The sequence below is a fragment of the Crassostrea angulata genome, chromosome 1, assembly GCF_025612915.1.
Source record: "Crassostrea angulata isolate pt1a10 chromosome 1, ASM2561291v2, whole genome shotgun sequence".
In the NCBI taxonomy this organism is placed as follows: Eukaryota; Metazoa; Mollusca; class Bivalvia; order Ostreida; family Ostreidae; genus Magallana; species Magallana angulata.
The window spans coordinates 45,506,376-45,578,464 of NC_069111.1; the positions used below are offsets into that span (position 1 = coordinate 45,506,376).

The 72,089-nt window shown below is 35.1% G+C and overlaps 1 protein-coding gene and 1 long non-coding RNA gene across 3 annotated transcripts; one reads left to right on the plus strand and one right to left on the minus strand.

Moving 5' to 3' along the window:
* Window positions 1-26,800: 26,800 nt before the first annotated feature.
* LOC128182746 (lactadherin-like) lies at window positions 26,801-41,070 on the minus strand. Of its 2 annotated transcripts, XM_052851490.1 has the most exons (11): window positions 40,563-41,070; window positions 36,853-37,058; window positions 33,806-33,928; window positions 33,180-33,318; window positions 32,904-33,044; window positions 31,775-31,947; window positions 30,773-30,856; window positions 29,548-29,692; window positions 29,387-29,437; window positions 29,003-29,260; window positions 26,801-28,890 (listed from the first exon to the last, which is right to left on the minus strand). In XM_052851490.1, exons 1-11 carry the CDS (start codon window positions 40,627-40,629, stop codon window positions 28,619-28,621), a joined length of 1,659 nt encoding a protein of 552 aa, XP_052707450.1. In that variant the 5' UTR covers window positions 40,630-41,070; the 3' UTR covers window positions 26,801-28,618. The 2 variants fall into 2 exon arrangements, with proteins under 2 accessions (XP_052707450.1, XP_052707456.1); XM_052851496.1 differs by lacking the exon at window positions 30,773-30,856 and having other exon boundaries at window positions 40,563-41,069.
* Window positions 41,071-52,913: 11,843 nt separating this feature from the next.
* On the plus strand, window positions 52,914-54,625 carry LOC128174912 (uncharacterized). Its single transcript, XR_008242592.1, has 3 exons — window positions 52,914-52,994; window positions 54,181-54,245; window positions 54,424-54,625. It is a non-coding gene; the product is annotated as an uncharacterized LOC128174912 (long non-coding RNA).
* The last annotated feature ends 17,464 nt before the right edge of the window (window positions 54,626-72,089 follow it).

Here is a 72,089-nt window from a genome sequence, read left to right on the forward strand (position 1 = left end):
GGTGGAGAGGGGGTCCCCCCCCCGGAAAATTCAATACTAATAGCTTCACACATGCAGTAAAGGGAGAGAGAAGGTCCGGATCTCATCCCCCCGGAAAATTTAATTTTATTAATTATATATAATAAAATCTCCAAAATATGTCTCGGAACCCTCCCCCACCCCCGACAAATATAATTATTTATCCACCCCACCCCCTAGAAAAAGTTATGGATCTGCGCAGGCTGTTGAAAATAAATTCTAAAAAGTCCATCGTCTGCCTCAGATGTCCTTTTATACAGCTAAAATTGTCTTTAAACGATAGAGAGCTCCATAATTATAAAAAGGCGAAGGCGAAAGTGCGAAGATGCGAAGGCGAGAATGCGAAGTTGCGAAGGCGAGAGTGCGATATTAGTATCGCTTCTTCGCCGTCGCAACTTCGCACTCTCGCCGTCGCAACTTCGCGCTTCGCCGTCGCATCTTCGCACTTTCGCTCCTTCGCCGTCGCACTCTCGCACTTTCGCCGTCGCAACTTCGCACTCTCGTACCTCGACCTAAAGGCGAAAGTGCGAAGGTCGAAGTGGCCCCATCGGAACACCATAGAAAACCGAACCAGTAGAGGAATGCCAGGTTCCGTAAAAGCTGGTTCAAGGATTGCATTATATAGTGACGTAAATTGCATATTTATACGTTGGGACGGTTCCAATGTAGCCGATTAGAACACCCTACAGAACCGCCCCTACATCCTATATATGCAGGCTACTGACTAATGTTTATGATAGACATGAATATATATGCACTACAGAGCAGAGACTACACTATGTATACAGCAACTGTATTTTTTACGGTTTTGTATTTAAACGTTTGGGAACATTCTCATCATTCCCATCTTATATTTCAACTCTCTTTTTTATAATTGTGAACTTGCATGTTTGCCCTATGGGTGCAAAATTCGAAAATGGATTGTCTTCTATTCCTGTATATATGGAAAATTTCCGGGGTTGGAGTAGGCGGAATAATTTTGTTTGCGGGGGGGGGGGGGGCGAGGCCTATATTTTCTGATTTTACTATTTTTAATATGTAAATCTTATTAACTTTGAATATTCGGGGGGGGGGGGGGGTCCGACCCCCACCCACACCCTACATGTAGATGCGTATATGGACTTTGTAAGTATGAAAATACACCATTTTTTTTAATTTATAAATGAACAATGTACCCATTCTTCTATATACCAGCTCGAATAATGTACATTAAATATCATTAGAAGTTTATTTGATTTTGCAAAACGGTGACAGTTCAATACCTTGGTGTTATGTTTAATTTCTTTTGAGTCGAGACATTTTTATCAATCAATTGAAATGCATATTTTCGTTAGTGAAATTGTTTCAATGAACACAAGAAATGAACTCAAGCACAGACTTTTTTACAGCATTATAGGTTAACATTTTTTTATTGATCAAATTCAATAAGGATTGGAAAACAGACACAACCTATGTATATACTCTCTTTATAAAAGCAGGTCAAGTTACAAAAATTTTTATGAGTACATATTTATTTATGATATTCAGATTTAGTTATAAACAATGCCATGTAATTGATAAATAATATCAGTATTATTAGTGAATTGTAGAGCCAGATAATATCCATTAGAGTTTAGAGTTGTCTTTCTTTCCGCTCAAAAACAATTACGCAGTATCTGAGAGAGAGAGAGAGAGAGAGAGAGAGAGAGAGAGAGAGAGAGAGAGAGAGAGAGAGAGAGGTGCAAACTTAGTTCCTACTAATATCACCTTCGAAATCTATGATGCAAAGTTAAAAGGGTTGTCAGTTACATTTGGATTATAATTAATAGTAACGATTGGAAAAACTCAAACAAAAACACGGTTTTAAACGCAAAATCTGGTAACAATTCTTACAAATTCCATTCTTATGGAAGGTGCCACTGCATTTCGGCACTTTGTATTATCTTAAAGCTTATCACAGAATTTACAAATTACGAAACAAGTTGTGAGAATTGATTCGGAATTCCCTTACTTTTATCGTGGCATTTATTAAATGTCGTCCCTGGAATTTCAAGTTAAGTGTAAAGTTGTTATTGTCAAAGTTCGAAAAAATTAAAACCTATATTTAAAAAGATATTAGATTTCTAAAGAAGTCAAATGATACTTTACCCAAAACAGCTAATTAAATTTCAAAAGTCTCGGTGCTTTTTTCTGAAGCGTAACACTAAAGGAGAATTCTAATTATGGAATTAAAAGTCAATTAAAGTGTTAGCGATAGGGGACAAGATAGTAGCTTTCTCCCCTCCGTCTATTTCACCTGGCCTGATGGCTAACCATGAATATTATGTTAACATTATGAATACCTGGCATGCTTGGAGTTGATTTTTTCTTAATCTAGGATAATCCTGCGTGTCATGACGATTTTTGATAACGCAGTCTTTCTCAAGCCTTAAGCCTACCCTTTGTAAGCGATCTCTGTAATATGCCCTCACTTCAGTCGTGAAATACAGATAGCAGATTCTTATCAAAAGGCCTTTTTATTTTCTTTTTTGCGATTAAATACACTCGATTATTTAGTGTGTGGTCGTTTGCACGATCATTTCGAAAGCAGAATGTGTTTTAAAACACTTAGATGATATTGGAGCTAGCACTTAGCCTTGACATTTTCTTCACATACTTGTCTGTAAAACCTACTAGTCTTGGCATATGTCGTTTCTCGAAAAAATACACATTTATTTTCAAACTTGTCGATCGACTCTGCATAAACAGAAAAAATAAAGAAAAATAATCTGGAATCCGCAATGCACTATTAGTATGTTAATAAGAATATAATGGTCATTACAAATCTATAATGGAAATTATGATTATATATATTTACGGTTATTAGTATTAACCTATCTGCACATAAAAACTTATATATGAACGAAAATATGTATGTTTCGACATTATAACAAGCTATCTACAGAAACGACATCGCGTCTCACAAGCAATCGAGCTTTTTCTATATTGAAATGGGTCACATACTAAGTACATATTGTTCTAAAAAAAATGAACCCCTTATACGCCGGTAAAATACCTGTAAAATTATGAAACTATGATTAAGTTAAGGACATGTAACATAAATTGATAGACAATACATAAATCAGACATTGTCTGTAACTTTGAGCCGGAATGTGTTTGATCTTGTCTAATGAAGTCTTTTTGGAGACTAATTTGACTTCATAACATATCACGGGCTGTCGATGCCGTCATTAATGTGACTCCTTGATTGACAGTCTGATATAAAACTATTGTGTATTTCCCCTAAATTAAAGCATTTTATTAGAAATATTTAACAAATATTATAGTCAAATTCTTTCGTTCCTGTAATAGAAATTGCTTTATAGGGATGTCTATATATAATATTAGAGAGTGCAAAATTCGGTATTTAGTGATTGATTTTCTTGACAGAAGAATAATCCAAATATTATTTTGATGACATTGATCAAATTCAGTGTTGGATTTGACGCGTGTCGAGCGTTTTGTCGCCAGTTGCGAATTTGTAAACTAGTCAGTTTTACGAATTTCCTAAACTACAGGAGTCATCAAGCTTGGAAACGTGGTTATAATGCATATATAATGGCTCTGAATGGGGGAAGGCGTGGAGTCAGAGGGGAAGGGTGGAGGGGGGGGGGGGGTAAAATAATTCTATAAGTCATTAGAAATTATACCTCCACCCACAGGGGCATCGTATCCGCTCTACACTCTATGATATATATGTATTCTTTATATATACTAGTATAGAGTGTAGAGCGGAAACGATGCCCCTGTGCCACACCCACCCCCCTCTGCGGTAAGATACGAAGGTAAAGGTAAAGAGAGATATATTTCAAAGAAGGAAAATGGTTTGTAACTCAACAACCGCAAAAAAGCTTATTTCGTTCTTTTCCCATTATTTTTAAATTATCTATTAATCTTGGGGGAAATTCTTGGATTTGCGCTTGAAATGCATTCATAATTTTATCTAGAATTGTCTGAATGTCATGGTGCATATTGGATTGGCTCGTATATTTATCTCAATATGTTGACCCCCCCCCCCCCCCCCAAACACACACACCTCTCCCGCGATTTCAAAAAAAAAAAAAAGAGATTTTAAAAATATCATAAATCATACCAGGTATTATTTAAGAAGAAAAAACTGCGGAAAACCTTTACCACTAAATCATAAAGATGGCAAGTTAATGTTACTGTAAGTGCTGGGATGTTACTGGGTTGATGAATTGCTCTTTCTTCAAGTGTTGCAGCATTTGACGAGGAATTCCTCTAATCCTCGGATCTTTCAGAAATATCACCCGAGCTGAAGTGATATCATCGTGTTTGTTTCCATTATGTTACAGATCATTTTTTAGGATTCTTGGGATGTCTCTATATTGATAGATAAAACTCTTTTGTGTTTGAGCATACATGTATTCGTGTCTTTTATTTGAAATCACCGAACATCTCATTCGGAAATTTAAAAAGATGACAGGTTGAATGTTCGGGTGCACGGGTTATTAGATCATCGAAGCATATTTCACATTGTTTTCCCCCTTAGAGCTGGCGTCACATTCCTTAATCTCCCATCTTCATCCTCAAAAATTCCATCAAATGAATGTAATAAATGAAATTATACGAGTTATTAATGCCAACCAATTTAAATTTTGAAAGAATGTAGAAATTTTGAATGACAGGAAGATATTCAAATCTCTCTCTCTCTCTCTCTCTCTCTCTCTCTCTCTCTCTCTCTCTCTCTCTCTCTCTCTCTCTCTCTCTCTCTCTCTCTCTCTCTCTCTCTCTCTCGAGATAACAGTATTTGATTTTTTTCTCTGATTGAAGCAGATGATGACATGTATTTGGCCCAACCTGATCGCATGGATGAATTGACCCAATGTTTACATAACTGTAACTAGTTTTGGCATGCAATAATTTCCAGATTATCGTGAATGTACTTTTAAAATTAGGATGAAATTAACTCACAAAGAACGCAAATTACATAACTACCTATGTGAATATTGTTTATGATCTTCGAATCGTTTTATGCATGTGGCGTGCGTCTTGACGCATTTACCCCAGCGTGCCTGTTCTATACGCTTAATTGAAAAATAAATTGCATTAGCTGTAGACAATAAAATGGGTGTTTTGAGAAAGATTTATATGCAATAAACCGCCAACAAGGTGTCTTCAGTCGGGATTAGAGGAGAATAACCTACTACTTTTTTTAAGAATTAGATTTTTCAACTGGAATTTTTGAATTTTAATGTAAAAGACATGTGTGGAACAGAAAACTAGATATCCGAAATATTTGGACCTGAGTGCATATGAATTGATTTATCGCTTTTCCGTGTACACGTCCTTTTGAAATGTGTACTGTGCGTGGAGCTGAAGTGGAAACAAAACAAAGAACTCCGCATTGATATTACATAAACATCTTAATAAACCTGCCTTCACCTGGCCCGTTTTCAAAAAATTATTATTTCAAAGAATTCTTGCCAGTAACTTGCTCCGGATAAAAATTTACAAGACAGAGGGGCATTCTGGGAAGGGAGTTTCCCAGCAGTGCCTGATTTTCTGAAGCATTAAAAGCGCACTTCAAAAAACAAGCAAAAACATCAAAAAGGAAAATATATATCATTTGCATATTATTTTAGCATGCAGCTGTAAACCTTGACTTTTATGAGATTATGTAAAACCGACACTTTTTTCTGCAGTTACTGACTGCCGACCATATGATACGGAACTAATTAAGTTTAAATTTCTTGTATGTAGCCAAAACACAGATGGTAATTCAATTCCAGGTGGGGAAGACATTTCTCACAAAAGCCCCCATATATCGCCTTGCTCACGTAATGCCAGACATTGCTCTATTCAACAATATTTTATATCTAATAGATTGCAAGTCTGATCATGATTACTAAAATCTTGATGTGGTTTTGAGTGGTTTATTAAATAACAAAGATTCATCTTTAAATTTTCTTTTGAATATTAACAAATTTATCCCATCTTGAAGTTAACCTTGAAGTCTAAAGGAAAAATGCATCTTAAAATATAGCTTTATAGTACAAATTATTTTCTCACAAATCTCTTTGTAAAAAGTTGCAAAAGCTTTCCGTTTCTTACCCCCCCCCCCTAAAAAAAAAAAATCATTATTTACCGTACATAATTTTTGAAATTTAAGTTTCCTAATTTTTGCGAGGGGCAGACAACTCTTTAAACAGTTCCAAGTAAAAAAAGTTCATTTAATCGACTGCACTCCTGAGTTTGGTTTATGTCAGCCTGATAATAATTTCAAAATTTGTATTCAATATAGTTTATATCAATCATAATTGTTAAATTCACCTCAGTTATGGATATCCTACCTTGTAGTTTTGGTGGACACTAACATTTTTTTCTTAAAATTTTTGTTATAAGAAATACATTTTTTTCATAAGGTCAAATCCATTTGCAAAATTCGTTAAAGTTTCTTATCTTAAAAAAGTAAAAGAAAAGTCAACAATTTTATATAAAACCACTTATTTGTCATTCGACAAAATTTATGCAAAGAGCAGCCACAAGAAAAAAGGTCCCATTTCATAGAGCAAATATGGCTCATCTTTTCGTAATACGAGTATGTGATGTTTGACCTTCAAAGCCACGCAGTCGCTACCGTGTCTTCTCATTCGTGTAACAATATCAGTTTATGAATATTTTTTATGGACGCTGGATCCCAAGAAGTCTGGGAAACCCCGTGTAAGTGCAGCGTATTGATAACCTCACCAACCCACTGAAGTTATCAAAAGACTGTTGCGACATCTATCAAGTGAGTGTGATGGCCACCCAGGCTTAACCCCCGCCGGATGTTAGCATGGCCCACAGCCCCCTCTAGTGGCTAGACCAGTTATAAACCAATCACATTTGACAGGACGTCAGGAACCGGAGGTTATTCATCCGCCATGTTTCATTCTTCTGCGTTTCACCTTTGCCTCTTCAAGAGAAACACTCACACAAAAGTCAACGTGTCAAGAAGATAAACATGGTCCATCTGCAGATCTCTTAATCCCACATAATCCTTTGTTTTACTATATATCATATTTTACTTTTTGACAGCAACTTCCCAATGAATGAAACACTCATAACATGGTGCAAGCGGGAAAATGTGTTAGAAATTTAACCTTTGCATGTTTTGAATATTATTATTCATTGGTTTGAAATTTTTTATAAAGTAAATATGATTTGTTCAATATAGCTCAGCTTTGCCTGAACGTATAACTCAAATTATGAAGGGTGTGGTCAAAAATTACCCATCAGACCAACATTAAAATTTAAGAGATTTCTTAAGTAATAAACTATTATTAAGTTAAGAAAATTTTCCGATTTTCCCTTATTTTTATACAGAGATTTTCCTCAAGAAGATAAATATAGTCTAAGAATGACCGCGACCATCTAGCCATCTTGAAAAAATAACATCAAGGCATGATGACAAAAGCAGTAGTCCCCTCTATGTTACTGATTATCGAGATTGAAATAATAAATTCCCAGTACCAAGCTCAACACAACACTATCAACATCACTTGTGTGAACCAAATATCAAATCTTAAAAAAATTGAAAGCATGTAATTTTTCATTTCTACTATGTTAAAAGAAAAAACATAAACCGGATTGGCACCCGGTCTGTCCAGCCCAAGAGTAACATGTGAGGACACATTATACGGTGTAATGATTACACATTAGGCTCCCGATTCATATCTGGTTTCCCTGGGGGTTGGTCAATGAACCCCATTAGGTGAAGTCAACAAAAGTTTATTCCGAGGAGGGTCATCTTCGCGGACACATGATGGAATAAATCTACATCGCTGATTGTGGATGATTAATATTCTGTGTGATTTTTCACAAGACGGGGGTCTCGTTTTGTGAAGTTTATGATCATAAATCGCGAATGACTTCTTGTTTGGTTTTTTAATGCAAAACAAAACCACAAGGACAAATGGTAACGGGAAAAATATAACATTATTTGTATTTTAAAAAAAGTTAATTTATTCGTTCAATTCGAGGCGCCTTGCTCCCCTCTCCCCCTCCCCCAAACACTATAACGTACATCCATATCGTGTCGCACCTTTCCAACACACACCCACGCCTATAGTGACCCATGCTCCTCAGCGTAGCACTTTTGTATGAAATCTTGTTAAAATATTGCGATATTTGCGAGCTACAAGAAAACGTCAAAAATTGACAATTCTCTGAAATCTTCCTTCAGAACGTTTCCTCATAAACTTCAAATCTTTGAAGTTCTAACGGTCAAACCAATTTGTAACATTTCAAAATATTGCAGGAAATGAACTGAAATAGATATTTCTTTCTTCTGCGTTTTCAATGTTAGCTTTGATGCGGCACGGCATGAGTACAGGTGGTGGAAGGAGCAACAATCACCTCGGTGCTGGTTTCGTATTATTTGTCACTAGAGGTGATACAGAATGATGATATCATATAAATCAGGGTGAAGACTGTGTGATGGAATTAAACAACGGCAACATGTCAACTCTGTGTAATCATATCTCATCATTTTGACGCATAAGTACATAACATACATGTAGACCATAATCATTTTGAATTGAAATTTAGAGAAGGGGAGAGGGTACAAAATACAACATCACCCCCCCCCCCCTCCCTTCAAAAAAAAAAACCCCAAAAATAAAACAGGAAAAAATGTACCAAAGAAATGCATTTACTTATGGGTAATGTATATACTTAATATGTATCATTACACATAACTTATTCATTTCTAAGGTTAAATTACGTGTATGTATAATGAGGATGTTTTCTATTATAACTTCTATTATAAATACAATTAAATTATTCCAGAGATAATCTTATGTGACATGCATTCCATTCGTTCCGAGAATACTTCATGTGTACAAACCTTGGGTTATAAGCAGGTAATAACGTTAGAACAATGAGCAATCTATCGATATTAATAAAAAAGACAAAGTACGCGCCAGAAATTGAATGAATATTACCGAGTCACTGCCTCTAATCTGGTGATTAATTGGCTTATCGAAATGTTGAGGGGCCCCACTTCACGACCCCCCTCCCCACGTATCACCTCCAGGGTAAGTCCCCGAGGATCGTATTGTCCCCAGTAGATCACTCCAGAGGACAGCTGACAAAATTAAATAGATATTAAATATTTCTCTAATCCCGACTTGTCAGTTTTGTGATTGTTCCGAGAGATGAACCTCTGATACCACAGGACATAGGCCGGGCCGAGATCGCATCGCCGGCTCTTGTAACAATAGGAGATATTTTGTCTTAATATTTATTCTAGGTCCAGTATATATTAAGTCAAAATAAAAGCTACAGAAACCTGCTTTAGTAACCTTTAAATTAGAATTGCGTAAATAGTTTTTTTTAAGTCTTCAAAACTTTTCAAAAATATATACAAATGAGGGCATTGAAATTTGTTTTGCTTTTTAAAAAAGCCAATTATCCTCCTTTAAGTTTTAACAGTATAATGGTTATAATCTGATTTTAAAAAGCATCTTTTGAAATGAAATGTATGTTAGCTAACTACAGAAACTATATAGGTCCATATTCTCTTGCAAATAAATAAATAAATAAGAAAATAAAACAAGCTTACACAATAACCCAATTGCAAACAAAACTACACAATTTTTTGATTTTTAATTTCTTATCAGGAAATCATCAACTTCCTTTAAACTTCGCAAAATTCGCCAGTGACAAAGAAAACTTTATGCCACACAAAGGAAAGAAAGAGGAAAAAGACACGATGCAATTTACCTATGCAATCTGATTAATAACCCTCTTAAAATTTCAAAGCTTGAATTTAATTTTTTGTAATATGCTGATATAAATCTAAAGAATACACAAATCATCAAGAAAACGTTTCTCCTTTTGGGTTGTTTAGTCATTTAATCCGGTAAACAACCCAGTCAACATATCGCATTCTAAAACCACACAAGTTAATGATATTCTTTTAGAAGAAACGCATTCAAAGAGAGTCTGTTCTCTTTAATTTCAATTTTACAAATTTAAAGAATGTTCCGTCGTTTGTTCACGTGACCCGACTTGTTTGTGTTTACCCCCTAAGAGTAGATGGTTATCAAGAGGACATTTGATTAATTGTGTGCCCCCTTCCTGCAAATGATCAAACAGTCCGTGTGATCCCCAGTAACCTTAGCCCTGTTGTTTCTCCAGATACAGGCAATTAATGAAAAGTTCAGTTAACGATACCTATTCAAACGATAATCGTTGATCTGATATACAAGGGTATATCGTATTTTTTCAGTATTTTAAGAATTCCGAAAATCTTATTAGACCAGAGGCTAATTAAGCACTGCCCCCTGAGACGTGTACTTTATATCATAACTCCCAAATCTGCTTCTTCACCCTGAAAAGTAATAGGAAACAAAACGTCACCTTGAGGGACGCCACTCCAGACTACCAGATAGCAATGGGTACATGAGCATCGATTTAATAAACTCACGTATCATTAAACTGACTGACATCAATATAACAATATGTCGACTATTATAACCTCTCATTACAATCTCCAAAAAGAAAGCAACTGTAACATTTCTAAGAGGTACTCGACACTTAGACGATATCTGCAATGATAAGAGCCTTTGAGTGTTGTCTGGGTATCACACCGGCAGCTGAAATGACACCCCTAAAGGTCGGCAGTGACAGAACGAAGGAGAATTCTGACGATTCTGCTGCATCATAACAATACCAATACACAAAGAAAACTGACAAACGAAACATCATAATGCTAATGTAGTGAATAAGCATCCCAAACCTTTGAAGACCTTGGCGATTTTGGTTTTGCACCGTATCACTTGTGCTCCAAGAGATAATAGTGTACTTTGCAGCTTACAAAATAACGTTTATCGCATTAAATATCACTTTTAGTAGACTGTGTCTCAACTTCTGAATGGATGTTCTCCAATTTTGACGCCTGATGAGTCAAACTTAGCATAAACTTGAGTGTGCAAAATAAGCACATATACATACATGTATATACCGGGTATGTATGTGTTTATACATATTAATCACGAGTAACATGAATACTACTAGCCTGATGTCGTTTAGTTCATCAAAGAGAGATGTAGTGTGCATCATTGTGGGAAATAATAGACTTCCTGATATAGATCACTTTCATAATAATATGAAAATTGACCTCCATCCACTTCAGCCACCAAAACAGGAGTGAATACAAAAGAAAAGCGTTGGATTGACCATATCTTTGGGTTTCTTCGGATTTTGTGGGGTAATAATCGGGAAGACATTCATTCAATGTATACAATTACAATTATACTCTTTAAGACGTGACAAAAAATCTTTAACCTTCTCCCATGGCTTAAAAATTCCTTCGATAGTTGCAGTACAAAAGCAAAGTTAAATGTGAACTTGGTGTTGTATGTACTGTATTCATTATAAATTTTCTTAAAAATAAAAACAAATTTTACTCCAATAATGTGATGGGTACCATCATACTAAAGTATTTAATTCTTAATCAATTTCTAATAGTCCCTTTATTTGGAGCCTGTCTTAGTTTCATCGTTTTATTTCTCTACGAAATGTTAACTATAAGAGATTTTACACCGGATGAATTCAACAACTTTTTTTCGGTGAAAGCTTTTTTCAAATTGATAAAATGCATATTCACAAAAGAAGACCACCACCCATAAAAATAACATTTGCTAATTATTTTTCTTCCCTCGATATGGGCCATTCTTTTGTAGAATTCACACGCAGGTTTAAGAATTTGACACGGAGTCAAAACCATGTGTGGCAAAGAGCGCCGGGAAACAAAATCGCCACCACCGCGGCGCAATCTGACTTCATCTTGTCAGCCCGACGCTTGACAGATACTGTAGTCTTCGTCAAATGAAGCATTCACGGACATTATAAGGAAACGGGTTAAACTAGGATATGTAAATGTTTCTTTGATAAAAGCACTTTAAATGACTTGTCAGCCTACAGATGTTCCTCTGACGAAAATGTCTCTCAAGCAACGAAAATTAAATTTAATGCTTGTATTACATTGAAAAGAAAGCAAAGTTTAAGTATTTTCTCCTCTCTTCCTTTTGAAAGTTCTTCTCATAAAAAGATGTTTTTTTATACTAATCGTTACCAAATTCAAAATTAAAACAACTATATTTGGCAACCAGGATATGACATTAAACACAAATAGATGTTTTCCTGCACTTTTTGCGTTTGAATTTGAGTTTATGCATGTGTCGATCCTGATATTCAAATATCCAAACGGTGTACGAGAAGTAAGACATGCCTCTGTCAGAAATTATCAATAAACTGATTCAGAGTTACATGTAACTGAGGAAGTACGATCTCGACGTCATCGTAGAACTATTATCTTGTTATCTTGTCGTACAATGCAAAAACATGCATGTAACAAAAACTGTACATGAATCAAACGGTTCCTGACATACATACTCAAATAGTAGTCACCTCCATGGATGGATAATGTTATGTGTAACTTTTTATGTAATATTGAATTTACTCTTTTTCACATGTCAAAGTTTAACATAGACAGTGACCTTTCTTCTTTGTCCACCATTGAAGGTCGCCTACCACATGTTGCCTATCGGTTAAGGTCTTAAAATGCATTCTGAGACACTGCAGTAAAACAACAGAGGTTATGATAATGAGATGTGCCATTTAGATAGCGCGGGAACCTGCACGGGTGGGACTGGTGCATTGTGGGGGATTTGCGTGACATGTTCTTTATCGACGTCGTAAATCTCAAAACATGCACAGTGATGGACAGGGTTATCTGGACGAATCACAGCAGACCAAAATTGAGCCCTAACCGGGCGCAGTACGCTTTGTCAAACAGATATAATGCATGATTCGGAGCTTCCATCCCAGCCACTGATTCTGAAAGACAAACGACACATACTAACATCTCGTGTTGCGCATGCAGGCAGTAATTATTTCCTTATCTGACCTAAAATAATCAAAGACGTTTTGCTGAACTCATGTTTAATTTGTCAAGTATGCAATAAAATGTCGGTTCTAGTTAGGAGAAATTGATAGGGAGAGAACTTGTATTTGTTGATTTTTCTATACTTTTACACCTAAATATTAATACATTGATATAAGAATAAAGAATAAACGCAACAAATATAATTTCATCCGCATTCTTATAACGGAATTAAAACTATGATACAACAAACGAAGGCTCTTTGATAGATATATGCAATGCATGCCTTATATATATTTCTCTCTCTCTCTCAAGCATTTACTGGCCCTTTGCTTTCTCAGACGAGTGTTAGAGAAAACAATGGCGATAACACAAGTTAAAAGTGTGAGTTTAATATATATTATGCATTAAATTTAAAAGTTCTCATGAAATTTTCTTGTAATTTTGAAACAGTTTAAACAAGCTTCCAATCGTATGACCGATATATGAGGAGTACTTCAATTTGCAATTGCTTGTAATCTTATCTGAACCCGAGCACAGACAGACAAATGAAAACAAATAATTCCTGTAGAAAACTGCACAGTGTGGAACTTTCCATGTGCCAGAAAGAACCGTTTCTCATTAAACTCCATATTATATAATTTAAGCTAATTGAGAGTTTAAACGATTGCTGTTTGAACTTTACGATTTTTGAAAAAGGATATATAGATAAGATGATAAAAGAAAGGAAAAGAAAAACTCGGTGCAAAGCGTCTCTGTTTATTTTTCCGCAACAGAAAGTGTCTGTATCCTCCCAATCTTCTGCCTTTCTGGTGGACCCGACTGTCTCTAATGAGAGCAATAATGTCAATACTTCTGTACAGACAAAGGTTATCATAATATTCTCAGCAAAGATATAATAAAGCTATTGAATTCTAGTGCCATAAAAAATGTTGACATGCCGGCTTTGTGCGAACGCAACAAATTCCAACAAAGCTCTTGTACTTAGTCGCTCCGCTTCTAAGTGTGTCGACCGTCTTCTTGAAAAAAGTTAAAATTTCGGGGAGTTTTCTTGACTTAACCATGCTATTGAAACTAGAGCATACTTGAAAAGAAACTTTGGAATTTGCCCCCACACACCGTACATTATGTAACCCAAGGTTATCAAAAGGCTCAGTTTTGAGAAAAAAAGACTCAAGGCCAATACTCGGTGTTTGATCGAAGAGTCGGACTGTTTGGTTCTGGTTGTTGGAGTGGAATTGTTTGATCTTTGAGAAAACAGAAAAGGCAACAATTTACACAATGAAAAACAACCCTTTGATAATATATCACATGGAGCCATTGTCATACGGTTTCCACGAATCACTGTTTTTGTAATTTAGAAGAAGAATAAATCAACGAGGTTTTGTTTTGCATATTAATGTATCTTTAAAATGGCATATAGACGATCTGCTTTCGAAAAAAAATATTTCTGTCCAAATGATGTGAAATATCTTTACGCAGGAAAATGTGTTTCGTTCTATAAATCAAGATGCTTTACGCAATATAGTGGAATAAATCAGGATATTATATAACAGGCGTGCTAAATATACGTCGTTTTAATCTGCATGATAAGTGGCAAATAATGATTAACCTAATCCCGTGCATTCATTACACAGGTGGCGATTCTGTGTAGACACCGGATATCTTTCATGATCTATCTTCTTTTGTATGAAGTCTCGGGAAGATGCTTTGTGAATTCAGTTGCTCTTCAGCAAGATGGCTTATGTCACGGTGATGGCGCAGAATGACATATCTATATACCTATAAATATATACATGTACACATATTGCCAGTCAAATTAACGAGGTCGATGTTTAAAATGAGCATTGGAAATAATACAAGTGGAATCTTGGCAGAAGCCAATCTGCCGTGTGGGGTATGACATAGGCATTTCGTTGTTTATATTTACATGTATATTCTTACATCATAAATAAAGAGACTCTTAATGTTCTGGTGTACTCTAAAACTGAATTAGAAATGTAAAATATATACTATTTCAATGCTACAGACTATAGTATTGTATAAAGGAACAAAGAATCGAGTTTTTTGTACCCATCAGATGAATTTCAACCCTCTTTGTTCACAATGCACGATATTATTCTATCGGTGGGTTATTGTAGTATCTCCTTTCATTTTCTTCAAGGGACACAGATTCTAACCCCAAGACACCATAGAAAACTTTCACATCCCTTGCTTCGTAATCATGACTAAGCATAAATATTTATAACATGTATTTTATAAATGAAAAAAAATATTCATTGTCGGAAAATGATCCTGCTTTCTTAGACAATGTTCATTTCCTTATTTGTCTATACAGTAATGATATATCGCACTGCCATAACTCAAAACTGTATTTATGACTATTTCTATTCCTGAAATATGGTCTAAAACACTGTATGTAAGGGGTTTTTGTGCGTCTGAAGGCGAACGTAATTGATGAATTCACAGTCTAGGTACCACGACATCGACGCTTCCTTATAATGATGAGAACAGAACAGATTTTGTGTATTAAATGTCAGAATCATTGACATAATGACATGTGAAGAGCAAGAAAAAACCTTGGTAAGGATTTTCGGTTTTAATATGAAATTGATGGGCGAAGTAACAAATGCGGTGCAATAAAATTTAGAAAAGTGTTTAAAAAACCAAGAGAAATTGAAATCTATCGAGAATTTTTACCTCTGAAATATAAAAAAAATCTGTCAAACTTATGATATAATGTGAAACCGAAAGGAAATTTTTTCGCTAGTTTTGATTTAAAACTGGCTGTGATTGAAATTGAAATGAGAAGTTTAATACCTAGTAATATTTCATGAACGGAATTTAAAAAGAAACTGTATATATCAAATGCATTTGCATTTACTTAATGTGTTCCTAAGTAATAGACAAAATATACATGTGTGTAATTCGATGTAGTTTTCAATTTCCTCTAGGTGTATAAAATGTCCATTAGATTATTCAAAATATGAAGTGATGATTGATATTAAAGGACACATAATCCTCGGTCTTTCTTAAAGGAAAGTAGACCCCCAAAATTGTTAACAGTTTACCCTGGTGGCGAGGACCATTCTCATCAGTAACACTGACCCTAACGCTCATAGCTGACCCTGCACCCATAAACACAGGTAGACTTACAGGTGCTTAATCCCCCTGAACAAAATACAGAAATATACAGTGGACATGTTTTCTTTTCTCTATTTACGTTAATATTTTCTGCCCAGCAAGAGGTAAAGTATTTGTTTATCGTTTTCAATACACCCTGCTTCTATGCTCAATAGAGTGGCATAACTGATCCCAAGAAGATGCGCTGGCAGAGACAAATTTACATTTCTTTTGTCAATGCAATCGTAATCCCAGCGAAGGGGGCAAATAGTTTTCTTGGCGAGAGAAAGATAAAAAGTGCATTTTTCTTTTTTAATCCCAGAGTAATTTGGCGAAACATCTTGTGGTTTCAAAAGTCGTGTTAATATAATACGTTTAACCAATACCCGAGAAAAGGCATTGATGGGGTAATGATGTTTACAGCATAGAGATAGAGAGGCAAAGAAAAGCTTATTAGTTTGGATATACATGTATATAACGTCATGTATACACTGTAGGATCTTTGTAACAGTACAATTAACAGATGCGAAACACAGTACTCAGAACAATAAAAGAAAATAAGTCAAAAAATAATATATTGTTACATAAAAAATAGATTAAAGAAACCAATATGATTGGAAATCTTTTGTTGTGTCTTACCTTAATCGCCAAATACATTGACAATCTTTATGCTTGTGTCTGAGGCTCGTTCAGCCAACTACATGGTATAAGGAAATCCTCAAGCTTAATGCCACTTTCCCTTCCAAATCCTATTAAATATTTTAGATTGAAATTATTATTAAATCTAAATGAAAATTTTAAACTGATTTTTTTTGTCAGCTATAAACTTGCTGCCGTTTAGTCGTTATCGATACCCATTATATATTTCATACATGCAGCTGGTCATCTCTTTCTTACAATATCAATTAAAATATTTCAAACAATAAACTAAATAATTAATTTATTTCGATAAATTAATACATTATGAGAATGTATTTTTATTTTTAAATATAATAGAAATTCACTTTTTATGCAAAGCACTTCATAGTTTCCAAGTATAACGTAACTTCATTTCATTTTATCACCAAATTTTAATATACATGTATGATCGACTTCAGTATTCTAAGTGGATGTTTCGGCAGACTTTAATGTTTACACGGCATTTTCTGAATAATCATCAAATCACAAATGCCTGAAATGCCCTCAGAGATGAAAATATTAATAAAACACGGAAAATACACAATTATCAAAGTTTCTGGCGTCTAGGGTCTTTTGGGAAACAAAGGACATGGCATTTATAGCCTTGAAACATATGTTGGGTTGTTTCACACATTCATCATGTACAAATATTATAAATTACACGTTAAGTGTTATGCGTTTTGTTAGATTTTAATATCTTTATCATTATTATTGTTGAATACTGTGTGTGTGGTATATAATGAAAACTTAAAGTTTGGAGAGAGAGAGAGAGAGAGAGAGAGATTGAGAGAGATTGAGTGCAATGACTCTGGATATAGATGATAAATCACATCGATTATACATCGTACAAAAAGTCGGTGAATGAAGACCCATTCTATAGGTCGAGGTGTTATCTTCAGAAAAATGAAAATATGAATATTGTATACGTTTTCAGGGCACACATATTTTTTTTTAAATTGTTACATAATAGAATAAAAGCAAGAAATTTAAAAGCTCCTTGAAATGTCAACTTGAAGCACGAGGTAAGTAAAGGACACGGTGTTAACAAATGACTTTTATTTCATCAGCTATCACCATGCGTCTACACATTGAAGTATGTTTGTACCATGAAAAGAAAGAGCAACCTTTTAGTGAAACACAGAAGACAACTATACAGGAAAACATGTGTATGTCGCTCAGGAATATGACAGAGGCCAAAAGCTCTTAGGATTTGAGGTCACCAGAACATTTTCCGCCTCCTTTGTAGAAGAGCTAGTGCACCTTCCATTTACCACGTCCGTCTTTTTCAGCCACTGTGTGAAGGACGACTTGAAACGAAAAATTCGTTGAAAAAAATATGTTTTACAACCTTTTTTGTCAATACACATGGTAAAATACCGTCAATGGGGTTGTGTTTTGTCTATTTTTATGCATACAAATAATACGCCTCGACCAACCCTTTTACATGGTCAATCAAAGACAAAAGACATATTTCATTTCCTATAAAAATCACCAGCATTTGTACTGATATTTTAGTGAAATTAAAAAAAAAGAAAATTAAATTTTTGTACAACCCTCTCCCCTCCAATAAAATAAGATTAACTGATATTCCGTCGTGAACAGTTTTAAAATCTAAATTTTCATCTGTTTAACGGCGTGCGTAGCAGATGGACAATGGTATCCTATGTCCAATAGACAATATGTTCCCATATTAAGTTAATTACTTTCATTTAAGGGGAGCGATCTCGGATTGTATACGTGTAAACACGTTTGGCATGAACTTCGACCTATCCAGTATGGGTCTCTGTTTAGGGCGAGGGAAAAGTACCAGAAGATGCTGTACTGTGTTTGCTTATACAGGTGATACTAAGAATTTAGCTATTTGCAACATTAACCATTGCAATCATTTTCTTAGGTTATTAGCCTGTTCCATCATCACGAGTATTATTTTTGTGTGTAATGTAGCATGCGACTTGTATAAATGACTCCCAGCAACCTTTGACAATCGCAAACAAATATCAAATTCTCTGAATTACAGTACAGTTTGCGATGAGTTGTGTATGTCTCGATAGATCATTTTTTAACTGAAACTTTATGCCTTAAAATGCAGGCGTTTTGATTTTTATCACGAATCAGAAGATATTTATACGAAGTAACAAAGCAAACAACATTTCTAAGTGTGAACAATGTACATTGTAATTTTCCTGAGAATTTTGCAAGATTTCACCTTTATTTTCAGACAAAAAAGAATTCAATTGTGGAAGGCCTTGTCCCTAGGTTCAAAAACTGATGTGTCCAGTCCCATTTAAGAGCATTAGAATTAAAGCACGGCCCTGCATTGTCCAAAGCGTTGAATTGAATTAAAACGTGTGTTATCTGTCTGCATGGAGTGGTTTACTGACCACGGGGTGCGTGATTTGACAGTTTTAAATTTTTGAGCTAATGGTGACATGCATTCCAACTGTCTCTTGATGGAGGGTTGGGAAGTGTGTGAAGTCTTATTAAATCTCAAGATTCGCTCCGCTGATAAATAAAATTGGTCTATTTCTACAAATTTATGAGGCTTTTAATGATATTTGTAAAAACGATATCGCTTCATCATCATAAAACCCCCGCAGAATAGAATTATGCTTGTATTTATATCAGAAATGTTATGGACGCCGCCGTATTTGTAACACATAAAATGCCAGCAATCAAAATCCCTAACGAACAGAAGAACATGTAGGATTCCAGCAGGTTTTACACTATATCGCAATATTTGTCTTCTTCCTAAGCGAATTAAATGAATCTCAGTCTTTGTCATTTATTCCTTATTCAAACAAAATACAAAAACGTGGTTCGTGTTTTTAAAAACTCTTCAATATTATCAAAAAGTGCACCACGAGAGGCTAAAATCTTACCCCCTAAAAGAGGGTTTCATTAGCATGTGTAGATAACTATTAAAAAAATATTATTCGTATGTCTATCTATGTCTGTATTTACTCAGATTCAATAACAAAAATGTGTCGCCCTGGGCCGGTGAAATTGATACGGACTAGGTAATCCGACTATAAGAATTTGAACCAACGAGAGCTTGACTGACCCTTTTTCTATTTGTCAACCGAATCTTCCACGATAAAGAGAGAAAATGGTTCTTTTTATTAGTCATTAAAAGATACTTTCCTTATATTTTCATTAAAAGATATGTTATATCTTTTTGGAATTATGAAAAGATATACATTTTTTTTAACAAGACGTTAATGCTAAAAATTAAGATTAAAAATATATGCAAAAATGGTCTAATTGTTTATTCTACCTTTTGATACAATTTTTCATTATAAGCTTCATTTCACAAAACTTGACTTCCAGTAGTAAAAAGCAACAAGTATTGTAACAATAGATGACACATTTAAGATCAAATGGTATGCGGGGCTGGCCTGACATCAAGTTATTTGGTTTGGCCTCATCTCTCGTCCCCTCAGTCATCTCCGGCCTGCCTACCCCCCAATGATATCAGATAGCGAAATTTGTTTAAGATTAACCCAAAAATAGTCGAGACATGATTAATATATTTTAAAATCTAGCCGCAAGCACCGGTCAACTCAGCGGAAGAGCCTATTGTCCGAGGCCGTGTTTTGTGTCCAAGTATGGACATGTGCGCCGAGGTGGGGGTATTATCTCGATCTTGATAAAGAACGAAGTGTCCGGTGTATAATATACGTTAAATATAAATATGTTGGAGACATAGCCGAGTTATTAATCCAAACTGACACCTTTTGACACCAAATGGTACATTTTAATTGATGTAGGCGACCCTCCATTAAGAAAATATCTCTTTTTTTTAAACTTTCTTGTTTTCCTTAACCTAATTCTTAAAAACGAACAGTAAACAACGTAAACAATCTGAACAATGCCCCAAAAGACAACAGAGCAAACACAAGAAATATGTTAATGCTATCACGCCAAGACTCCCTTTGTTTCATTTATTATGTAAATATCAAAAAGGCACTTAAACCTCTTCCTTTTTTTTCTTAAAGCATTTGCGTGTTTTAAAATTTTTGTTGCCGTTATACATCTCTGAAGCTGATGTGATTTCATTTTAAAATGTCGGCGCGTCAGCTTTGATCTGAAAGAGGTCACAACCTCTCGGGGGGAAATCACGATAGAAATTTGTTTTACATATATAATTACATGTTACTGATTTTCTAATATGACATTTTCCGGAAATATCACAAGCCACAAATCGTATCAATTGGACAAAATTATATATATCACCTGGGACATTTTTGCGAAATGAAATGGCCGGGTCCACAACCTTGAAGATATTTTATATCCAAAACAAACCTTATGGGAGAAAATGAAAGTTCTGTTAAAGGACAGCACTGTATCACTCGTCATATTACCATTTCTAGCTCGTAAATCACACATTTTCAAGTGATCTGCATCTCTAATGAATGTTATGATAATTAGCGTCGTGTGGTATAATTATTAGAGAAATGTCTGCTTTTAATTATTTTTGGTCAAGCTTTCTCGACTATTGGAACTGGCTGTCAGATAGTTCTCGCTTTGCAACTTTCATTGTCTTTAATTAATTAATCTTAATTGAACCAAGTATTTATTATTCTTGTGACAAATATCAAAAATGCATAGCCTTGCTGTGAAGTAATTTTTATTTATGACATGTACGTCGTTTTAGACGTTTCATGAACACACCCAAATTTTTGTTGAAATAAAAAACCGCGGCAATCTATAGCGTACAGCGCGGTTGTTGATGCTCCAGACTTTGCGGTGTGGGGTAGAATTACCACGGATCTGGTACACGAAAAACATTATTATCTCCAGAATACACCACGCAGGTTTAAACCAAATAAGATAATATAAACAGTAGCTTATCGTTGAGATTAATGAAGTCACGTGTGTCACATATACGTCCGGGGGCTTAGCATTTGTGTATTAGAATCACCACCCCACTATTTTTTTTTAAGGCTGTTAATGCTAAAATTAATTTCGAGTGTTGTAAAATCGGAATTAAGGAATATCTAATAAATTTTATTTCTGCATGAATTGGATCTAAAAAATATTGAGAACGCATTTTTATGTGAAAAAGGAGTTGGTATTAGTTACTTACATAAAGCATCAGTTTTTAAAAAAAAAGAAGCGGAAACTTATATTTATAAATGAGCTATTTAGGCGCTATTTGTTTCAGAAAAATAACTTGTTTTCGGGATAGGAAATGTATCACCTTAAAAAACATGAGTGTATTGTTGTTATTTCTCAATAAACGTAGAGTTTCGTGTGCCATGCATGGCTCAATGCGATCTATCATTTCCGCTAATAAGTTTAGAATTTCTCAGACAATTATTTTGAATAAATCGAACAGTTAGCAAAAGGAAGTGACGTATCTCAAATTAAACAAGCGTAGGCGCGTCAAGTCCGTATAAATAGTTATTATGGTACGAATTTAACCCTTTATTATTTATGACCGAAAGATGATACTTCAGTCCGATTATAACATTCCATATTTGTTTTTAATTAGACTAATTAATGGAGTATCACATATTCAATAAACAAGAACAAAAAAGAGCACACAAATGCGGATTTAAAAAGTCATACTCCGGTTCTGAGCCGAACACGATATCTATGAAATTCATCAGACAGGAAATAGCACCGTCCAAGCGTCCAGGCGACGTAGATCGTCTGATCAGCGATGTGGGTCCTAGTTATTAATAATTATTAATTGGTCTCTATACTTTTCAATCTTTATAACATGCATTGATTTGATACCACAAGGAAATACCAGACGGTACATGATATGCAGATAAAAAGATAATTAAATGAAAAAAAATTAAAAACCAGGTCGACGATCACAGACTGACTCGGGCTGGCATGCCTTTATTAAATATTAAAGCGAACATAACTTCAAATATTAATAAAACAATTCATAGGATCAATATGAGTACTTTGTTTACAATTTACGTAATAACCATGTCTCTAGATTATCGATCTGGGGGTATTGGATTGAAATGACTGTCTCGTGTCTGTTCAAAAAGGTAACCTCTTCATAACTTTTGATCCTTTCAAATTCTTGAGGCAACCTTATAAACTCGGACAGCGCCACTGGTATGAGCGTCGCTGATCAGGATACACAGGGTACAGGGTATGAACCTTGGTCGCGACAAACTTCAGTTCTGAACATGTTCCTAAACCTACCGTTATACGACAACATTTACTTTAGAAGATTAGAGGTAAACTAAGTACATGTATGTATTTTAAAGCGGATGTTTTTGAAACATGTTAGGTCCTAAAAAAGTAATTACCGCGTCACAACATCGCATCGCCAATGCTTTAGGTCCAAATCAATCGACGTTTAGGCAATGTGATTGAAACCCTTTGGATTCAAATGACAATTGGACACTATTTTTCAATAAAAATGTAGTCGTCCGTTTAGGTTTTCGCATTTACATATTTTGTTGTGTTTATGTATAATTTCCATACTTATTTCATCACAGTTGGTACAGATAGGCCAATGAAACACGAGCATGCACCGCTTCAGTGATGGATTACCAAACACAAAGAAGATTCGGCAAACGTGCAAAGGTACACGTCAAAGATGACAGACACGTCTCAGTGCACTTTAAGAATAAAAAAGGGGTAATTTTAAAATATCCTCAAACTTTCCTTTATATTAAAACATAACAAATGTCAACTAAAGTAAATGTACGTTGGCCAGTATGTTTTACGTGCATCAAAACTACTGTCTCGTGCTCACAAAAAAAGGTTTCAAAACTTTGATTACATGTACAGTGTAGTTGGGACAAATTTTCCTTCGGTAAATAAGGATGATAATGCATTTGGCAAATTAAATTACCTTAAATAAATAGCTTACATGAAACTATCCATACATTCTCCAAATTTCGATATAAACAATTAAAATTTCACATGTATAAATATCTATGAGTTTGTAACCAGTTTGTACAAAGTTTGTAACCATAGTTTTTAAAACCTCCAATACATGTATTGTCCAAGTCAGTAGGAAAAATTACTACCACTCCGTTGCAAATTAATTTCTTTCAATTTTGTTTACCTACAGATGACGTATTGTTCTATAAAACACCGACATGTCGCTTTGACCCCAATTTGCATTAATTTTATCAGATGTCCTGGTATAAAAAATATACGGTTTGATGTTGGATTTTTGACAAGTGTAATGGGCCCACGTATCATGTAACCTTTCTCATGTATTCGCTGCTTCTGGAATGAATTGCTATAAAGTCTCCACCCTCTACTGTCCTCAGGTCGGGTAGCAATGTGGTTAAACATTGCAAAAACATAGGAAACTTGGCGAGCACATGTTTATGAGGAGCTGAGTATGGTATCTCTGCGAATAAGATATTTAATATACCAGAATTTCATTTACATAATTATGCTTAGAATGAGGTTGTAATGCGATCAATAATTATAACTTCGCCATTTAATTTGCCAGGGAAGAATAAGGTTCGTGAATTATCATTTAAGGGTAAGCCGAGAAGGGAAATATTTGAGGAGATAGATATTTGATACAAAATTCTTTAGATGCTGTGTCAAATGGTGTCTGACTCGAAAAGAAACCCTGGTCATATTATATCATCTTCAATATTTCTTCAGAGGGGACAATTTATAGAATTTCATATCAGATTTACATAAAATATATTTTTACCAAAAAAAAAAATTGTCAGCGAAAATCATTCTCACAAATCAAAATTGTGCATTTTGTCAGATTCCAAATACAAATGTCATTTTCTTGACACACAAGCGAATATACATGTACATATTACAGTATCCTTTGTTACTCGTTTTCAATTATAGTCCTTTGTCTATATCAAGTACACATTAATTAAATTCATTATTTCATGTCAAAAATGCTTTTTTTTCTTCATTTACTTAACGGTTCAGATACGAGAAACACATATACCGGAAAATGATATAGATATAAATACGGACAGCCATGTTGGCGTTACCCCTCCATCTTACAATTTAGAGCACTCTGGTATGTGATGTACTCCTTTGTTTTGAAACTGCGACAAATCTAATGCGGTTAATCTAAAGTTTTTACTCAACAGATGACATAATGATTAAGCGTGACCTACATGACAAAATCTTGAATAATGACGGCTCTCAATTAGACGATCTTTTTATTAACATTTCAGGGTTCCGAGAAACAGAATAATTTATACCTATTCATGTACTTAAGTTTAGTTATATGTAATACTGCAGTATTCTGATATCTTCTTTACATGTGTGTACGAGTTGTTTTATATTTTGGAAAAAAAAAAATTGATAAAAGTTGCAGTGTTAAAGATTTAAGATAACATATTTGCCAATTTTACATGTATACATACATATATGTTTTTAAACGTGCACACTAAAACCTAGCAAGGATTTTAAAATACGTATGTGTATGTTTCGTACAACACGTTCTTTTTTCCAAGTCACTAAGCGACCTTCTTCAAGAATATGGAGCAAAAGGGAGGAGTAATTGTTTTTTAATACTAGCAATAAGTCAAAAGATTCCTAAATCCCCCTTGATAAGCCAGAAAAACTATCTACTTGTCAACTCGTATCAATCTCACGCGATCCTGATTTTTATTTCATTCTTCACCCTTCTCAAGTTCAAGCTAGTCTATAAATTTATCAGAAAATTTAAAACAGTGCTTTTTACGAGCGTGTGACAAGGACCTATGGATTGTACTCCATGTATCTTAACCCAATGCTGACCCAATTAAGATCATGTGGCACTAACTATGAGGCATGCCCCTTTTGTTTTAATGATATTACAGCGAAATACGATATAAAGTCCAAACCGGCCCACCCATTCAAACTAAGATAACATAGGGATGAAACAGTACAAACGTATGGAGTCTCGGAGCATTCTATCCTGGGTCCTTTTACAGAGACGAGTAAATGAAAAGGAAAATTGTATGACAAACGTGATAAACTAATCAACATTACGGACCACGCCATAAGGAAAGTCCCAGAGACTTCATCATTTGTAGGATGCAATGTACTAGAGCATCGGCCTTTTAAATTTCTTCACTGAGAAATACGAAATCTGAGCTGTTCTTGGTAGGCTATGTATTTTTGTAAAAACCAATCTGTGATCTTTACTGCATTTCTGTCAAGGCATACTTTTCATATTTACCGGGCACACAGCACTGTAATAACGTTCCACTGGTTCGAACCATGATGGTTAGCAATAGTGTTGCCGGTCAATGTTTAAACATGCATATTTTTCAAAAAGTGTACCTCTTCCTGAAACGTCTATTGATATAAAACACGTCGACTTGTAATAGTTACTTGAATTGGCATATCGGAAACTTGACGGAAGCGTTAAATGACGGCTTAACGTCATAGAATACGTGTACAGTAGCGCTTACGTCACAGAGGGCACCTGCTTTATATTTCAACGTTAGACAGATGTGTCTTTTTCTAGTGAAGAGGATTTCCGAGTACGATTCACTTCACACAATCTTGGCTAAAACACGCAATTTTCAGGATGATAACTAATTGTTACCCAATAAACACCAGAGAAGACAATGGCGGTACATTTATTTTAATGCAAGGGTCGGCGTCGAGTGTTTACCCGCTCTGTGCCAAAGACCCCCCTGTTTTTCTTGATGAGAAATCGAAATGTGTTTCCAATATGATTTAGGTTGTTTAATCTCATTGCAGAACATTATGTAAGCAAAAGTCTGCACCAGAAACCATCTTTGCGTATCTTCAGCGGCCTTTGCGGCTTATCTGCCGACAATAAAAATTGAATGTAAGAGGTTTCGTACAATAGGGTAGTGTGCACTATCAAAATAAGACGACTGAACCACGCCCGGCAAGACTCGATGAACCGAGGGACTCTCATAACAAATCTCTGCAAAAGCGACATGTTTTGAAAATTGTCTGACCCAGTTCATCGAGATTAGCAGGGAACGTATAGACCGGGATTAGATTATTTTTTGTCAGTTGACAAAATTGAAATTGAGAACTTCTTTCCTCCCAAATGAGAGAGAGAGAGATGAGAGAGAGAAAGAGAGAGTTATAGTCATCAGAATGAAAATTACACACAATAAAGCATTAAAAAACATGTTAACATTTTATTTAGATTTTATAACAAAAAATAATAACAGTCTGAATTTTCTATCAGTTCGAATGGTATCTATATTGGTTTGTATTAGTTACATTGGTCAACAATGTTCTTTTACAGTAAGAAATTCTAATTTAATTTTGTACAAGATTATTTTTGTTTGCCAACAGAATAGAAGAACTGTACAAAGAGGTGTACGTATCAAATTATATTTGAATTAAGAGATTACTGACTCCAAATTCATAAACAGATATACACAATTAAACCATACATAAATATCTAAGTCTGCATGGAAATTGATCTGTATTTTTGTATGAGAAATATCTTTTCTCTATATACATGTATATTCAGTATATATCATATCCGAGAAAGATATTATAAATAAATTTTGCTTGGAGCTTCATATAAACACATATGCTCATGCTTGCGACCAATCTAATAATAGAGTAATGTGTCTACATGTAAATACAATAAAAACAAATTGGTATACAATATGAAACAAAGTAGCAAAGTCAGTTGGCAGTATGGCTTATTTATATTCAAATGAAATACTGTTCTCAAATCACGACGTAATTTGAAATTGGCTACCATTAACTGTTATACATGTAATTCCACTACAGAAAACGACCACAATGGCGAAGATTTAAAATCAAGACTGAACACAACAGATTGGGATTTTATACGAAACGGCGAAAACCTAGTCTAGTTGGAAGCGTTTAAGAGAATTCAAAAATTTAAGGAATTAAGTTTGCATAATCCCGTATCGTTTGGAAAAAACATCACACGGCACTACACACCTATTTCAACTTAGTCTAAAGTAGCCACTGTTTCGTAGTCGTAGGAAATTAACATAATTTCTTGATTTTTAAATAAGTATGATAACGTAATCGTGGACAAGTGTTATTATGCCAAACAATAAGACCCTGAACTTACAAAACAAAACAATGAGTCCGTAGCATAGATAACTCATACCCCCCAAAAAATCGCAGCCGATTTCTTCTTCATCAGTATACCTGTCATCAATATCTATTTCAGCTTACAATAAATGACATAAATAACATTAATATGAAATGATTTACAGAAAATTTACAAAAATAACTCACAGACAAAATATTTTACATACGGTTATTAGTACAATACAGAGTAACTGCTTTCTTGATTCTGCGACTTTATACTGTCAGATATATAGTTTTACATTTCATACATCCATGCGTTTATTTCTTGAACAACACCATAGAATATAGAGAAATGGGCTTCTGTAAAATCAGAATATCTATAGTTCATGCCCGGTATTTCTATATCAATTTAATACGTCATGACTGGCCATTCCCGAAAGAAAGTCAACACACAATGCGAATTCTGCGATATCACATGACGTCATCACGTGACCTCATAGAAAGGTCAAGCGTTCAGATCACTTCTGCGAGTGTTTCTTTTGTAAACTACATGACGTATCGTACATAAACCGTCACTGGTTTTTTTCTTGTGCTTTTGCTGAATACTTTGTACGGATTTCACGACAAATTATTGAGGTCGTCTTCAAAGTCTGAAAACAAAATCACAGCAAACAGTTTTTTTATCAATAATTTGTCGTATGCACGTTTATCAGTGGATTAACTAATCCGGAGTGGTTAGTGAATCCAACATCCAGGGCAGTTTCAGAGGCATCACACACAATCCATATTTTTGGCATACACATGTAATGATATACTGTACGAAAATGTGGCGAAATACACAACACTGCCTGGCACTTGTACCCGTTTTGTTTTGGTTTATGATAAATATGTAACAGTCACATGAAATATACATAAATATCACGCATACACGAGAACTTCACACAAAACGGCGCTAAAGAGTCTGCTCCAGCTATTGTGGCTCCCCCAGGCCTCCACAAGAACGTAGCGGCCCTTCTGTGGTCGGACGCATTGTACGTGAATTTTATGTGATAATAAAGCACCATTTAGTTTGGAAACGTAGCCACACATGTTCCCTGATACACTAGAGGCATCCTCTGCCTTAGATTTATTGTCTACATATATCACCAATCTGTCCAGATTGTTTAAGTAGTCCTTCATAGCTGTTCCTTCTGAAATACAAAATAATGCAATAAATTAATCAGAGAATTTGTTTTCTCGAGGCCAACAAAAGAACAAAAAAAGAAAACCATAATCTGACCCTGTTTTAAAATCTATACTGACCTTTAACCATTTGACCTTCTGACTCTTGCCATGTATAAATTATAATGCCCGAGACTGAGGTCTTTGCGCCAAGGTCAACGGTCCAGACAGGGGTGTCCCCGTACAGATTGTCCAGTATTGTGCAGGCATGGAGATCGAAATCGATTTTCCCATCCACGGCTTTGTCGGGGTGTCCTCGATCTATTTTCGGGGAGACATGTCTTTTCTTTGGATTTTTGCCATTGATCCATGCCTCTTTCTTGTAAGCCAGATTTTCAACTGTTAAAAATGAATAAATGGTATTGGTAGGATTATTTTTGCAGTTGCATCATATACATCAAAAGTATTTTTTCTAAATAGAGGTTGACTTTTCTCACGGAATTTCGTTAAATCAATCCCACTTACCACACGGGGTATCATCATTAACACGCATGAAAGACTCGCCACAATTTCCAGCTGGAAAAAATGGAAACAAGGTTAGTAATTTATGCAAAGAAAATGAAATGTATGCAGCGATTTACATTTTTATTAACCAGAACAGTATGAAAACTGTAGGAGATTCACACCTGTATGAGGACATCCAAGAAGGCCGGCACGCATGCTTATTTTGCCGTTCCATTCCAGAGGATGAAATCGAATGAACCGCGCCACAAATGGGGAGTTGATGTAGTGAACTCGTACAGTGTCCTTGTCATTGTTGCCACCGAAAAGCTAAAATAATCGTAACAGAAATAGCAATGAAAGTCTCTGTAAACAAGTACACCTAGGCGTGTTGTGGGATGTCGTGCAAGCTACTTCCGGTTTGTACCATGCTGCAATCCAAACCGTATCATAGATATATAACAGTGCGCAATGCATATAAGATCTGCTTAATATAGCGGTTTATTAGAATCAATTATGTTAATTTAGATTTAAGAATAGATAAATATACAAATTAAAGATTGCATGCATGCAGAATTTATCCTCATATTAATGTTATATCTTGTTAATCATTCGGGTTATTCATAAGACATGTTAGATTGTTAACGCAGATGTGTTAGACATAATATTTTTCATACACGTTCTTTAAATATTAAACTCGTGAGCTTCCAATTAGTAAATAATCAACCCTGCAAAAAATAGTCTCATCGTGCAAGTGCATTGTTTGCGCATGCTCGTTCCAAACAAATAATTCAAACAGAACCTTTCTTTCAAAATTACATGACAAAGATATATATAAGAATGTGATTCCTCAAACATATTTGCATTAGAATTTTTTAGAAGTCTGTTCCTAAAATTGAAAATAAAATCAGAGAGATCATATGTTGAAGAATCACGTAACAACTTCCGATTATATAGAGTAGCAGTAATTGCGAAGCTTGCTTGCTTGCGAACTTCGCTAATGCAGGTCGCATAATCAGCAGCTCTTATACAACGCGTGTTGTATAGACTGTAACCAATGCATGCTAACTGTCATGCTAAAGTCTGCAGCTGATAGTTTGCACCCTACCATAGTTTTACTAGCGTAGTCAGCAATATGCAAAGATCTAGCCATCTAAGTCACAACCATCAAAACGAGGCTAACCTAATAATCCGCTAACTGGTGCTCTGCTTTTTGGCTTCTTGCGCAGCCGCTTTGCAACGTTGTGAATTGAATTGCCTCGCAACAAAGAGCAGAGTACCAGTCAAACAATTTGTGTTGCTATTCGCACAACAGTGATTATTAGATTAGATTAGGATTTGGTTGCTCGCTAGGACAATTAAAAAAAACAGGAAAACAAGAAACAACGCCACCTTTCGGTTAGTTCTTACCAGGCCGTCGTCTGTATAAATGTCAGGTATTAATTGCGCAGTGGTTCTATTGAACAGTGGGTTCCATAACCATGGATTTTGAGGCTACAACAAAGAGTTTGTCAGGATATGATGAGTAAATAATCAACCAAAAACAAGAAAAGAGAAGACTTACACACACGGGTATATATCCCTAAATTAGTCTATCTCTCTAACTTTATAAAGAAGGTTAATAAAATTCATTTATATATTTACATGTTTATTGTCAGAAATATTTTTGAACCGTGTGTGTAAATCAGACAGGTGTTAAAATGAAAACTAAAACTGTTTAATGCTTAAACCCGTTGAGAAGGAGATCGCAGTGTTTAATATTATGGAAACAGACGGAAGTTGAGTTTGTTACGCGCATGTCGCATCGCTTACTTCCTTTGCATTGAAGTATTGTACCTTTTCTGTATTGTATATTGAAGCAAAGCAAAGTTTAACTGAGGTAAAGTTACTTCATGTTAATGTTTTCATACAGCAATACACTGCATGAATTTTCTGAAAGCGAAAAGGGGAATTATAAAAAACGTGGATACAAATATAGAACGTTAGTTTTTCCCACAAGGCCAGGGGAATACATAAAGGCGATGGAGAACAAATATTTACACCAAAAGGTGGTAATATGTTTACAAAAGCCGTGAAAAACCAAAATCATAAACATAACCAAAACTTAAAATCAGAAGCATAGGTGCATGTGTTATATCTAATAACTCTTCTCCTTGTAGCTCCGTTACTAACAGCTTGGAATTCCATGTAGCATCAAAGCATTCTTAAAAACATATGTATTAAAAATAACACTAGAATTTCCCTCGATGATTTCTGTCACGGATTCTTATAACATCTGCTCAATAATTTGTACCTTAGTTTCTGAGTTATAAAAATTCATAACAAGCACCTGCATGTTCAACACCCTCAAAGTTCTGAGCTGACATCAGAACACATGTAAAGCATAACAACACAATCGGTGGGTGGACTTACCCGAGGGTCCACGCTGTGGGCATCCTTATATTGATACCATCTCTGTGTATCGTTGCTGTAGGAGATCTTGAATCTGGTAACCCAGTGCTTCTTTTTGCTGTCCCCTCGCCCCTTGGTCATGACGCCAGTGATAAGGGTCGGCGGACCAACGTCGATTTGTAACCATTGGTTCACTATTGAAAGACGGGAAAATATTCGTGATTTTGTTATTTTAATTTTGAAAAATATCCTTATGTTATTAATTTTATTTTGTAAGAAAAATAAACAGTCCTGTGGAATTTCAAAATTGTTATTCCGATATAAGGTCGCATATCTAGAGCTGCGAAATATTTTTGGCCACAAAGTTAAAAGTTCACGAGGAGGTCTGTCCATTGAAATGCAAGAATTCTATTGCTAGTTTAATGAACTCCTAAACCCCTCTATAACATTAAGGTATTATGTTCCACCATCAACCGACAGTTAAGGTGACAATGCTGGGTCGGAGAGCTAAATATACCCGTCAGATACTGGGAATATATTTCTGCAAAATGCTCTTTCTGACCCCCAGGGAAATTTTGGTCTGAATTCTGCAAATCCCTTTTATATTGGTGCAAAAGCAAAATTTCGGTTGAAAATGCATATGCTAAGACGACTTTTGAGCGAGATTGACAAACATATGGAATCTTTCTCATCGCAAAATTTATCAAAATTTAGATAACAAAAAATAAGGGCCTTTACATTTTAATGCCTCTCGTGTTGGACCACCACTTGGTATGGAATATGATTATATACCTCGCTAAGCAATTGCTATTCTTCGGGCTATCAGCCAATCTAAGAAGGATCATTTCGCCTTACACAATAGGAAATCGACATTCGGGGGCTGGCGAGTCACTAATACAATCTTGCGGTCACAACTGTATCGAAATCAGATCGGAAAACTTTGATTTTTGACAGACTGTTTCTATTCATATCATAAGAATGTTGTCGGGTATTCCTATCTCAGTCTTGGTGGGTTTTTCACTGGGAGGTTCCCGTAAATGACATTTCCTACGTATATATATATTTTTATCATGTATAAAGGGTCAAAGATGAAGAGAAAGATTGTAATTTGGTTTAAGAAAGCTTTCCTAGTATACAAATATATAAGCACCATTGTTTCTCTTTGCACACCAGCCCTTCTTGCTCAAGATGTTCCCATCCTCGGGTTGACACGAGTCCTTTCTTTTGTTCTTTCCGTTGGAGGATGTCGTAATTCTTCCGTATGGAGGAAGACCGATGCTTTCTTTGCATACTGTTGAGCCGAAGATAAAAAATACAGAGATGTTAATATACAGTACAAAGAAATGACAATAAAAAGGGTTGAACTATAAAAAAAATCCAGCAATCAGCTGTGTGGTGAGATTTCAAATGATTTGATTGCTCTTACACTGGCATCCTAGAATTTCTACCCTCATGCTGGGGTGCCTGTGCCAGTGGACCGTGTGGAACTTGATGTAGCGAGCGATGATTGGCCGGTCCAGGTACGTGTGTTTGACGGAGTAGGCATCGGTGTTGCCTTCAAAAACCTACAGTACAGAGAAGAGACATCTATTAAAAGAAGTGAATTAAACTCCGTCTCAAATGCTCCAACTCAATTAATTCTCCCTATTAGTATGGCGGAGGCCTGCAGGGACAAAGTGTCATAAATAAAAAGTAAATGGTTCAAATAAACTGACTGGAAGGAGAGACTGCTGAACTTTTATTTCGTTCTTTTGTTTGTAAACGTAGAAATTGCCAAATCTCATTGATCATATTCCGCTAGCTCAGACGCTAGCGGGTTTAACAGTGAAAATCATGTTCAATCTTGACTTTAATAGGGGGTTCTATTTGTATCTTTGCGTGAAGCCTATTTATCATTTTGATAAAGGTACATAAAATCAGCTGATTCGTAATTCGGAGTCTGATTTTACAAGATGACATATCAGATATTTACAAGATGGATGCAGAGAACTCAAAACAATTCATGCATTTCCCACCGAAAGAATTAATCTACATGTATAATTGTGTAGCTACCCTGTGATTGCTGTATTGGTCGGTAACATAAAGTTCATTATAGTCGTCCATGCTGTACGACACTTTGAATGACGTCACCCATTCTTTGCCGTCACCACGTCCCTGCGTCATCACTCCGGTTACCTGCAGACGAAAGCACAAGTTTGTTGACACAAACACACAAAAGTACCATGTTAAAAAAGATTCAATATATCTGACTAAATATAGAAAAACATATCGATTCATCATTGTTCGTATATGTAGTTTTATTTGCATTAACGTTATGGTGTAACTTTTATTAAATAGCGCAAGTATCCAGTCGGGCCCCTATTCAATGTACCAGGCTAACGTTGTACATAGTATTTGACATTTTGAAGTACGCAAGGTGGAGATGACATTGACTATCAAATTACAAGTGCGGGTTACTAAATGCATAGCCACGAGTCGGTACAGTTGTACAGTAAAATCACGGCCCATTATGTAGTATCGTTTTGGCAGGCATATTACCAAGGCGAGCCACACCCTGGAATTAAGAGTCCACGGACGTGTTATAACACTCAGAAATGTTCCTACAAAGGGTGTTAAATTTGAAGCAAAATGTTTTGAATACATTACATGGCGCCTGGATGTCTTAAGAATCCGTAAATATATACATGTAGTTGGTATTTTTAAAAACTTATTTTAACATTTGAATGCACCGTAGTTTTATGTATGTAATTCACAAATCTTTTGAAGCTGAGCCAACGAAATGCACAATCGTGTAAGAGTATTTAATAAACTTGAATAAGAGATTCATTTTTAAAGAAGTGTCGATCTTTCATAACAATTTATAAAACTCTTCCTTCTCTCTTAGACAGCTGTATGTTCGGATCACCTGTCCTGTATTCCTACGCGGCTTGCGGATGCCATTCGGTCATTAGGCGTCGAGTATTTGGTAGTAAGTTGTGATAATTACATTATGAAAGTAAGTTTATGTGTAAGTCTATTGATTAAATATCAGGTGGTGGAAAATTAATGGCACCATTACTTATCATTAAGCAGTGGTCTGAGTGTTTACTTCAGATAAATTCAGACTATCTTTCCCATTTCCTCAGAGATCGGTCTGACTGTTGGAATGGTACATTGTTATCACCTCGTATTCTGGTGTCAAAGTTAATGCCTAGCTTACATCCACCCAATTTTCCTACATTTCAATTCAAAGATAGATATATCGAGGCAATGAAAACATTGCGTAACTAGTCTTATTATCAATATTTACACCTTTAAAAGGCAGCATCCTCGGGGTTAAGCGTATTAAGAAAAAGAAAAGCAAAGTCGTAACGCGGCAAGGCACCACCGTATACAAAACTCTAGAAGCATATCTTTCGTATTGAAAATGTCAACATAGTTACATAGCTGGAGCAGCTGATACGGGGTGATAATTTAATTATCATCGTCAACAACAGCGGGACAGTCCGCGATAGAGCAAGAACAAGTGGACGTCCCCACACCCATTTGTAACCAAGGTGAAACAAACAAGATGTACCAAAGATAAAACTCCTATAGTTGGAGAGATATCACACATGTTTGGTCGCCGTAAACCCCGTTCGTTACAACTCAGTTATTTTAAGATATTTCTAGGTCTGCAGCAGGGAGATTAACTTTATCGACTTCTGTTATCATTGGACAAAATTGCTATCAGGACAATTGGTAGGATGCTATATGAAAATCCATAGAACAAATACACTGGACAAGATTAGGATGACCATGATAATCGGACCGCTAATCGAAAACTAACATGAACAAATCTCACAAACTTCATCGACTTGTAACATCAAAGCTGCACCTTAGTTGTGAAGCTATCGGTCAATTTGACCCCTGTACTTAGTTTGTTCTGAATGATAACTAAAATATTTAGAGTCAACAAAATTTTAATTACAAGGTCATGTTCACTAGTTTGATTTCGGCTGCGTACCTATTGTCTAAACATACATGTATAACTATTATTAATCTCTAGCAGATTATCTTAAGTACTAGTATGCCGAAATATCAGTATAACAGGTTTGCGTAAAATTCATTTTTAATTTATCAAATCTTGAAAGAAAATCTGCTAATTTATATCTCAGGTAAATAGTGTGATTTGAATATTTTATTAAAATTGAAACATTTGGAAATATGAACAGAAAGCTGACACATGTGTTTTCCAGGAGAAAATATGAAGTGTGTTCTCTTATTTTCACGTCTGAAACTTAATTCATCCATGCTGTTTCGCTCCAACAATTAGGCAAGTTTTAACGAGGCATCCTTTTGCTAAGCGTTTTCACGGTCTCCTAGCTTTTGAGACGATATTAAAATAACAGATGTGCAATGTCATCCTCAAATACTTCGCGCTCGCGTGAAGGACAGAAATTCACTCTTATACAAAGAAAATAATTCATGGTAAATACCAAAAGAAAAAAATTTGGTTGTTTGAAAAGAATGTTTTAAGACGGGTAAAAAAGGAATATCTTGTTGAAGAGGGTATTGGCAAGTTGTATAGTTCAAAATGATTGATTAAAAGCTGAAAGAGTAAACACCTTTCTATCTGTAGATTTATGGAGATGAGCAGAAAGGAATTAATGCTGGTCAAAAGAGAAATGCACTTCAACAAGAAGAAATGTCATGCTCTGGAATTATAAATGCGCGTGCCGCAATGTGATGACGGTTTCTAATTAAAGAAACTGAATTTTTGCATTATATGACAACCTTAATATGTTTACAAATTTTGAAAGAAAGGCGTTTTTTGCTAATTACTTAGCAAAAAAATATCCAGCTTTATTATGAATATTTTACATTTCAGCGTTCTCAACGAAAACAATTCAATAAAAATTCTATTTGCGAAAACTGGCGGAATTTTGGAATATGAATTTCATATCTGATTACAAGCTTTTTCAGCAAGGCGCCATAACAAAATTAGGTTAAAGTATTCTCATTATGCACGGTGGGCGTTAGGTTGCAGAACATAAAAATGGCCACAAGCGTTGAAAATAAATACACCTGCTTGTCACCGTATGTTTATTTCCTTAATTTTGGTTGTATAATGGCCTCACCCTTGCTGCTACTCCAAGATCTACTTTCAGCCATTCGGACGAAGACTTGTACTTGGCGCACCAGCCGTATTTATTGGGGAGGTAGACCCGGGCATATTTCTCCGCACATTTCTTGTCCCATTCGTGTGGATATGTTGAGGAGGCTGTTATTTGCCAGTCCTGTATCGAACCCGTGATCATCCCCAGCGGGCCATTCGTTACACAAACTGTGGAAAGAAAAACTTATTTAGTAATGCGTTACCACAAAAAAAATTTGTAATGCCTAGAAAGTTACAAGATTCTTTTTTTTACCTTTTTTGAATATATATATTTCATATATGGACGTTTTTATCATCGACAACAAAGGCGGGCATATTTGCACCATGTATTTCAATATTCAGTTGACAGTCGATAAATTCAAAATTTTATAAGGCTAATTTCACGGCAGGATAATATATATTTTCCATGCCTGTAAACAAGAACAGGAGCGATTTCATTTTCACCATTTCACCATTTTCTTACTATCCCAAGGTATCTGTAGATAAGTTATGATCCCCCTATATGCATTTAAATCGTAATATTGGCGATTTATTATTTCATTAACTCGGTGACAAAAGTAACATCTCTTTATTTGGGATTTTCAATAAAGAAACAATATAATTGATATTTATCGTAAATCTTTCTTATCAATTGATAGGATTTATGTCTGTAAATGAAGACAGGCAATATTGACCGTGTCACTTCTGGGGAAAAAATGTCCCATTTCTTTCATTAGTGGCCTGGCACTGGTCTATTACACGTGTTTTGTTGTTAACACGTGTAAAAGGTTCGTGTCAACAAAAAATTAAGACATCGCCCAAGTTGGATAACAGTATTTGAACACAAGAAATAACGCCTTCTTACCCCTATCTCCCGTAACCTATTGTGGTTAGGTGGATTGGGAAAGGAAGCATTCAGACTTTTGGAGCACTGATGCTAACAAACTGTCAAAATGTCATAAACTTGGTATCAACGGACAATTGGAAGTCATTAACTTTTGCCTAAGAATGGATTTTTATTGGCGGTTGCATAACGAAAAAACGCCCTCTAATTGAAATATCCCGCACAATAGCGACTGTAGTTTACTTAATTTCGAGCTTTATAATCGCTAAAAGGATCCATTAACGCTATTTTATTAAATGCTAAACAGTTCTCAATACATGTTAAAATGTCGTTAAATTGTGTCTGACGCAACAGTCGGAATAAATCTTTCCTTCCTCGAGCTATTCCAATGACATCTTAATGCTACAATGCCTTGGTTAGGCAATGTTCATTGTTATAAATGGTACACTAAAAGAAATTGTCCCTAGATTTTGTTCTTTTGATTCAAATCGTTAAGAAATTTGTTTCCCTTTTTCTGTTCAAACCGAGTGGTTGTTCTATCGGTTTTTTATCGTAACTCTTAATTAGGACTTTGGCAAAAACGCAAATTTTGACTGTTTGCACTAAAACCCGCCGGCGTGCGTTTCAAGGGGGAGGAAGTTAAGACTACGAATGTCATTAATTGAGGGAGGAATACGTTTTAGTTCTATATTTAATTTCCTTTGATAAGTTAACAAGAAACTGAATTTTGATATTTCCTAAATTAGCGCAAAATATCGTTTAAATTAAATCTATAAACGAAACTAATTTCATCACTCGAATTATATACGTGCACGGTTTGATTATGCGGCGAAAGAGAGATTCAATTGAAAACAAAGATCAAAAGCGGAGTTGGACTAACGGTTAATTCCGGGATGCGATTCTTCTTAAAAGAGAGGATTCCTCGCCAATTTTCCCCGTCAACTACTTAATACTTTGGAACAGTGTTTTAACACGCACGTCTCATCATTTTCCTCCGTGAGATATGGGGTTGCCGTGTTCAAACTCAACAATACATAGCTTTTAATCACCGAAACGGAGCAGAAAAATTAGCAACGCTAACTTGACACATGTTATTAATTTTCAAACAATTATCGGTAGTTAAACGAAAATCATCTTAGACGCTGTGCATTCGTTTGTAAATATTTATTTTTTGTAGAAAGTAAACCAAGGTCAAGATTTTTTGCGGGTGATAACAATCTGGGGGACTATTTTTTTTTCAGAGGGAGGGGGGGGGGGGCAATCTTGACGTTTAATCGTTTTTAGAGTTTGAACTGTGAAATATCTTGATGCTAGGAGCAAGAAAAACTCCCGATTTACTAAGCACTCAACAACTGTAAATCAATTATCACGTATTTTGGTCCATCGGTTGGCTCATTTTCACCCTTCTCTCGATAATTTATATATTTTGGGGAAGAATTACATCAGAAATTGTGGGGAATTGAAGACATTACTCTGCAGGTGACGAGTTTAACCATGTCCTTTTGTCATACGCACACCGACCCCTTTAACTGCATTCCTCAGGTAAGAAACCAGGTGAGACGCCAGCCGATCTATACGTTTCAAGATCACCTTGTTCCCTGCACTAGTCTTGTATTTTCTGATGATAACTGCTCGTGTAAAAAGAATGTTCCCTAGATATTTTTTGTCTTTATTTTTGGTGTCTACTCTAACGTGTTCTTTGCCAATTTAACAGCTCCCCTATTTTCGCGTTGATCTGGAATGACAGGCTCACTGCCCTCCCCCCTTTCTCCAGATTTTATTTATGAGTGTATCATTTAATCTTTGAACGTAATCGTCTGGAGTGTTTTTGTTTATGGCAGATTTCAGCATGAAAACACTTTGAAGTGTCCACTATCTGTGGTATTATTTGTAAAGAAATTGATTAAGATGACAATTACCACTCTTCCATTTCTCTGCGTTAGACGGAAATTCCCCTATTTCTTTTTTTTTATTCTGTGACTTGAAAGTCATTATACAACATCAACATTTCGGAAATCAATCATTTGTCTCACACCCAAAACAAATCTTCACTGCATTGTTATGAATATTCAGAAGCACTGCATAAATGTTCGTGACGGATTCATTAATTTACATTTATTGGATAAAAAAACAAAAACATACAAAAATGAACATGAAAAAAAAAATGTCGCAAGTTGGCACTTGACCCAAAAAAATAAATTCCTCCTAAACTTGAGGATACTACTACACTAAGCGTGTGGTAATTGAATTTTTTCTGCTGCGAGTTGCGGCTTTCGGTTTTTTTTATGATAAAACCTTCAGTGTACAAGGGACTGTGTTAGGTACACGTATTTGACTTTCTAATTAGGCCATTCAGCTGATATTGTGGTATGTTAATGAAAAGTTCACTTAAGGATCCAAGTGAGGTTGATATTTTCCCTTTCTACTCCTTCATTATTTGTTTCAAAATCACTTGGGAGAAAATTACATCTTATGCATCTCTCAATTATATTTTTCTTCATAATTTTAACAATTTTCTAGAAAAATTAAGGTTTGTGTAGATTTAGTTCGTTTAAGGTAGGTACTTCTAAAGTTCCTCATAGATATGGTAGAGCTTAGTGTTGGGAAGACTTTTAGCATAGAGCACAGGTGTGTCAACAACAGGCAGAAACAGACCAAATAGCAACTGGGACGACTAATTAGCATATTAAATTCTAATTTAATTAAGAGTAACTTAATCAATTTGTCAAAGTTATACACCTGTCTTGGCTACTCAAGTTTTTGTTTTACAGGTAGTTCTAAAAACTAAGAATATTTGTTTCAAAATTAAAAAAAATCTTTAAAAATAAAAGATAATATTCAATACTCACCGTTTCCACTTATTAATCCTGGGACAAAAATAATGAAAATTAGAGTTGTCAGCCTTGATTTCGCCATCTGTCCAATTATTACTGCTATCTTCAAACCAAAAAACGTTATTTGTGTTAATAATGATGAGATTTATATCCGAAATAAAACTCCTCTCTTTGATCGAATCACATCCCAAATACTTATTTCAAAACACTATCACTGTAAAAAACAATCCCGCAAGAAAATATATATACTGGTATATCCCTTTATATTGTGTTCCTTCGAAATATTCAAACTCCTTTTAAAAGTAGCTTTCCAAATAAAAGCATTTAAATTCATATAGTGCCACTAGTATTTCACTTTTTTCTTCAATATTTAATATATCACTAATATGTTATAAATCCAGCGTTGCTTTTGTAACTGTCGCGAATACTTTATAACGTATAAACAAATTGTTTAGTGACTTCGAAAAAATACGCGACCATGCGCCACTCTGTTCACAGGTAAACTACAGTATACGAAGAGACGCAGCGTCACGGCTGGTGATTATGCAATGCTTATTTTGAACTTCGGAAAACCCTTCTCCAACTCTCGCGTGGTCTCGCGTGAAGTGCGTACTACCGGTATAGTAAAACTCCGTATTTGAAATAAGTAGAATTTCTATCTTTATTTCAAACATTTTTCTTTATTTAACAAACTAAGGGGCGGGATTTTAATACATTAATTTTCACCTGATTTACAGGTAAAATTTGAACACCTAGCTTACGTGCAGCTATATCTAGAATATTTGTTCAAGTTTACCTATTAGGTAACTGAAGAGACAGCTGAAGTGTTTTCATTTTTTCTATAGATATTTAAATTGAGAGAGAGAGAGAGAGAGAGAGAGAGAGAGAGAGAGAGAGAGATTTACAAGTGATTTTGTCCGCTTGAATTAGAGATGTTATCATAGCATTAAATACTTATCGTAAGTCGATTAACGTTAATTAAAAATAAAACTAATTATTGCATGTCATCTACAAAGTTTATTGCCAGAAGTACCGTTAACCGAGTGTTTGTCTGTATGAAGCTTAATTTGGCATTTTTTCGACATAGAAGACCGCTGTGTATTTGGCAAGAAGAACGGATTGGGTTTAGAGAAACGAATTAACTTTTACATCGCTTCTTAATCAGGTAAAAATGGAATGGAAAAGGAGTATTTATTTGGCGTCCATATCACATCTTTTTAAAAATGATACTTTTAACTAATTACTGTTAAAAGTATCATTTTAAATTAATCAATTTTAAAACATTCTTTAAAAAGTCTCATGCACTTTTATTAATCCTTAAAATTAAAAAAAAAAAGAAAAGTTACTTCTTGAATTAAATATTAAAATGGATGTATTTAAAGTATTTTTATTCGATAAATGATTTTAATGAACGTCAATAAGATATTCGCTAATAAACCCATGTGATTAAGAAAATATTTTTCTCTAATTGTGCCGCTTAGCATGAATTTCTTTGTCATTCTACATATTACTTATGTCGACATGGAATTTATCGAGGTTCGATATAAAGTACATACAAGCACACCGCGATTATGCAAACATCTGGGGAGAAAAAATGTTTTGTGCATTTAATGCAATCAACTTATTTAAATTCCTCATACTGCAATCGAACGACAGTCTGATAGAAAAGGGTGGTTTTTAAATTAGCCGATAAATTTATGTACTTGTATTATTAGAGAACAGTTTCATATTAAAAAAGTTCTGTTCTTAAATTAACACCCAAGTGTTTGACGGTATATGTCGCTTTTTTACTGAAGTCAGATGGTTAAATTGGGTGAAAAATCAATCTGACTCTATGAGGTGAGAGTGAACTGTTTTATTTATTTATTGCTCAATATAGATGCTTTTTAGACAATTTCATGATTTCAAAAGAGTTTGTTAAGTCTGGTTCTATTTTGGTTCAGTTAATATTTGTCCATATCAATATCATATTTTTAAACTCACCATGACTTGATCGTTGAATTACGTCGAATTACGCATAGTCATAATCTATTCTTTACATGCCTCTTAAATACAATTTTAGAAGAAGAAAAAAAATAAAAATAAAACCCCCAAAACAATTCTGTCTCTAGGCGTTGAGGTGGGTGTGGTCAAATTCTTGAGACCAAATATGAAGATGACTCCGACTTTCTCCACAAATGGATACTATTTCATCAGAGATCTATTCTTGGCGCTGATGTGAAAGGAACTGTCAACAAAATTATTCAATCAATCATTTTAATAGAATTTAAGAACCACCTTCCATTGGATGGAATATCGAGGTATCAAAGGAAAACATGCATAACAGAAGAACACCTCTACTGGGTATTGAATTGTTCCAAAACTGGACTATCAGATCAGAATTGAAAAAAGAGCATTTGATATATCCTCTTTGTCATATTGATTTTAAAAAAAATTAAAGAATTCGAGAAATTTTTATCTCTGAAGCACTTTAGAATTTTGCCCTTTCAAAGTCTTTGTGAACTTTTTGAGATATACATACTGTATGGAATACCGATATCGCTAAAAAATAGAAAGTAAACAGCGGTTGTCAAATAAAAACCAAATAGACAGACCATGTTTAAATAATTTTGTCCTTTAAAGAGTTATATTGTTGTATTATCTGTGTAAAGGGCCGTAGAATTGTTGGAATAAAAAGTAGGCCTTTATTTCTTAAAAAATTAACACCCACACTTCAGACTAGCTGGTCCTCTGTGTGACAAATTGACAAAGGGCGTGGCCTGTGGTAAACTGGGTACCCCAGCCAGACCGCCGGGGCAGACTTCTCCCCGTCACGTTTTAGAACAATGATAGAGTACAACCCACTGATCCTTGGGTTCTTTGCGTAGGGTACCAAATTAGTCTGTGGGCAAATACTCACTGGTGCAACTTGGTCGTTAATTAGAGGCTGTAGTTAGCCGCCCTTAGAGATATCACCTGTTTGGTATACAATCACAAGTTGCGGTACCATAACAAACACGGGGCAGATTTTTTTTTTGCTAGCATACACACTTTATTAAGTTAAATCATAATATATGTACTGACATGTACCCATCCATGACGCTGCGATATCTATATAAGGATATATTTGAACACGTGACCAAACTTACTGACTCACAGTTAGCTCCCTAAAGGTCTATTCTACATTTTTTTGTACAACATCAAGTGCGTTTAACAAACATGAAAAGAAAAGAGTATACTGATCTTGTTAAAATAAGAATTTCTGCATATTATTACGATTTAAACTAATTTCTCACGGGCATATGGACTAAAAAAGGTGGTCTTAAGTAAACTGAAAAGTTTAAATTCCTAACATATCCTCGTATAACGACTTCTAACACTTCGTCCGCAGGAAAAGTTGTAAAAGGGAATCTCAGAAGAAAACCAAAACACGCCTTCTGGAATTAAATCGTAAGAAAATAAACAAGGGGTGAAGTAGAGGGACCACCTTTTTCTGCTTCTATGAGGAAGAAAGGCGAATTAAAAGAAGACTTCAGACACAGCCAATGCCTGCACTTTTACTTTGCATTGTCATCTGTTTTAAATTTTTACTTCCTTTTGATTTGTGACAAGCATTCATTATTTAAGGAAACGGTTTGGGTGAGAAAGACCGAGTGGGGGAGGGGGATTTACGTTATTCAGAAAGAAGCAAAGCAATATACACGTACACAATACAAGTGTTTTTTCCTTCCCAATTTAACATGGTAAGGTGGGTGTAAACATGGCATTGGTAAATTTGCGTCACCCACTCGACCATGTTAAACGTGCAATAAACTATTGACTAATTGCTCAAAACGGATTTGGAGAGATTGACAATTCATTCCTGCGTTGACCAATGCCAGTGTTACGTGGCATTACTCATGCTACGTTTATATTTCAATTTCCTTTAGAATTTCGATTACTGAAATTACCATGCTTCTAGAGAGCGTGATAAACATCATCTTGTATCGATAAAATCAAAGTGACAGTGGTTCATACAATGCTCCACATCACAGACACTGGTTTTGCAAAATTGCTTACAAATATCAGGGCACTTTTTATGGATGACATGCTTGTAATGAATTACAAGAAAGGTTAAAAAAAGAATGAGCCGCAAAAATTGAAAATTTTTAAAACAAAAATTGTAAACTGCTTTTATTCCTCGACATGCACACGTCTGACATGTGCAGGCAATGTTCAAAATGTTTGATTTTTACAAGGTAGGCGTTAAAAAGCTGAAAATGCAACATGACAACGCGGCAATTCATCTCTAATGTCATGTCGAACAAGCAAGAAAAAGTTTGCTAAGAAAGGCATTCCTAGCAAAGAATGTGGAAACCCCTTAATTTAATCAAACAGAGGAAAATTGTATGGGTACCTAACTTTCAATATTCAAACACTTTATTTTGGGGCTGATCATTAACTAATTGCTCAACTCTAATGAGCACAGAGAGGTAGTCTTTTGTGCTAAGACCTACTGCAGACAAGGCAACCGCTGAGTTCTGGAAAATGGTTCCAAGATTAGTTATGGCAAATCGGCAGGATATAGGGTGCTATTTGTTTTCGCTTAGAAATCACACACACCTGTTATCATTTAAGTGAAGAAGCTTAATTGAAAGTGATGTTTATTTTTAACTATTTGTAAAGAAGCTGTTTTAACACAGGTTTTATTTTAACGAAACCCGTAACAAAGCGCTCGTAACATCTTGACAAAATGGTTCCGAGAACTGACGCACGCGATCTTAGCATCTTATTTATAGCTCATCTCGTGAACAGAGGCAACATTAACCCGATCATGGAAATCATGCACAGTATCTGTAATAAAAAAAACACATCAACCGAAATATGCAAGACAGTACAAAGCTATCCACCCATCTTGTTATAACACAACCAATTTCTGAACAATACAATAGATACAATGTCTTGCTCCCATTTTTGAAGTTTGATAGCTTATATCTTACCTCCTTTGCATGTATATAACGTGTAAATAGGTTACTTCCGGTATTTTTGTTTTTCACAAACATGTATGTACTGTAAGAAAATAACGATGTTCTGTTAGTATTGCACGTAATGTTAAGCTTTTCAAGGGAGTGTCCACAACCTTGATTCAGGGTAACATATTTTCAAATGTCCTTGACCTCTCAAGGGTGGTCTGACACCCAATCTTTTGACCCCTGTAAAAGGACACCGATTATGCAATTTTAATAAGGAATTCATTTTCTCCATAACAGGTATGTATTGACTCATGAAGGAGGTGTCTCCAGTAAATTTACTTGATTGCGTAACAAACGCCAAATTTCGCCGCATGAGTTGATGGATAAATTACATGTAATCCATGCACTTTGGTTATGGATAATACAATGATTATAGATAGGTAAATATTTACGGGATCTGGTGACGTAAGGGCGTTCCCGCACTGATTATAATCTTTAATACCCGACATTCTCCGTAAAAGAAAGTCGTCTTGTTGGGAATGGGGCCCCTATTCAGTTTAAATACTGCATGCGGTTTTAAAATGAAAAGAGAGACCCAGAAAAGAGTTGTTGATGCTGATTGTGTTAACGTTTACTGCTAGTGTTACAGTACTAGGCATACTTTGTTTCAAAGCGAGCTGTAACTCACCAGTGAAAATGCTGATGTCTGATGTAGAAATTTTTAATTCAAGTGATATTTTTTGTTTACAATCTATATTGTATCAATTTCAAAATTTAAGTCTTGTTTTAAAAACAACTTTTAGGAAAGTTTTCGAGTTACCAATTTAGCACACAAGCAAAGTGTGGTATTTATAAATACAATAATGTATTTTTATATTATATAATATTATGCATAACATTCACAACTTACAATATAGCTCAGTGTGCTATGACATGAGCTTTGATCTGAAGTCGGAAAATCCGTGAGGTTTTTCACAGCAACAATAAACATATATCATTCATTATACATGTAAATGGAAATTGAAAATATTTCAAAGAATTAACAAGGTTTAGATCACCAAATCTTTACGTAAGTGAAAAGTGTGTAAAACAACTGTTTCTCAGAAAAGTGCAAAATGTGTAGTTTTGTTAACCTTACCCTGCCAAGGAAAAGGTGGCGAAGTGTATAAAAGCTGGCCAACAAGTGTTTACCTATTCGCCATTATTCTTGTCTGGTTTCCATTGCCCTTTCGCAAGGAGAAATCTGAGCAACCCCCACACAGAAGCATTGTGGCATTCCCGGGCTCTGATATCCGGATTATATTTGTAGACACCACGCTACTAACTCCCGAGTCAATAATCGCCTTTGAAGACTTGTGTTTTGGGTCCACATCTCTATCAGTTATTGCACGCGTTCAATACAAATAGCTTAAACAAACCAAGGTCGAAAATCTGTGCAATTTTTTTTGAACGACCCCCTCTATTGTAAGGGCTGAATAACTGGGTCATTGGTCTTTACTACCAAAAAAAAAAACAAATCAAGAAGAATTTCTGCTATGAGTGTTTAACACTTTGAATATTGGTGTATACGCATCAGGCCAGACAAACGTTTCTATTAATATAACGTTACTTCAATCTATTTAGTTGAGAATCTTTTTAAGGTGTCCGCCTGTCCTAAATTTGTCTCCATTTATTTTTAACAGGTGCCAAGATATCTGCTGACAACAGCAAAGCAAGAACAAAACAGATATAGAAATGTCAAAGAAGACAATTCTTTGCAAATTCTATAAAAAAAACACCATTGTAGGTAAATTGTACCTAAATGATAATTTACAATATAAATCGAGAGACATGGGTTAACATGTGGAGTGTTGTAGTTCATTGAGTCAGCATGCTGAGTTACATGACGACATTTGTTACTTGCCCTGGGAATAATGTCCGAGTAAGGAAACAGCGGACGGTGTCCTTACACAACCCCAGAGTCATAACAGGCAAGGTGCATGTAGGCCTTATCTATAGGTTAAACACCATATGGTTCATACATTTACCTGTTCCCCTCGGAGGTACAATGTAAAACCCTTTCATAATCTAACAGATAGCCTAATGAAAGTTTTAACACCGTTATTATTGCTGGGACTGCAAGCCACCTAATAACCGGGCTAAAAAAGGATGCAAAAAGTGGATAATGCTTGAACATCTTAAGATGAGCACCCTCCGCACGGGATTGAACTCATTTCTTACGTCTGAATTAGCATGGTTTAAGAGTGTTTCGATTTTAAATCCGGAAATCGAGAAACAAGAGGCAAGAACGGCAAAATTGAGTATCCACTGATTTAGTTTCGACATCGGAAACCTCAAAGTGAGTAATGAGGGCATACCTGTGGTGAAGTGTCGTGAACAATTGTAATATTTAGTGTTTTAGACCAAGAATTTCTCATTAATAAAATTTTCCACAGAAAGCAGTCAAATGTGCAAAAATCCTAATTAGTAGAACAGTCACCTTACATGACCGGATACTGTCAGATTTCATAGACACGTGACAAAAATAATTAATCTCAAAGTTCTCAAATGGACACAAGAATGAAACATATTTCTTTATATATGCATGTTCAAATACAAAGTACGTGTTTATTATCGAAATAAACCTACATGTTCCTAATATTACTTTTTCAATTTGAAAACAGGCAATTAATACTAAATATGAATCCATTATACAGTTTTTACACAAAAGTATACTTGTATTTTAGAAATTTACATGTTTATAAGGGCATTGGATATGAGTCACACATTCATACATTTCCACCGATTTTTCACTTTTCTGGATAAAAAAGTGATTGATAACCCACGGACTGTCATTTAGATGTTATATTTTTCAATTATTAACTCGTATATAACAAATTGTCATATTCGTCACTTTTTCAATTCGTGATTTGTCAACTTGTACCTGGGATATCCAGCCCTGCCTATGATTCACATCTTGACATCATCAATTCGTACCCAAACCCAGTCTAGTTTGATAAAATTTATCGCGATTAAATGCAAATGTACATGTTTCAATACAATGCAAAAATAGGTCTGCAATTCAAGAAGTGTCAAAGTTAATGAGATATAAGTAGAAGAGAGAGGACGTACTTGATATGTGGTATTAATTTAACCCCATCCGTATCTGTATCATTAAAGATCTTGTGCGAGGCTTCAAAATTATTTCAGGGCGTCTGGTTTTTAACGAAATGAATTGTACGTGATAAAATACAACGACTCGCTGGTAACCATTTTTTTCTTGGGTTTGAAGATGTATTGTGCAATATGATGGTGCGAAGGAGGAAGACTAGTTGCAAACTCTATGCATAGTCGTATAAAGGTATTTTAGTGGAACTGGTAGGGCATGGTGATGATGCAGCATCAGATGCATGTATTAACTAAAGGCATGAACCAAACATCCCGAACTTTCATAATTTTAAAAAAAAATGTACCCAAAACAGACCTAACACATCTACACAAAACATAGCCTTTAGATATGTACATATCTAGTTACACCCTGTTCTGATCTAGGAACATACACTTATTAATTACCGCACATATTAAAGTGATCTAGAATCACGTACTAAAACGGAGCTTTCACACTGGTGTGATCTACAATATAGTGTACCCAAATGTAACCTACAAACTGATGTGATCAAATTGGCGTACCCCCAAATAGACCCTACCTATTGGTGCAGTCTGGAATCTAGTACCCATACAGACCCCTGTGATCTTGAAATACAGACCGAAGCATCCAGCAACAGAGGTGATATACTAGTTCATGTAATAAGCAGCATTAATAATCAAGTGCTTACTTGTTTAAGTTTTTTTTTCATCGTGTTATCTTCATCTTATACAATGTTCAACAACAGTACATGTGTCGCTCAAAGAGTCAATAAGATTGTCACACCTGACGCAACAGGAGAGTAACCACGAGTTTGTTTGTCACCTCTATGACGCAATAGAAGACAAGGATTTGTGGTAAATAATATTGACAAGAGGGTACATGTAAGAACGATACCATGTTTATGTCAGATAAAAAACGTCCACTGTGAACTTAGCTGATATACTGTTAGTAAACACCAATACAGTCGTTTTTAAAACATTTTAAGATGTAATTGACTGTCCAATAAAAGACAGGATTATCCATTTAAATTTGCGGTTCTTTACATGATACTGACAGAGAGGGTCTAGTGTTCTAGTGTTTGGAACCAATCAAGGCTTCGTCATTGTTGACTCTATTTGTAATGAGAGTCCATCCCCCGCTAACAAGTGTCTTAGTGGTTAAAAAGTCCTTTACACCTCTTAATCAAACACCTGAACCCCCCTTCTTGATTTAATTGGCGTTTCATCTTTGATCTGGTCAGTAATGGTGTCTAATCGGTACGTACAAAATGACCCCGTTAATTCTTATTCCGGGTCAAAAAGATATAAGGTTCATACCCAGTACAGGTACATATAAATATACAGCGTAACAATGGGTACCTTGAAGTTCTTAATTTTATCCGGGTCTTTGGTATTTTTAAAATCGGCAAACAGTATACTCAATACCTATTTATAAAGCAATACAATGTAATACACCGTTCAGCATTTGATTGCTAGATTTTCTTTTCATCGTTGTCTAGTATAAAAAGAAAAAAAAAAGATAAGGGACGGCATTTTTAGTTCCTAAAAAATGTGATCCGAGGTTTTTCACACGCTGCAATAGCTCTGTATATACTTTGTACCTGTTTCGCTTTCGGACAATGTCGACGTACAAACACATAGGAATAAAATAGATTCTCATGTTTTATTCATCAGCAAAGGACCCCCGATTTACATTTTATTAGAAAAATCTTTTGTGACGAAAATATAAATATCTTTTTAACTTTATTCATTTTAAGAAGATTACAAAAATATCAGGAATGAATAGGCAATTCCGAGACCTTGATGGTGCACGGACAAGAACATCGGTGGGGTTCCTAGGTTCTTTGGGTCGATTTGTAATAAATGGGGGCATCTGTACACAATGACAAAATTGCAAGAATCTTAATCCCAAATTCTTCACTCGTTTTATCTACTTTTGATATGTGCCCATGCATGACGACAGGATGCGGAAGTGTAACATCTCTCGGAAACAGGAATTTTTAAACTTGTAAATATGATTTTCAAATGTTACGTAGATGTTGAGCGCAATGTACACCAGGCAGAATGACTTAACAAGATTTGTTGAGAATAATACGTTTATTGGTTTCAGTTCCTCATAAAATGGAAGCATTCAACATAAACATCATGAAATATGATCCCAAGTTGGTGATCTAGGTCTTTTAACTGCGATTCTGTGCTAAGCGTACAGAAAAAATGGCAGATACGATTACCCTTCGGATTCTTCTCACAGGTTAAAGTTAACAATTTCGTAAAAGTATATTTAGCATCAAGTTTCTGAAGGCGTTGCTTGATGGTGAAAAAACTAATTAAATGTATACACAAGCCGACTTCTGTTTGTCATCATTAGGTAAGGTTACTATACTGACTGTGTCATATGTACTCTATGTGTTGGAAGAAGACATTCTATAGAACATCTTAAGTTATACGAATTGCCTGTATTTTTGTAAATGTATGTGTAAACTTATGTGAGCAGAAAAATCCATCAGTGTCTTAAACAATTAGATAAGGAACTTGGCGAGAACTGAAAACAAATTGCAACAAAGATGTCCAACGTTATATCATTATTTTTCGTCCGTCTAAAAATAGAGTGATTCGTTGAAATTTAAGAAGTATTAACTCTTAAACATATACAAAAAAGTCAGCCACCTTTGAACGATAATGTATACATTTCGCTTTTTTCGAATTGAGTTTGTTTTGCTTTTACTCATCCGTCGGATTGTAGACAGTGCGAGACCTACCAAACTATTTCCAAACCAATTAGAGAAGCAAGCTTCCGAGTTTCGTGTTTTCCATTTCGGCACCAACTGTTGTATTCTGTTGAGTTTTAAGTTCCATTAAGCCAGAAGGTCAATGCACTATGATGATCGAATCTTTGTTTATAAGCATCAAGACTGTTACCCATTGTTAATAGAACGCCATTGTGCTGTATTCGTAAACAAAATTAAAAGGTGTTCATTTAAGGTACCTCACTACACCCAGACTAAAACTTTTTAAGACACTGCTCACAAGATGGCGATTTAAATGTTATATTAAATTGTTTATATTGTTCGGATTGATCGTATACCGTCGTAGCTCAGTGGTTAATGTAGTGGGATTCTGAACCGCAGATCATGAGTTCGAATCCACCTTGAGCTTTTGTTCATGTTTATTGAATTAAATTTTCGAAAATGTAATTTTTTTTATCGAAAATTGCAAATGTTTTGCCTATTTGACTCAAAAACTTCTTATCCATTATGATATCTATCATAATCAAGTTGTTTTCTGCTGATTTGAGAAAATATTTCAAGGTGTAGTGGGCCACCCTTTAAAAACGATGTCTTTGAAAAGAGGAAGAGAGAGTGCCATATTTAAAACGTTCATTTTGTCTACACCTGTTGTCAATGCAGGGTAAACTTCATCAGGAAAAAGACTACCTTGGTGGATTACAATTGAAAATACCCCCTACTCTCTGACTGTCGTACAATCATGTATTTTAATATACAACATAGAAATCTACATGTTAACGAAATTCGAGGGTATGGAACAGCAGATATTGGTAGAAAAAATCCCAAAGCTATAGAATCGCTGTCTTTAATGTCACGACAAAAAGTTTGCACAAAAACCACAAAGCGAAGAGACATAAAAGTAAATTTAAATATATGTAATAATACATAGGTAAATAATATATACATGTACACTTTCATACATTACAGAACATAAGAAATCCTTACATTCACTTTCTACCAAGGCTATGGTTTGTTTATGGACATTGAAGTTTTACTTTGTCTTTCAATAAGGTTTCCTCTGGGGGTCATTACAAAGAGTTGCTGACATAAATGGGAAGCTTTTCACGACATATGTTCCTTTGGCTCAAAATTTTATACATTTACTGCTTCACCACGGGACGAGGAATTCGGAGTCTAATTAGAAATTCAAATCGGTGTTGAAACCTATTCATGTTGTACCAAGCATGTCGAATATACAGCATTCTAAGTTCCTTGCTTTTGAAAGAAGATGAAAACATACAGATAAAGTTAACTATTGTCCATGGGTGCATATTTTTCACTCTCTGTTTTGGGGGAAAATTTTCGGTCGAAAATGTCATAAATCTTGTAGAATTGGGTTCAGCTACGACAGAAGCGCTTGCGATCGAAAAACAGATTTAAGTTTAATCGGTCAGCTTAATTTTTTATCAAAAGCAACCATATTTTTCGACGTCTTATGGATTAACATACTGATGTAATCTTTTTTTCAAACCTATACAGTCTGAACACAACAATCCGCGGGTTTCTTTTAATTGGAATAACTCTTTAAAATTACAGAGTAGTTTTTGTATAAAGCTTAGATATAAATAAACAACGATTTTATAAAGGAGAGGATTTACTAAGGCGTGAGTTGAATTTCAATTTGTTTGTCTCGGGAGAGAAAATCATTTTCAATTCCATAATTTCTGAAAATGCAGACAATTTACGGTTTTTACAGTGGCTGCTATTGTTGCTTCAGGGCTATAAATTAAAATTAACGATTATAGATACACCACAAAAATTATAATTATATATGATTTATACATGTCTTATTACAAAGTATTTCTTCCGATATGTGCTCATTTAATTGTAGTACGCTTTTTATGAAAACATTCCAGTTTAATATCCTAAATTCCCGGCGAAGAAGAATGAATTCATGGATTTTTCTCTCACAAGTATGAACACGGTCTAATGACGGGGAGAAGTGCGGGATGAAATTCCATACGGGTACCTAGACCGTGAAATTCTCAAGAAATTGTTGTAAAGATGTAGGATTGGGAGCCTAAATAAAATTCCAAAAATTGTCTAATAATTGCATCTTAATTTTTAACATTATCTTTAAACCTGTTAAGATTTTTTTACAATGAATGCTGAATGAAAAGTTTTTGACAAGTTTTGAATTCTACGTCGACGCCATTAGGGAATGAAGTCATTTGCAGAACATATGGATATAAATCATGAAACAACGAACTATCCTCGTTCAAATCAATCATTCCCACCAAAGTAGACAGAAAGTGTCGCTTAATAATATTTTTCTCTACGTAAAAATCGCATAAATTGGCGATTAAAGGTAAACAAAGCAATCGTGGTCATCCAAGTGTTTGGTCAAGTAACGTCAATCAAGTCGTCATTCAAACAGTTGAAGGACCAAGCGGTCATGGCTACGTGTAGCGCCTTATCTTGTAGTAGTACTCATTATACCATCATTACCACATGTAGATTCATCAAGCGATGTGTAAAGACACGCATAAATCACGGTGAAGTTTAGAATTTACGAGCTGCCCCCTGTCAGCCGAGGTGTGGGGTTTTTGACAAGACTGTCCAGTCTGACATTATCGGTGACCATGCGTGCCCGCGTCCCGTCAGACTAGTACACAGTACATCGACCGGAAGCAAAATTCACTGTGCGAAAAAACCCCACAAAAACACTATAGAATTCCTAAGCTTTCGTTTTACATATCATATCGATCAATCAAATCTATAAATTTAGTTGCTAAATATAATTTAAGCCTATCAACATTTTCTATTTCAGTTGCAAATTGTATTTTTCAGAATGAATGTAGGCTTTATTCTCAGAAGGCTGACATATTGGAAGATTTTTTGAGTCCTCAAATCAAGTATTTATTCCAGCAAAAGTGCATATATATTTGTCTTTTATTTTATTGACAAAGGAGTTTCTATATTTTAGTGCTGATCTTATGTACATGTACATACCTTGTATGAAATTAACTGTCACTTAAATATTTCGTTAAAGCCTACGGCCCACTTAATTACGTAACGTACTTTCTATTACAGTGTATATGCTGAAGAAGAGTCGGAGGCAATCTCGTACTAGCATTATATCCTGTCACATGTCTTCAAGGTCGAATATTTGGGTATCGATATCAGTGGCGCATGTACTGACAGCAAAGAAAGTGCAAGTAAACCTCTCCAGATTTTTTGTCGTCAACAACATACATAAAATCTGGAGTTCCATTTGCAAATTAAATAAGCTTCAAACTAACATGTGGTTTTTTTTTTATCGAAGTATGAACTCCCCAAAAAATCTTATCTTAAAAAACATACAATAAGTGTCGTTTTGCCTTTGGATTATTATAGAGGACAGACCATCTGGCCTATTGTAAGTGAGGGGGAAAACGTTATCGACTTTAGATGATGAACTCGTTCATGTAACCACAGATTTGACGAAAAAGAATAGCACCACTGGGCCGATTAACCGCGGACTCGTTACCGAGTTTCATTAGTTCGGTCTAGCAGACAATGAATAAACTCAGACAAGTCACTACTTTTCCAGTTTGATGCCTAAAAAGTTGCCCTTGCGCTTTGTACCTGAAATGAACGAGTAACCTTATTAATCTGTTCATCATGCAGCTGGTGCATTCTGGGACCTATACAAGTCAGATATCATAGAGAAAAGCTATTGATTGGGATGAGTTTTCGTGCGCCTCGATTTCAAACTAAAGGGCGATTCTCTCCATGTTCATTTATCGCATTATGCATCTGACAACTACCGACTACAACATGCACCAATCCTTACTCCAGGTAAACATATAAAATACAAAACCAACGTCTACCTGTTTCAGCAAAATGAGGAATTTGAAGGAACAAACACGTTTTTGTTTATTCCCCAAATTTTTTGTTTTCTATATTAAACTGCTCAACTGTGGTAAATTACCTGTGGTATGAGGGTTTTTTTTTTACCTTTCAATATATGCAACCTAGCATTTAGTTTTGTCTGCATAGACTGGATTGTGTATATTTTTGTGTGCGTGCTTAGTCAAATGCACGTATCAAATGCGATTAAAGGTTGAATGTGATATCAAATGTGTCAAATATCGCCTCTCTACAATAGACGCCCATAGACTCTACACATACAGATGTCACCAGCTATTTTTCAAGAAAAAATATGTAAAATGTTCAGATGACCCAGTTCATAGAGGCGCGAAAACATTCCATTCAGGATCAAAATAAAGTTCAAATTCAGAGTCCTTAAGCGTTGATGAAAGACGGTTTTCAGCCATAAATCCCCTTGTTAATTTTTTTCAGACTTCAAACAATGTACTCCTGTACCTGCTATTTTATTTATTTTTCCTGCATCTCGTAATATGAAATGCTGTCATCTAAAAAATGCTTAATGGTCCGTGTTATATATAGCTTTGAACAAAATAAATGGCCTACCATTTCCCCTAAAATAACCATTAAATTGTAAATTTTATATATTTACATTGCAGTTCTTGCAAAATGTAATTTATGAACATATTCATTATTCGCTGATATCAAAGCACATGCATCCGGAGACTTTTGTTGGCAGCTTCGCCGCATATTTCAAATCGACAGCCATATTAGATGAGCGCCATCGTTTTTAACAACGTAAATCTCACATCTAAATATAATCCATGTACCATTGCTACTTAATTTCAAGAATTTATACAAAGCAGATTAGTCAATATAAGCATCTTCGAACATTAACTACTTAAAAAATTAGCACCGCATGAGATCTAATGAAACGTCAGCCATTGTCGTAAATAACAGCGGGCTCGGGATACAGAACAAAGAAATCCACGGGACACAAACATGGCGAATTTGTTTGAGGAATTATTTACAACACTTTTTATAAAACAGATTTTTAGAAACAGCTGGGTCTTAAGACGAGCAGTATAGTCGTAAATTATCATGTCAACATTGCCGGAAATCTCTTTAAAACATATCAGAAAACTTTCAAATTGATATATGCATAAGCATAAATAGCTAGGTTACGTGTATATCTTCAAAATTTTAAGAACTGGTAGTGTGAAAAGGGCGATTTCTTTGGACACTTCGGAATTCCTCACTTATCAATGTCCGCCGTTTATTTCTCTGTTTATCATGAGTTCGAAAAACATCCTGTCCATTTGTGGAAGCAAGGGGCGCTACATTGGGTATCTGTTAATTTTCAGATAACACCAATGTTATTCAGATCACAGGGGCAAGATAACAATTGCCTTTTCACTTCACTGTGAATTTCTTTTTAAATCTGGATTTCGTTAGCTTGATAGCTATTTAGGAGGCTGATAAGTCAACAAATTAACCATCAGACCTTCCTTTAATTTTTATATATGATTTGCTAAACTATAATTATATACTATCATTTAGTAAAGAAAAAATCCATATCTCTTAACTTTGAAATTTGAAAATTTTGATTAATATTGTCTAAAAATGGCCATGGCCACCCAGCCATCTGAAAAGTGATACAGACAAAAAAGTTGCTTATTTAAATTTGTCTTATACGATTCTGGTCTGCTGATGGTCGAACAATATTAAGTAGTCTTGTAAAAATTGTTTAAGAATTGCATAAAAACTACAAACATCACAGACATAACAACTATATATTATACATGTAAACCATGCAGTCGACGCGTACCTGTATACCTATAATATTTTTTCTGCTTTGGTCTATGGACCTTGTACATTATTAGTCCCCTACCGGTTTTCACCGGAGGGGACTATAGTTTTCCTCTGCGTCCGTCAGTCCGTCCCACTTCAGTTTTCCACACTTTTTTTTCTTTGTGCGTTTGAGGAATAATATGAAATTTGCTGAACAGCTTCAAAATGTCAAACTACAGATCAAGTTTACACTTTTGTAGCGCCTGATTGACATATTTTCGAGAAAATTAATTTTTTGTATTTCAATTTTTTAATGTTCGGGTTCGATATTCTGCATACCAGTGCATTGTTGTCACGGTTTTCACAACCCGGTAGGGGACGTGCATTGCTGCATACTCTCAGAATGCTTGTTATACTAGTTTATTTCTGCAAAATCATTCACTTCAAAATGAACGACGAATACCGGTACACACAAGCAATATAACGTCCTGTACAGAAAAACTGAAAACACAAATTGCTTGATATATTTAAAATGAACCGTATAAACATTAAAATGAATGCATTTGACATCTATTAGAATTCTTTGTCCCCAAAAAGGGGAAGTTCAGAATCTTTAAATTGGTGGGTTTCCAAAATTGGATACACCGAAATTCATTTATATAAACTTTTGGCCTTGCATAAAAAGAAACAGTTTTACAAGGTACAGTCTGCAAAAGATCTCAATTTAAATTGAATTCAAATGATATTGATCTTTTAGTTGATCATCATTTTTACAAATAAACAGAGGTTTGAGAATGTCGTGTTTCATATGAATTATATAAAATTTTAAAATACACCTATCCATTGTATTAAGAAAATAAAGCAAAAAATATCGGCGCACCGGATCACCCGCTCTCGTAGAAAGGCCGTTTTCTTGTGGGGGGAATAAACCTTCAAGTGTTACCTGTCGAGGTGCAATAGGAGACACGGAACCACCCAGCGCTAGAACAAGCACTCTATATACAATTATTGTTTAAATGATATTATGAATTCTTTAAAGATCCTTTTCAAAGGTTTCGATTGAAATCAGGAGACCTGCATGCATTGATGGAAAAACGCTAAATAATCTGTTTGCAGTATTGGAATGTTTATACACAAAAAAGATATTTGCGTCATATATCGTTTAAATACTCTTGAGGAAAATCTTCAAAAACGGTTGGAATTTTTGTGTGTTACTGTTTACATAGTGCCTTTGTTTGTATTCTTCAAGATAAGTCCACCACTTCTAGAAGTTCAGATCTTCCGAATAGCTGAAGTGTCTTCATTTCATGTCACGTGGTTCGTGATTAGAACTTGTATGCTTCAATTTGGAATTTTAAAATATCCTTCAACAATAATTCTTAATCACAACTTAAACGAGTAAATAAAATTGGTATACAATTTTCAAAGAATTAATAAGATACTCATGGCGACTTTCTAATTTACAGCAAGACTGTTTGAATGGAAGAAACGCAACATGTTATGCATGAACATGTATATTGTGAGGTTTTTAGTGTGTTTTAATTTTCAAGGACTTTTTTAACCAAAAAAAACAACCTAATTTAAAAGAAAAAATTAGGTATTTGCAGCATATATGTATTAATCATAGTAACGGATATGCAGAGAAACCGATTTTTCATTTCTAAAAATTGTAGAATTGTTGTTTAGAATGAACAGTACATAAAACCTGACAACTGCGAAACCCACACCGAAAACTGGATGTTAAAGTATACAAACAGCGTATCTAGAATTTCAGGTGTTTATTAATTTAAATTTTTCTCTCTTTTTTTGTCACAAATAAAATACATTAGATCTGTCGTTTTCCGCGTCACGGTGTGTATTCATCGCATTCATCGTGTTTATAGACACATTGACCCCCAATAGGATGCCGCCACCGTAAAGAATCGCCTTACAATAGCCAATCATTTTCCACGCGATATAGTATACCCCACTCAGTGCTATGAGGAGAAGGTGTCAAACGACGATCTTATTGTGACTGTCTTTACAAATGCAGTAGATAGAATCCCAAATATGTCGCCTCATCTTCCTGAACAAAAGGAAGATGCCTATCGTTTCAAGTCATTGGGGACATGTTTATTAGCATGAGAACGCCATTTTGAGATTCACACCTGTTTAGACCATAAATCGAACGCGCCATTGAAGTTCAACCATATGCTGTGTAATCGAACCTTGTAGTTAAGTTGACCATTGTAACAAAAAATATTTTGAAGCTACATTGTATCTAAAAATATTGAAGAATTTTGTCAATCTGTTTAATTTGAGAACTTGCATCATCGATTCCGTTTGCCATTTAATGGGTATTCCATACAGACACTAGGAGTTTAAAATCAAGTCATTGGCACTACATGGCAACAAATACATGTACTGCCTTGAATTAAGCAAACTAAAAGTTACAAAATGTGTTTACTGAACAAATGTTCCTGAACATGTTGACTTTGTTTGTGCTTTCATTTGCATGTTTTATTCTTTTACTGTTTCGTATCCAAATTTCTAACCCGGATATTTGTCATGGTATTAACTTCTTCAATTTAATGCGACAACATATGAAAACATCTGCCGGTTGAAATCCTTTATTTACATGTACTTGTTGGCATCAAAATTACCATTTTACTGCCAACGTTATGAATATTGCCTTTATTCAAGCAAGAGATAAAAAGTAATTGAAATAAAAACGCATTTGACATAGTACATGTATTTTCATAAATTTAAATGCAATGGTGTTTAAGTTATATTGTTCATTGTTTTATAGGTCATAATTAAATTATTGACGAGTTAAAATATCCAAAAACTTCAATATGCCATTTACCTATCCCTTTAAATATTATAACCAATGGCCCTGTGTGGTTTTGCCTGTCTGTCTTGCTGCAGATGCATTCATACCAAGTCTCATCTGATTCAAATGAATTAAAATCGTGACTCTTGGGTTAATATATTTCAAAAGTTGGAAGAGTGTGACTTCAACGCATTGTTTTCTGCATACAGAAATTAGATTTAGATCATGCTCCTATATGGCGTTTGCATTATATTATACATCTGTTTTTCGTATCGTTCCCGCAGCTTTGCACCCATTGGTCGCGTTCGAACTATTTCTGGACTAAGTCAGGTCGTAAGTTTCAATGAATGTAAAATGTCATTAGAGAGCTAGTAGATGAATGAAACGTATTTTTTGGCCTTGGAATATGAAATGGAATATGCGAACAGTTGCTTGTTTATAAAACAATAAAGGTGTTTATCAGTGCGTTATTGCGACAAGTTGGGCATGTCGACATCCGTTACGCCTTGGTTGGAATTGCAGACGGGCGTTGGCCCTTGTTGGTTGCACATTAATGTTTAAAAGCAAGATAATTTCCTGCATTTGGATTCTTTCCATGTCTGTATATATACTTCAGTCCTCGTTTTTATCGCTAATGTATTATGCATCGAAAGAGACTCTACTTTTTCGGGGCGTCTGTCTTATCCAAACAGTTTGAATTACTTAAAACAAGGTTAGTCAATCTATTGCACTAGTAGAGGGTTTAAAACAAAATGGCTGCAAAAAATGAATGACTTTACATGCAGAAGTTGTACTCATGAAGATAGATGGAGCGAGACTAATTTTCCTTAATTAAAGTTCTCCTACAAAGATGGAGTATGGCCACACTAGTCTTGTCACTGTAAGGAAATGGTAGGCACGTTACGGCGTTTGATGTATTGCTCTGTACGTGTTGGGCAAGCCAGAAAATGTCATGTCAGACTTTTTTTAAAGGACAGCACCGTTCGACTAGGTGGTTCTCTTGCTGCCGATGTTATGATATGTGACAAGTTTAGTTTGGCTGACGACACATTGACTCTCTCGTAATCAGTAGTACTGTCTTACTTATAAAAACTGCTCACTAAATAAGCGTGGCATGTATGAAGGTCGATGGTTTTTTGCAGTTCATCGGGTTCGAAATTCGCATGAACACAATGAGAACTTTGGCGGCCATTATTGTCTTGTAGGAGGTATAAAACGCAGTGCCGCGCAAATACCGCCACTGCTTAGTACTCACTTAATGCCATTCCATCACATGGTATGAAAAAGATGAAACAAAGCAATAATCATACACATATTTCGGGGCTTCTTTTTCCCGCTATTTCACTGCAAGAGATCCGTATCCAATACTAAGCACAAGGGGTTCAGAAGTTCAACAAATAAAAATCGTAAAAGGTTTGAATGAATGTTATAAAGAATTGCGCAAATGTTGAAAAAATTATACTAAAAGGGTAATCAAGGAGACAAAGTAATAGATCCATTAAAATCTGATGAGGTTTACAATTAAACAAAAAATGCAGCATTTAAGGTTGCTCCTTTTAATGAGGTAAATGTCTAAAAATGTCAAATATGTATCTTCAAGTGTCTGTTTTATTAGAAATAAACCACAAACTTTAATATCTGATAAACTGCAGTAAAGAACGCCGTAACGATAATGGGAGAATGCTGATTGCATTTGTTTGTGTTTTATTGCCAAATGTAGACTTTTTAAAATGCCTAGGTTCCATTCTGATGTTATCTGAGATCAAAAGCTTTCCCTGTGTAGTAAAACACTGTTTGTTTTTTGTTCTAGATGAAGCTCTTAGCCATTAAATGTATCTGCTTAATATTGCCTGTAACAGTGCAATTAATTTTCAAAAGGTGTTGATGGTGAAGGAGTGAATTTAAAAGCACCGCCCTCTGGCGATTGTCACAAAATATGCAGTGCTCTTTCTTTAATGGCCCTAACCCCTTTTACGGCATGAGTTGTCTCAAGGTCCTACATAATTAGGTATGCCTGTTACAGATTATGCCTGGGTAATGATGTGAATGAAAGAAATTACCGAAAGAAAACGAATGCCTTAAAACAACATATTCCTGCAATTCATCTTGGAGTGTCAATATTTGTCATCCCACATAGTTTAAGGTGGTTGGCTGTAGTCACACGTAACCCCCTCTCAATTATTAGGCGTCAAAGTAAATAAAATTCCGTTGATCTTTAAAACATGCGATTTTTGAAATTGCTTATTGCACAAACATTGTTTATCATACGTGAAAACTTGCAGATAGACAGCCTGTAGACTATATCAACAATGTCTGAGTAATTAATCAAAAAGAACATTTTTGTTTTAACAGTAAAATAAAGCTAAATAACTACAAAATTAAAATTTTTACCCCAGAAAATTAAAAATATCAATCTCTCATTGAATTGATTTGACATATAATAAACAACAATTAACAAATGAATGAACTTGTTAAAAACCCATACACTATTGAAACCTGTACGTGACAGCGGTTGCATAGGCGTCGGAAGCAAATTGAAAGTGGGGGGGCTAGACTAATCCTCAGGAATATTGAGAAAAAAGTAATTCCCAAAATCATGGAAATCCTAATCCGTGGCGGGGGGGGGGGGGGGGGGGGAGTGGGGGGGGGGGGGGGAGTATCCTATACTTCCAAAAAAAAAATTCCTTACCCAAATTTTTTTTCTCCAAAATCATGAAATTCCTAATCCGTGGGGGGGGGGGGGGGGGGGGGGGGGGGGGCTAGTATGCTTCTGAATCTAACCTCTCAATCTTTCAAGGTAAATTTAGGAACAATAGTCTTTCCTGCTATAAAAAGTGGGGGGGGGGGCTGAACCCTCTATCATGCTATGTTTCTAATGGTTAGGTATGACTTTGCAAAAAAAGTGGGGGGGCTAAGCCCCCCCTAGCCCCCCGGTTCCGACGCCTATGGGTTGTATACTGGTGGTGCCCTGTAACTTATAGAAGAGTGCACAGGTGCCCTGTTTAATCCCGGTGTAAGTTACGAAAATTATGATAGATTTTCCTGCTTTATTTTTTAACCGTAATCAGCATAAAAAGTCATCTGCTCGTAAAGATTTCAACAATTAATAAAACGGAAACATTGTCAGTTATATCCAACACAGTTGAACACTACCAAATTGAATTGCAGGAGGGGTTAGAATTATTGTCTCAAGAAATATATATACGCGATAAAAACTCTCTAATTGTGACAAAACGATTAAGACGATTTAGATAAAGAATCGAAGAAGTCAAAGATTCAGATTCCTTTCATTCGTTAAATGAATACTAAATTATAAACGACCTTAGCTATTAAATGTTCTGGAATCCGAATCAACGCACTGCAATGTCATTGCTTTGGTTAAATCTGAAACTTCACGTATCTTCTGATCACAGAGGGACCCCCATAGAGGCGACTTTTAAAGGGGACATGATTAGAAGGCGGGGGTTATATTTATGGCCTTATATTGGAGGAGATTATCATCGACAGCAATTATATGGGCACGTACAATTACAATGCACCATGTAGTTCGCCACTCTCTACACCGTACCATGGTTTTAGGTCAAATTTCTGCTGAAAAAGTTGTAAAGTGATATCAAATTCAACATTTTTTTGCAACAGAGGTCACATTTACCTATAATGTATATGCATCCTTTTAACCCATCTTCCAAATAAGGCAATCTAAAGAGATTCCAATGCATTACAACAAGTAGGAAATGACACTGTTAGAAGGATTGAAAGGTGCATGAGAAGGTAAAAACATGCAATAAATAAAAAATACCTATTATAATATTGTTTAATTAAGAAATGATAAATGTTAGGATTAAATGTTTTTACTTTAAACCATCGTTTGTCTTCTAGAATGAACACTCCAGACTTGTATATAGTGTTGCAACAACCACGGGCAAATGCGAAACGCATTACATTCATTATATGTCGAATTGGCCTTGTTCCTTATTCCCAATAAGTCTTGTTTTATAGAGTCAACCTGCATAGGACAACCTCGGTGACACGTGTGTATCATGTCTGCAGTGGTTCGATTTAAATTGATTGTGATGGATGAGGAAAGCATATTGAAATGTCGGTGTTTTGACTTCCGTATCAAGTCATTCAGTGCGGGACTGCAGTTTGCTGCGCGTCTGCACTCAGAATTTCCGTTAAATTAAAGCACGCACGAATTAATAATGTTTTCTCATTACTAATTCATTTTAAAAGTAAAATGATGGTAATGTGAATTATTAAGATTGAAAACATATCTTTCCAATTCCGTAATGATAATACAGACAGCTGGGCGTTTATGATGGTGCGTGGTGCTTTCCCATCGTAATGGAAATGAAGTCGGACTTAGTAAAGTGCTTCTAAAAAAAGTAACCGCAATTTATTATTAACGGAAAACTTTGATGAATCCATGGCATTAAATTAAAGAATTAAGTTCCTTTTTGCTGATTCGTACATCTCCACAAATTGTATGTCCATAACGATATGGCCATTACTCTAGCTATACCTCTTGTAGAAAAATCACCTTTACTGCGTCAAAGTGCATCTCAATCAACGAGTACCTTATTGTAAAGGAAGTGATATAATACAGAAAAAACAAAAAATGTATAAAAGAATGATAAATCGTTTGATATAGCTTGCCTCAAAGTGATTACGAAAGGTTCGAGATATCTCTGAACACCATTCCGGCCCGTATTCCAAAATTCGGATAAACCCCCAAATTTACACATAGATGTCATCGAATTGTGTGTCATCGAATTTTGTGGCAACATAATATGTAAGCACAAGAATATTGCACATGGTTAAATAAATTCACCAATTTCAAACGACGTGGTTTAAAGAATCAATTTCAAAAACATTTAATATTTCAAATATAACCATTTCAAACGCTATTAGCTATCATGTAAAATTAATGTCAAATATAAATATAGAAATCAGATCTTCAAAAGACCTATTCACTTCAGAGAATGGTAATTTTCTGGACTACATATAGGAACCAAAAGGCGACCGTACATATTTTTTCGGATGAAAGACCAACTCTGGGAAACTAAACTAAACACATCTTTCTTACAAAGCGGTATTCTTGTGAAACGCTTTCAGCACTCGTGGACATTCATGTCTTCCTTATTATCATCAATGACATTTTTTTTATCCAAATTATAAGTAATCTGTTAAAATATCTAGGTTATCTGCGTATTTTAAAAACGGTTAACGTATTATAAGATAGCCAGAGGGGAAATGTTTTAAGAGGCAGTATTATAACAAGTTGCTAAGTCACGAGTAACATTTCCAATTACTGAGTGTGTTAAAATGGGTTCATTAAACCGTCTCTCAAGATAACGAAGCTAAACCTGAATATTTAATCTTTATGCCAGTGCTGAAACCCTCGTTACGTAGGTCTCAAAATATGGGTCAGTGAGCCATGATCTCAAAAAAAAAAATCATGCACGTGAATATTTTGATATTATTAAAATCAGTATACATGTGTGTTGTGAAACGTGCACAGGTGAATGCCCTTTTGTTTATTCCATACATAAAACCACATGCTTTTGTACGTATCATGCATTTAGTCCAAATTGATTCGGAAATATGACTCTTGCGTTTCGTACCTATATTTGTATGTATATGGTCTAGTTATAAGCCAATTAAAATACCGAGCTTTATTGAACATTGGAAAAAAAGGTCTGGCAACCATATTTTAATTTTGCCAAACAAATGTGGTCCTATAAACACTGAGCTTCCGGCCAGGAGACTCTCTCTGAGGTGTTTGGAAGGCGTATCTGTACACACGCCGATAATGCCCCACTCGATGACCACCTCTCGTAGGCTTAAGAGGCACTCGCAACGGATTCCCTTAAACATATTGTCTCTTTATATATGTGTTTATGTAAAACCATTTTCAGCCTTACCCTTCTTTATTGAACTTTTCATAAACCATGCATACCTTACACGCGAGGGTCTCTCAAGAGCCCGTAACGCCTTGAACGATGTATTTGGTCAATAATATTGTAAGTAATAGTACCGCATATTAAATCAAATCATAACAAGCCTTCACTAGCTCGGATTTGCGTAAAAATATTTGATTATATCTAAGGTATCGTCATTCAAGAAAGGATTAGTTCGTCTAGGGGTTTTATAGCTGAATTCCACCAGCTGCGATACATTGCTGGCCGGAATGTACAAGGGTTACCCCTAAGCTGACCAGGGCACCCCGCCGCTAACGTTTTTATTGGAATGTCCATAAACCCAGTCAATTTCCACTGAGTGAGGTCTATTGCAAAGAGATAGATTGCTCTAGGGTGGTCCTTCTTAACCTTTGTTAGACTTTTATTGAATTGTTGTATAGTATTATGTAAGAGTCCTCAACAGAATTAATGGGAATGCATGTGTAGTTTCAATTCCTTGGTGTTCCGCAAATATCCAAATCCCGATGCAAATATGGATGTAACAGTGCTAGTGCCATTAAACAAAAAATCACAATAAAAAATTCCCTTTAAATTTTCGCAATTTCTCGATACACGGTGATTATAAAACCTGTTTAACAAATAAATGAGGAATTTTCAAATATCCCAAGTACATATTTGCTGAAAACTAAACAATGACCACGGTTCTAGTAAATTCGGGCTAGTATGCCCCTTTTCAGCCAAGTGAGTCGAGATTCCGGTGATTTTTCATATGTAAACATTTGCACTATTTGCTAGAAAATTTGAAGAGTCAACATATATGATTTCTTATATCAACAGTTCACCCCAATACGAATGGTGTTCGTTTAATCGACAACCTGGTGTGTAAATAATTATTTTTCTTCTTTTAAAACAGTACAAGTTTAGGAAAATAAAAGAAAGATTTAAGCTACGTTTTCTTCAGAAATGAAACTGTTTCTGTTATATCCAGTTAAGAAATTCAAAATATTTGATGGAGTGAAGTATTTTGTACCGAAGACTCATGTTTTGCTGTGGACATAGAGTCTGTTACAATGTTTTCTTTTTAAGTTAAAATCAAGCTGTTGTTTCTGAGATTTGTAAAATATTCGGATAACACAGGTATAATAGTTTTGTACCCCGACACCTTCTCAAGTGTTTTTTGTAGATTCACCAAATCCTGTTTGACCTGGCAATGGATAGCTTCATGGTGACATGGCATTTCTTGCTAAAAGCTATATGGTTAAAACACCCGGCAAAAATTGTTTGATCTTTGCTCCAATTTGATACCAAGGTGAATTGAGGTACATTTTGAATTTACTCAAACCAGTGTCTACCGATCACTATGCAAAATGAATTGCTGATAATGATAAACGGTGAATAATTATTTTTCATATCTCTGCGATGTCACATGATTTACGTGTTTTATGATAATTAGTTGTTGATTAATTTTCAAGTTTCCGAGATTTTTCCTATGAAAACTTAATGACGTTATTGGATTAATTAACTTTCCCGACAATTCCTTCTTCAATATCAGAGACACAGAAAAATAGTCGTGGCCAGTTTCAATTGCCCATCAATTTTGCCTAACGTTAGGTCAACATTAACAAAACACCGCGTTTAAAATATGTTTACATATTGGTAGACCATTGGTAATGTCGTGTATGTTTATGTAATTTTTCTCTGATTGAAAATGCATCCCATTCATAACACTCCGTCTTCAGCATGGCGTCCCAAGAAGGACAGACGGCTCCATGATTTTGTGCCTTGATGACAAACTCTCATTTGTCATGATTCGTGAAGTTTTTGTCACTGAAATTTATTTAAACCAAAGTTAACACGCCGTATATTTTAACATTTGACAGATAGTTGATTTTTAAAAACTTTATCACGACGAAGATGACAAAGATAATTTTTATTCCCGTCTTGCTTCATCAAGAGCCGTGCCCGATCAAGAAAATTAATGCAATATACTAGTATATGCAAAACAGTAACATTGTAATTCATTAGGCTATAAATCCTTTATGGCTAAACGCTCAAGGTTAAAGTATTTCAATGACTTCCATATTATTTTTTAGATATGAGACCAAATAGTCACACAAGGCTTTCCACGCACTGGATTCTGTACGGACCTATTCTTGAAAAACAACAAAGACGATCGGTAATTAATATTTCGGTATTTTTCATAAACTGCTTGCCTTTCCCAAACATGATTTAGATGTAATGTGACATAAAAAAGGTATACATGTACATGTAATAGTACTGTCACATGAACTGGAGACTTTATCGACAACACAGATGAACATGGGCACATTTTCTCAAGCTTGGCTTTGTCCCCGGTTTTCTTGCTTCAATGTTAAAATCATGATACGAAACCCAGCATCTTTGATTTTTCAAGGCTGACTTATATAGGTACAGTATGTACGTACAATAAATGCTAAACTGGAAAGTGGGTTTGAACACAAACGATGTTATTTAACAGCAATGATATTTTATTTTTAGATTTAAATAATATAAATCAACTAATAATTTATTAATATTATATTTTATATTCATAGACATCATGGTTTAAATAGATGTGGTAACGCAAGTTTTATACCACAATGGTTAAGCAATAAGAATACGGGGCAATGCATCAAAATTATTTAGTTTATTGATTTAGATTTGAGAAAAGGTTTATAAAAATGGCTATGCTACATCTTTACATAAACTAGCAATATCCCCTTACAACAAGTTTGAATTCTTGTGGATGTGGGCTCCTTCTTCGAATGATTTATGGATGGTGGTCATATTTAGACCAAAAATGTCGATCCTTTAGAAAACTATTTAACGAGTTTTTTAACATTTGTGGTCGATGTACCATCTCACCCTGTTTCAGGGATTGTATAAACATATCACGGGCTTTGAACTTATTAACTTTAAAATCTGGCGCAAAGATATCGGTCACAGCACCAAAAACTGTTTATTTATCCATATTCATGAAATTCATGACTTTCTCGACATGCACGCTCTTCCTGGTAAAACTTTGTTGTTAATTCTCTCCAAAAATAAGATTGAAAAAGACACAAGTAATGAATTTCGTAATTCATTTCTTAAATTGAAAGAATGGGAGAATGAATGTCATCTAATTAGTCTAAATAGTTATTGTTAGGGGCATTTTAGCAAAGGATCAGACTTGTTTCATTAGGGAGCTAGTATATGTACTTGTCCTCTTAGTGGTTGATTGCATTGGTAAATAAATGTTCAGTTTATCATACGAAAAATCAAAAGATATATCGGTCTCTTGTTAAAATGAAAGTGTATGATATCGGCACATTGTTAGAATTGAAGACATTCTTATTTTAATTGTGCCAGCAATGAGTTAAATTTCTACAGATGCTATCGAGAATGAACGGCTTTCTTATATTGCAATGCTTTAAATTTAACATACAAATTACAGTTATTTTTTGTATTTTCGTGCATATTGGAACTTTGTGTTCTGTAATAAACAATGTATGCATATTCTATTTCTAGGTCAAGACCTTCGATAAGAACATTATCGACAATGTCAGTAGAAGGCTTCTATTTTTACACTTAGAACGCGAGAACACAATAATTATTGACGTTGGTGACGTCACGATGTGTATTTAATGAGACGTAAGAAATCACATTTAAAATGTCTAACAATATCACAAAAACGTATTACAACAATGTTTGCTGTTTTAAGATGGTGGAAGATTTACTTTCTCCATGTTTATGTGTGTTTAGAGCTTATTTCTATCTAACATAATGTAAAATGCGGTTTTCCTGTCTTAGAATGGTGTCATCTACTTATTGGAGCATTTTTGATATGTTATTTTTTGTTTAATACTTCATCTTTTTTATATTGAATTTTGCTTGCAATTGAACTTCAGAGAATTGAACTTTTTCAACAAAGGGAATCAAACTCTGTTATTATTTTTTTTATTCAAAAAAGCCGAAGAAATAACAAATGTGATCGAAGGGAATGTCATTCACACTGGGGTAATTGTATAGGCGTTCTAACTACGTCATAAGCCCTTTGTTGGGGGAGATAGGACATGAACAGGTAGACTTAATTTTGCAGACTCCGTCGCTGGTGACTCGATGCCCGGGGAAACGAAATTCCCAGTCACTGACCTAGACGGTGTTCCTCTTTCTAGGGTCCAAATTTATGCTATACCGGTACAATGTACTCTTAAAATATGAACAGGCGAACAGCTAGTGTATAAAATAATTAAAGAAAAAGAAATAAGGAAATAAAATATACATGTATACATATATATCTAAAAACGAATTAGTGTTATTGTCATAAAATTTTAATTTAATTCATTTTTGACTCAAAACAAATATTTTACGCTCTTTTATATAATGATTCGGTCTTTAGTTTGTTTTCTTCCGGGAGAGCTGATGGCTTCCCTGATGGACTGAGAATTGTCAGTTTTATGGACGCCGACTGTGGTCCTTTCCTCGGAATGATCACAGATTAATCTGTTGCATTATTTCCGCCAAAACATCTCTTAGATTGTACATAGCTCTGATCCACCGACGATTCTTCTTTTGACAAGGTTGAAGCCAATGTTTAGGTTATTTGTCAATTTAGTCTTGTCCACCTCTTACAGGTTACCGAATGCCTCGTCATGGATAATTGTCTAAATAAAATCCTCTATTTTCGCACAATCTGGGACTTATGTTATAGGATGACAATGTGAATACTATAGTATCTTGCTCAGTTCCTGTAGTGTCGCAAATCGCTGTACTGCAAAACAGCTTACAAGGATAAACTTAATTGTTTGCTACAGATGTTTCATTGCCACCATTCAGACATTTATGAACCATTTCTTGCACAACAATGCTCTAGATTGATTGTGAAATTTCTGCACAGTCATTTTATTGAAATGTTTATTTGGACCTGTTCAGTCAATAATTATCCGGGTATTTACGACATGGCTATTTCAAGGCCAAAGGAATGTTAAATGTAGTTTGATGAACTCTTAAACCTCGTGTGTCTTTTATTTGTTGATTGATCGACCAGAACCCGACCTTTTGAGCATTATCTCAGTTACATACCCAACGTTTTAGTAATTCTTTTTATAAGTTCTTTGTTTTTCATAGAATCCTAATATTGATTTGCCATGGGTTGTTGATAATAACGAAGAACAGATTGATTTCTGACGATGTGTAAGGTTTAGCCATTAAATGTTTCGTTTATTAATCAAAGGAGAAGCGATTGTTTTGGCAGATTTCTTCAAAAAACCGTGACAACAAATCAAAGCCAGGTTTCGGCGAATTGTATGGGAGGCGATCGTTAACATGCAACGTTTCTTCACCAAGTAACAAAGCATGTCCAAACTCCAAAACAAATTAATTAAGATCTCAGAGGATCATTCCCTTGGATAGAACTGAATCTGACAGGGGAGATGTCAATCAATTAAAAAGGTTTGATGGTGAACCCTATCACATTTAGCGCATATGAATCTGACGATTCACACACAGAGTCCAGAATTCTTTATATTAAGTTTGTTTTTAGAAGTATCATGTGTGACCAATTTTTTTACTACCGGTTCTATTTAATTATCTCTTACGGATGACTGGTTCTCATAGTGTTTGTCAAATTGTCAATCTATCTGTTTTTCTTTGTCAACAAGGGACTTTTTTCCCGAGCTAAAACATTCATAGACAGTTCGGCAATCTATACTACATGAAATAAGCATGTTTATAAAGCGAAGTTCCAGGGAAAGCAATTATTCGTTGTAAACTAATAATAAATGCAATTCGTTATTTATATATTATAAAATTTACAGTTGGCTTGTCTGTAAACGTTAGTTCATTAAAAGCTTCTTCGTTATGTAATAACGTTATGTGTCTGTTTTGTAAAATATAGTTATCCAGTCTTGGAATAAACGTGTAAAACAAGTTTATTTTAAATAGAGCTTATAATAACCTTTCCTGTGGAGTATTTTTGTTGTCTATCTCCGTGGTCAGGAAGGCTTAAATGCGGCTCAAGCACTGAGCAAACCAAGGTAAGAAAAATATTACAGTGTTTTATGCACTTTTAAGGTGACAAAATATGAAAACAACGGTTTAGGAAATCTATTTTCAGTACATGTACCATATGCCACGATCAGAAAAGAATAAATCGTGAACGTATTTCTAGATGGCTGAATACTAAATATTTCTGAGACCGCTTCGCGAATTTTAATGACTTTTCTACGTTAACGCCATAGTCATCAAAATATTTGAATTTCAATTTTTGAATGTTTAAAGTTTCAATATTTATTCTTTAGATTTGTCCGTCGAACTTGTTGCAATTCTCTGGTTATCAGCACTTAGCAAAGTGAGGAAATTGAATT

Bases quoted from the DNA above. Each gene is read 5' to 3' on its own strand.
- LOC128182746 (XM_052851490.1), bottom strand. From the start codon at position 40,629: ATGGCGAAATCAAGGCTGACAACTCTAATTTTCATTATTTTTGTCCCA. The intron at 33,929-36,852 runs GTGAGGCCATTA...TTTCGTCTGCAG, and splicing joins ATCTTGGAGTAGCAGCAAGG to GTAACCGGAGTGATGACGCA. The intron at 29,693-30,772 runs GTAAGAACTAAC...CGATTATTTTAG, and splicing joins TTTATACAGACGACGGCCTG to CTTTTCGGTGGCAACAATGA.